We start from the raw sequence: 72,089 nt of genomic DNA, 5'->3' as shown, positions 1-72,089 counted from the left end.
TGGTCTTCGCCGGTTGTGCTTGTGCGGAAGAAAGACGACTCGTGGCGGTTTTGTGTGGATTACCGGCGGTTAAACGAGGTAACGTGCAAAAATTCTTATCCGTTACCGCGAATAGATGATGCGCTTGAACACGTTGCGGGCTCGGCGTGGTTTAGCTCGCTGGATTTGCGTAGCGGGTATTGGCAGGTAGAACTCGCCCCGGAAGCACGTCCTAAAACGGCGTTCTCGATCGGACAGGGGCTGTGGCAATTTCGACGCATGCCATTTGGCCTATGTAACGCTCCAGCTGTGTTCGAATGCTTGATGGAGAAAGTATTGGCAGATATTCCTCGCAACCGGTGTGTCGTGTATTTAGACGATTTACTGGTGCACGGCAAGGAATTTGGGGTCGCGTTAGCTAACCTACGGGAGGTATTTCATCCGCAGAGTGACGGCCTCGTGGAGCGTTTCAACCGGACACTCACTACCCAGCTCGCCGTGCTTACCAGCGCCCGGCAGAAGGATTGGGACGAACATCTGCCCCTCGTGCTGTGGGCCTATCGCACCGCAGTGCAGGAGTCTTCACAGCTGACGCCAGCGGCGTTAATTGCGCACGCCCGTGGACCTGGTGTTTGGCCCCCCTCCACAAGTGGATTTACCTACGAAGCCGGGGTTGGATTATTTTTGTTCGCTAAGAGACAAACTGTTCCGTGTCCACGAGTTAGCGCGTAGACACTTGGCGGACGCTGGTGTTAAACAGCGCCGCGTGTATGACACCCACAGCCGGGGACGAGACTTTGCTACTGGGGAGCAGGTTTGGGTGTATTCCCCTGGAAGGAAAAGGGGGCTTTCCCCTAAGCTTATGTCTCACTGGGTGGGGCCCTGCACGGTACTGGCCCAGCTCTCTGACGTAGTCTACCGGGTGCGGTTGACGGGGCGGTCGCGAGTGGTCGTGCTCCACCGGGACCGTCTCGCTCCTTATCAGCCCAACGCCAGCGAGATATCGAACTCTGTGGAGGCCGGGCCGCCTCAGGAGGACGGTTGCAACCCTCCTTCCTCTGCAAAGAGACTCTGGCGTTCACAACGCCAGCGCCGACCACCAGCACGCCTCCTAGACTGAGTTCGCCATGATGACCGGGGACGGTCACAGCTCGGGTGGGGGCAGTGTGGCGTGGGCGGGGTTTTGATGGGCTACCATCATGCTTTGCGGGAGGGATTGTTTTGTGTTCACCCTGTTGGGAAAAGGTGTTTAAGTTAGTGGCTTCGGCCAGAGGTGTGTGTGTGGTTGAGGTGTGTTTTATGGAGGTTGGATGTGATTGTCTTGGTGTTTACTTTCTGAAGAGAAATAAATTACTCCCAGCCATTTGCATTGGGCAGCAACGTAGCTCACTCGTCTCTCCAAGTTCCTGCGTGGCGGTGAAAATCGCTACAATATTCTATGTTAAATAAACTTGTTCATCTGACCTTTTTCAGCTATCTCAATTTATCTATTTAGCGGCGCGAGCACAGTCCGCCCTGGCGATTAATATATGAGACTGCCATAGTGTTGTCCACCTGCACTAGGACATGGTAGTCTCAACTGCTGGAGGAAGTGCTTTAGGGCCTGAAATAGAGCCATGATTTTGAGGCAATTTATGTGCCGCGCAAAAAGATGGCCTCTTCAGCTCCCTTGGGCTGGACGGTCATTTAAGACCACACCCCGGCCCATGAGGGAAGCGTCTGTCGTTAGCATCTGCGACGACAAGACGAACTTAGAGTGGGACCCAGAGTCAGAAACCGGGGTCTGAACCACATAGGAAGGGTACGAAGCACCTGGCGCCTAGCCCTTATTGGGGATTGGCCCTAGAGTAAAATCCCCTGGTTCTTAGCCACAACTGAAATGCTCTCATGTGCAGAAGGTCCAAAGGTGTCACCGTGGATACAGCTGCCATGAGAGCTAAGATCTCTGAAAGTGATGGTCACTTTCTGGTCTAGCGTGATTTCCTTGACGGTGTTGAGAATGGATTCGACACGAGCGGGAGACAGCTGTGCCCGCTTACGCTCAAGTTCCATGTGACACCCAAAAATGTTGTCCTCTAAACAGGAAAGAGCATGCTTTCATGACATTGGATCTCAATCCTAGGAAACAAAGATTAGCTAGAACGACATGCTGATGTCGAAGTGCTAGCTACTGAGACTGGGCCAGCCAGTCATGTAATTCAAATACGGATGCTCTGGAGTCGTAAGAGCCAGAATTACATCCATGTATTTTGTGTATGTGAATGTATATGTATGTGCGGGTGAAAAAGCTAGACCAAATGAAAGGACCCGATACTGGTAAGCTTCACCCCCGAAAGCGAACCTCAGGAACCTCCTGTGTTGTGGCAATATTTCTATTGATTTATTTTTAGATAGCGGTAAAGCCCGCAAAATCTAAAAAATTGGACGCAGCCCTCCGTTCCTCTTGCACTTTCCGGTTTCATGGAAGTGGAGACCACGCCATTGAAACGCGGAGGGTGATGTGAGAACTGAATCCTGTAGTTTCTCTGTACAGTGCTTAGTACCCAAGGAGATATACTTGGCAGTAGCTTCCACGCTGCCAGTTTCTCAGAAAGGGGCAAAGCGGCTTGGTTAAACGGGGCGGGGGGGGGGGTGTTAGATGTTCGGTATCCTGAAACATGGCAAGAAAAAACCCAAAGAACTAACATTTTATTGGAGACTGGAGTTGCCCGAAACACCAGTGGTGGCGGAGCATGAACACCAACCTCCTGGGGATGCCAGGGAGAACACTTCATTCTTTAAAAAGCATTCTGCGTGCCTCTCCCCATTGGGGGGCCACCCCCCACGGTCCTGGGCACATGGACCTCAGGGCTTCTTTGTGAAGACAATATGCCAGTCTGACCTCCTTTGAGGCGGATTGCGTGACGCACCACAATCTTGCGAGGGGGTGCCCAGCTCAAAAACACTCTCCTTGTGTGTTTCACGCCTCGCAACAGTCAGACCCGGTCAAGACTGGGTGGCCGACAGTCCCGACTCTTGAGCAAGGCGGGGAAGGAATTTCCTGAAGGCTTGTTATATAACCTCACCTCATGAACCTAGTGGCGACCGAGTTAACGACATTGCCAAGTAGGCCGGGAGGCAAGATGGGGCATCGAGGAGGAATACACGATCCTTCTCCTTGATGCCCCTGAGATTCAACCACAAGTGCCTCTCCGCGGAGACCATAGCAGCCATAAAACGGCCAATAGCACGAGCCGTCTGCTTTGTTGCACGAAGAGACAAGTCTGTGGCCCGGTGTAAGTCCAATATGCCTTACCTTGCAGAGCCCCGCCAGTACTCAAGTCTCTCAGCAGGTCAGCCTGGTAGGCGTGCAAAACCGCCATGGTGTGCAATGGAGCACCAACCTGACCTGCTGTCTGAAAAGCTTTTCCCTCCAGGGAAGATAAAAAGTCTACACAGCTTGAAAGGAAGTAATAGCTTTTCAGGAAGGATGATGTCCCAGAAGAGAGATAGCCTGGAAGCGTCTCTTCTATCTGGGTGTCATCATATAACTCCGCGCTTCTACCTCAACTATATTTAAATAAATAAATAAGTTGATGGCAGGAAAACACGGGATGAATACAGCTTACTCCATGAAAGGGTTAACTCATATGGAGATTGCTAAGAAAAGGGGAGAGAGCGTCGTTGAGGCCCAGCCCCCGACCACCCGACAGAACCTGCCGTCTATGTTTTTATTTATTTATTTTAATTTATTTATTTTTAAGTGCTTAGAGGCTATTACCATCTCCGCGGAAGCAAAAGAGGATGTTTATCCTTGCCCATTTACAAGAAGCGCCAGGGCGCGCTTGAGAGCGGACAGAGGAATTTCCCGATCTGATGAGAACGCGAAAGAAAGGAGTTTTTAAATCCGTCTCTCACTGCTCTGCCGGATGCACGAGTTTAAGCCCCAGGGATGCGCGGCGGCTCAAGGCTTCTCAAGAAATGCGAGGCGCGCGCGCAGCACTTAATCGAAGCAGTAAAGTGTAGAGATCGCCCTCCGATATGGATTATACACACGGAGGGACATCTCGTTTAAAACTCTGCCATATCGGTGAGTTAAACACTTATTTTGCTGGTTAGACACAACACGCTCACAACTAGGTGAAGACAAGAATCTGAGGAATGTTTCTGGTCCACTCCTATTTATAACCTGCAGGTGCGTCCTATCAGAAGACGTCACCTGACCGAGGTTATAAAAGCCAAAAATTTTGCGTGTTTGATACACACATGCTTCACAACCGGCAACATGACAAGATGTTCCCATAGCGTTTTCACGCAGCATCGAGTGTAGCCTTTGAAAGGGAACTTGAAAGTCTGCAGAATTATACCTCAGGACTATATTAAAAATACACAAATGCCTTTGGAAGCAATGTATGAAGAAATGAGACTGGATTAAGACATATTCACAGTACTGTATATAAAAATTGAAATTGAAAAAAATCAGACCTCTGTTTCTAAGCCTCCTCTTTCTTCTACTTTAGATGGTCCTAGAGACACATTCGTATTAGCATCTCCATCTGCTTCAGTGGTTTTGGGTAGTTCAGTGTCTCTGAGTTGCAGCAGTGATGCAAACCCAGCAGTGCTGAACTACACCTGGTACAGAGAGAACAGAGAGCAGATAGGAACCGGAAACCATCTCACCTTTAACACCACTGATTCTACACACAGTGGTTTATACCACTGTAGAGCTCAAAACCAGCATGGAGATCACAACTCATCTGTATACCTGGATGTTCAGTGTGAGTACTTGTCTTGATATAAAAAACTTTTGTAAAAATATTTGGGAAAATAAACAATCATTTGTATGTTTTGAAAAGGATAAAGCAATTATTTGTTTTTAAAGGGTGTGTGGGAACATTATAGCATAAGCCTGATTCATCTTTAATGGTGTAGTACATGATGGGGAACTGGTTATTCAGAACATATTGGAAGATCTTTTCATCAATCAATGCTACATTATTTAATTCTATTACATTTTATTTGTATAGCGCTTTTAACAATTGTCATTTTAGAAAAGCAGCTTTACACAATCAAAAGATGTATTTAGGTTTGTATGGAATGTGAGTGTGCATGAATCAAAATGGTCAGATAGTCCCTGCTGAGCAAGCCGAGGGCGACAGTGGCAAGGAAAAACTCCCTGAGATGGTAATAGGAAGAAACCTCAGGAACCAGACTCAACAGGGAATGCATCCTCATTTGGGTGAAACAGAAAGCAGGAATTGATCTGCATTCATACTATGTGTTAGGTGGCAGCCACTTCACCTATAACCGTTGATGTTAATTTATGTTAATATAGAGACCAGGTAGTTATTGGAGACTCCAATACTTCTACAATGACTTGCAGGAAGTTTCAGTCCTGAACTATCGAGCAACTGCAGCCAAGTCAAGTCCTCAGAGAAAACAGCTGTCAACACAGGTCGAGGCCAGAACTGTCTTCATGGTAGAGTGAAACCGTCCCCAGACGCATCCCAAGGAGACACACGGGGCATCCATGTGACGAGATCTCCATCCAGAAGCGCAGCACCAGGAAGGGTCAGACAGGTCTGGAGGGCAGAGGGAGTCTGGATCACTGGCAGCTCAGGAACGACATGTGTAGCTCGATAGAGAGAGGGAAAGAGAGAGAGGGGGAGAGAGAATAGGAAAGGGGAGAGCAGAAAAGGAGAGATAACAGTTAGGTATGGTCGCAGGCACATAATGTATAATGTGAATGTATATTTAGTGTAGAGTGCAAACAGAGACTCCGGCAGGGCTAACTATAACAGCATAACTAAAAGAGAGATCCAGAAGGAAACACAGACATAAGGGGGAATTTGGATGTAAAGCAAACGATCACCTCACCGTCAACAAACCTGAGTGATCAATGAGAGTGGGGAAGACTGCATCTAAACATACCAGTTCACCTAATACTTTATGTCCATGAGTCCCCCAGATCTGCTCCTTTACCCAAAACAAATCCTTTTATAAAAATGCTTGATTAAATAAATGGGTTTTTAGCCTAGGCTTAAACACTGAGACTGTGTATGAGTCCCGAACACTATTTGGAAGGCTACTCCATAACTTTGTGGCTTTGTAAGGAAAAGCTCTGCCCCCAGCTGTAGTTCTCATAATACGCGGTACTGACAAGCAGCCTGCATCCTTTGATCGAAGTACCCGTGGTGGATCGCAAGACACTAGCAGTTCACTCAGATACTCTGGCGCGAGACCATTTAATGCTTTATATGTCAAGAGTAGTATTTTTAAATCAATGCGAAATTACACAGGGAGCCAATGCGGTGACAATAAGATAGGGGTGATGTGCTCATATCTTCTGGTTCTAGTGAGGACTCTAAGTGCTACATTTTAAACTAGCTGAAGCTTGTTTATGGACCTAGTTAAACAACCAGACTGTAAGGCATTACAATAGTCCAACCTAGAGGTAATAAAAGCATGGACTAGTTTTTCTGCATTGTTTAGCGACAATATATTTCTTATCTTGGCAATATTTCGGAGGTGAAAGAATGCTAGCCTGGTAATATTATCTACACGAGCTTCAAATGAAAGGCTGGAATCTATAATCACATTGAGGTCTTTTACTGTTGCACTTGATATAACAGAAAGGCCATCTGAAGTTACAGTGTGATCTAAAGTCTTACTTCTAGCTGTATGCGGTCCTATGTCTAGAACTTCTGTCTTATCAGGATTAAGCAGAAGGAAGTTAATTGGCATCCAATCTCTTATGTCCTGCACACATTGCTCAACTTTGGTAAGCTGTTTTTTTTTTCATCTGGTTTTGCTGAGACATATAACTGTGTGTTGTCAGCATAACAATGAAAACTAATACCATGCTTACAGATTATGTTGCCCAGAGGAAGCATGTAAAGGAAAAAAAAGCTGTGGGCCTAAAAGTGAACCCTGTGTAACACCAAACTCCACTAGAGAACATGCAGAATAATCACTATTTAAGTCTAAATACTGACACCGATCGGTCATGTAGGATCTGAGCCAGGAGAGGGCTGTTCCCTTAATTCCTACTACATTTTCTAATCTGTGAAGAAGAATCCCATGATCAATGGTGTCAAAAGCTGCACTGATGTCAAGTAATACAAGCATAGTTACACAACCCTGATCAGAGGCCAATAGGAGGTCATTTACTACTTTATTAGTAAATGTAAATTCAATTTACTATGAGTGCTGTCTCGCTATTTCTATGTAGATATGGGCATAGCTGCTCCACTTCTATCTTTTCCAGAATCTTAGAGATGAAGGGGACGTTTGATATTGGCCTGTAATTGAACAGCTGACAGGGGTCGAGGTCAGGTTTCTAAATAATCGGTTTAATAACTGCTAACTTAAAAGATTTTGGTCATTATTTGTACCCTTGGGTGCCCATAATGCTGTCTCCAGTTTACTTGTATACAATTGAATATTGTAATTCAGTTCACCTGGTGGTAATTTTATTGTTGTGGCTGTTTGGTGTGAAGTATATGTTGATTAAAATCACAAGTAGGATGAATCTCTGATTCTTTCATTCCTGACTTGACTTTGGCCAAACAATCTTCGGAATGCTAATCTGTATTTAGTTGTATGGGCTTTGATCTAGATAACAAATTGTGATGGTGCTTGTATAGGGAATAACCAGGATGAAGGAAGTTAGTCCAGCTCATTAAAAATACTCTTTAATTGGTGAAAGTCATTTAGTCACCTTGATAGGGTTTATGGGGTAATTTGAGCATTCCCAAAGTCTGATGCTTCCCTTTTGGGCTCAGCCAGAAGAATTTTAAGGTTGTTGTATATTTCATGGCTAGGAGACCCACTAAACCTAAAAGATACCAAAACATAAAATGATACTAACACCAAGCAGCTATGAATACACTCTTTAGCTAAACAATTTGATTTCTCTCTCTCTCTCGCTCTCGCTCTCACAGTCTCTCCTCAGGTCTCTCTCTCTTCCAGCTGTAACAGCACTCAGAATTTGATCAAGTGTTTCTGTGAGGCTCATGGAAATCCATATCCTAAACTGGAGTGGCATCTTACTGGTCACAATTTGTCAAATACCACTGAAGAATCAGTGAACAATACAACCGTAAGAAGCTTCATCTCCATCCATCAAACATTTACAACTATTCTCACTCTGCATTGCATTGGCTCCAATCGCTTGGGCTTTGCCACACAACTCTTCTATTTTGAGAAAGTGCCTCATCACTCTGCTAAAGGTTACGATATATCTATACTTTAACCTCTTTTTGATGACTGAAAACAACAGTGTCATTTTTATTTATATTGTATTTAAAAACTTACTGACATATTATTGACAAAATCTATATGTCATTCAAAAGATTGGGTTGTCTGAAGTAAAATGAACCCAAGAATATGTTTCTTGTGTGTTCACTTCATGAGTTACACATTTTGAAAAAGACTGTTATGCTATTTTTAAATGTCTTCCCGGTTGTTTGATGTAGCAAATGTACTCCAAGACTCAAAATCTCTCTAACACTGATGTCAGTTGTCACACTTTATACTGATTTGAAGAAACTGATAAGTAACAGCTGTTTAAAAAAAAGAAAAAACTGTGAGTAATAATGTAACACACAAGGGGGTGCTGCTGTGTTACATTACTCTAAATTTTAAATGGTTATTCATGTTTATATTTTCTTAGTATTATAATATTTATTACTATTATTATTCATTTAGAATCGAAATATTTGCACTATAATTGGATGTGCTTTTTAATGGAATAATAATAATAGTAATTTATAATAGTAGTAATGATAATTTAATTAATTAAATATATAACCATTTTTATAATGTAAATATAATTATAAATCTTATTATTATTATTATTATTTCTATACACTACTTCTTATTATTATTATTTTTTTGTTTTAAGGCACGGAGTAAGTAAAGACACATTAATTTAATTTCAATTCAATTTTATTTATATAACGCTTTTAACAATGGTCATTGTCTCAAAGCAGCTTCACAAAAAATTAAAGAATTCTCTCTCTTTTTTTTTTTTTAGAAAAGAAAGGAAAATATTTGGAAGTGTGTATGTGTGAGAAAAATGTGTCTAGATAATAATTAGATGAATGAATGATGAATGAAATGTCTCTGATGAGCAAGCCAAGGTTGACGGCGACGGTGGCAAGGAAAAACTCCCTGAGATGGCAATAGGAAGAAACCTTGAGAGGAACCAGACTCAACAGGGAACCCATCCTCATCTGGGTGATAACAGATAGAAATAACATCATGTGTGTTGTGCAGGTGAAAGTTCAATATAACAGAAGTTGTGTAGATTAACATGAAGTCCAGTTCAGCACAGGGGGTCAGTAGGTGCAGAGGGCAGATGGGGTCTGGATCACTGGAAGCACAGGAGCAGGATGTGTAGCTCCAGCCATCATAAAGCAGAATCCAGCTGGAGCTGGTCCTTCTCTGGATGCCTTAGAAACCTCGCAGGGTTGGCCTTTGTTTACTAAAGCTGGCACAATCTCCAGATGCCTCGGGATGGGTAGAAAAATACAGAAAAGATGGAGAGAATTAGTGTAGTTGCCATTCAGGATAGGTGTACTGGAGTATGAGGTTATGGGATGAGTTACGCATATGCCAGATTAAAGAGATGCGTCTTGAGTCTACTTTTGAATTGGTAAACCGTGTCTGCTCCCTGATCACTGTCTGGAAGGCTATTCCAAAGTTTTGGAGCCAAATATGAAAATGCCCTGCCCCCTTTTGTAGATTTTAAAATTCTGGGAATTACCAGAAGTCCGGAGTTTTGTGATCTTAAGGAACGTGGTGGATTATAGCGTATCAGAAGACTGGTTAGGTATGTGGGAGCTAAATCATTTAAAGCCTTGTATGTAAGTAGTACTATTTTGTAATTAATTCTAAACTGAACAGGTAGCCAGTGCAGGGATGATAATATAGGAGTTATATGATCATATTTTCTGGATCTAGTGAGAACCCTGGTGGCTGCATTTTGGACTAACTGTAGCTTGTTTATTGAGGATGCAGGACAACCACCTAGTAATGCATTACAATAGTCCAGTCTGGAGGTCATGAATGCATGAACTAGCTTTTCTGCATCAGATACGGATAGGATACTCCATCCGTTTGGCAATATTTCTAAGATGGAAAAAGGCTGTTTTTGTGATATTGGAAATATGATTTTCAAAAGACAAGTTACTGTCTAATATTACGCCCAGGTCTTTTACTGTTGAGCTGGTAGTAACAGTACATCCTTCTAAACGCAGGCTGAATTGTGAAAGCTGTTGTGTGCTGGTTTTAATGCTGCTGAATGTTCTACCATTAGTGTAGATCTCTCTGAGCTTATTGGGATTAATGTTTCCTGATGCGTTGCACTTTAGATGTGTTGGGCTCTTTAAGAAGGGGCTTGCCCCTCCCTTCCTGCTCTCTTATTCTGGAGTTGTTGGTCATGTTAACTACTCGAGTGTTCTTAATAAATGTTACATTCACATGTGGATATTATAATACTAATTTCTCAAACATGCAACATTGTGTCAGAATAAGGCACAAACCTTTTGCCTATGATTAAACAGTTTTTGTAGTGAACAGACTGCTCGTAAAAGTTTTTTTTTTTTCTCGTCTAAGAGTGTATACTGAGTGGCAATGTCGGATTGTTTTTGAAGACCCGGCCCACTCTCTTTCAAAGGAAATGTCGCTCTCTCATCGTCTCAGGTAAGTTGTTTTTTTCACAAATTCTGACTTGTTTAAGGGTTGGTAGAATCTGTGAAAAAAACAACTTACCTGAGACAAAGAGTATAGCAGGGGGCTCAGAACACAACCCTGTGTTCCCCTTCAGTGCTGAGAGTGAGGGAGGCTGAGACATGTCTACCCATCCTTAATGCCTTTGGTCTGCCAGTTGGGAAATTAGAGATTCACTCGCACAGAGATGAGCTGAGTTCCAGGTGCTCCAGCTTGGTGGTTAGTGTGGAGGGAATTATGGTATTAAATGCAGAGCTGTAGTCGATGTTAAAGAGCACTTGTAAACTCCCCCTTCTTCATAGTGTTCCAAATTATTATGCAAATTGGATGTAAGTGTCATAAACATTAAATGTTTGGTTTTTAAATTAAACTTATGGATGGTATTGCATCTCAGAGCTCTTCGGATCACTGAAATGAATCTCAGACACCTGTGATAATTACTTTGGCCGATAAGCCCAATAAAATGAAAAGTACTAAAAAAAGGTTGTTCTACATTATTAAGCAGGCCACAGATTTTAAGCAATATGGGAAAGAACAGGATGGCGCCGGTGAGGTCGGCTGTCGTCACGACTGCTCCGACCACCTTTTCTTTGTTTTTGTTTAAGTTAGTTTTCAGCGTTTTAAAATCGCCAAAATCACCACCATTGAGTACATTAGGTATAATAGAGACACTCTTGTAGGCTTCTATTGGTATACAATGTACTCACAATTTAACGTTTTTAACTCCGGATCCGAGCTGGCCGAGTGAGATCCTGAGAGAGAACAAAGGACCCGACGCGAAGCGGCGGCCCTGAGGTAAATGAGCCGGCGTCAGGAACAGGCTGAGAGCCCGTGCACACCGCACACATCTGCCCAGCATCCTGCTCGCCAATGTCCAGTCGCTGGAGAACAAACTTGATGACCTCAGGGCCAGGATAAAGTTCCAGAGAGACATTCGGGACTGCAATCTCCTCTGCTTCACTGAGACATGGCTGAACCCGGCGGTGCCGGACCACGCCATCCAGCCGGCCGAGTTCTTCTCGGTTCACCGCATGGACAGGACACGGGACTCGGAGAAGTCAAGGGAAGTCGATGTGTGTTTAATGGTGAACAGCAGCTGGTGCAACAGCGCGAGTGTTGTTCCTCTTACACGCACCTGGAACTACTGTCCATCATGTGTCATCCTTTTTATCTACCTCGGGAGTTCACATCGGTCATAATCAGCACCGTTTATATTCCACCACAAGCGCACACTGCCTTATGCAAGCTGCATGAGGCACTTATACAACAACAAACACAACCAGCGCTGAACTTTCATCAGCATATCACCTGCCCCACCAGGGGCGAAAGTACACTGCTACACTACGGTCAAGGATGGCTACAAGGCACAATCTCGCCCTCCGTTTGGTAAATCCGACCATGCCGCCATCTTCCTCATGCCAAAATACAAACAAAGGGAGGGAGGTCGCGCGCTGGACGGACCAATCGGTGGCCGCGTTACAGGACGCACTTGATGACGCAGACTGAGACATGTTCCGAAACAGCTCCGATGCGTCAATGTGTTTATGGAAGCGATTGTGGGATTCATCGGTAAACTAGCGGATGATACAGTGGAGAAAAAGACTATCAGAACGCTTCCCAACCAGAAGCTGTGGGTGGATAAAATCATCTGTGACGCTTTGAGATCTCGCACTGCTTCTTACAACGGGGGACTTGCGTCGGGGGACATGGACCCGTACAAAGCTGCGTCATATAACGTCCGGAAGGCGGTGAAAGTGGCGAAGCATCGCTACAGGAGAAAAATAGAGTCACAACTCCAACAGAGTGACGCTAGGAGCCTGTGTCAGTGACTAAGAACAATAAAGGACTATAAAGCACCAACATCTGGTATTATGAACGTGGACGTGACTCTGGTAGACAAGTTGAACACCTTCTATGCTCGCTTCAAAGCTGCAGCTAAAGATGCTAGCGATGCTAATGCTAGCGGCCCTAATGGCTGCAGAGAGGAAGACACTGCCAGCACCGGAAACGTGCTTATCATCACCGAGCACGACGTTAGGAGAGCCTTCAAGAGAGTGAACACCAGGATAGCAGCAGGACCGGACGGCATCTCAGGTCATATTCTCAGATCCTGTGCAGACCAGCTAGCACCTGTGTTCACTGAGATTTTCAACATCTCTTTATCTCAGTCGGTTATCCACACATGCTTCAAAGAGTCCATCATTGTTCCTGTCCAGAAGAAACTTCATCCTGCTTCTCTTAACGATTATCGCCCTGTAGCCCTCACCTCAGTAGTGATGAAGTTCTTGAGCGCCTGGTCAGAGACTTCATCATTTCTTCACTACCTGACATACTGGACCCACTACAGTTTGCATACCGCTCGAACCATTCCACAAAGGATGCAATCTCTCATCTCCTCCACACATTGCTCGCTCACCTGGACCCTAGGAAAGGGAATTATGTTAAAATGCTGTTCATTAACTACAGCTCTGCATTTAATAATATAATTCCCTCCACACTCACCACCAAGCTGGAGCACCTGGAACTCAGCTCATCAATGTGTCAGTGGATCTCCAATTTTCTGACTGGCAGACCACAGGCAGTAAGGATGGGCGGACATGTCTCAGCCTCACTCACTCTTAACACTGGAGCCCCCCAGGGTTGTGTTCTGAGCCCCCTGCTGTACTCTTTATACAAACATGACTGCGTGGCCACTACCAACTCCACCACCATCATCAAGTTTGCTGACGACACTGTCTTGGTGGGCCTGATCACCAACATTGATGAGTCGGCCTACCTAGAGGAGATTGGAAATCTGAGAACTGGTCCCAGGATCTTCTCCTAAACGTCAGCAAGACAAAGGAGCTGATTGTGGACTTTAGTACAAAGCAGGAGAGGAACTACCAGACTCCCATCATCAACGAGAGCCCAATGAAAAGAGTGGACAGCTTTCGATAACTCTGTGTTCACATCACGCAGGACATTAACAAAGTTATGGAATAGTCTTCCAAATAGTGTTCGGGACTCAGACACAGTCTCAGTGTTTAAGTCCAGGCTAAAAACCTATTTATTTAGCCAAGCATTTTTATAAATAGATTAGCCTTAGGTAAAGGAGCAGATCTGGGGGACTCATGGACGTAGAGTATTAGGTGAACTGGTATGTTTGGATGCTGTCTTCCCCACTCTCATTGATCACTCAGGTTTGTTGACGGTGAGGTGATTGGTTGCCTTACATCTCTGGAAGCCCTCATGTTTGTGTTTCCTTCTGGCTCTCCCTTTTTAGTTATGCTGTCATAGTTAGTCCTGCCGGAGTCTCTGCTTGCACTCTGCACTAAATATACATTCATTTTTACATTGTTCGACTGTGACCATACTTAACTGTTATTTCTCCATCTCTTTGCTCTCTCCTTTTCTGCGTTCTCCTCTCTCTCTCTCTCTCTCTTCTTTTTCCTCTACCTATCTCTCTGTCGAGCTATACATACAGTGATCCAGACCCCCTCTGCCCGCTGGACCTCTTTAACTCATCCTGGAGTCCTGCTTCTGGTTGGAGATCTCATCACATGGATGCCCCCGTGTGGTCTGCCTGGAATGCGTGTGGTGACTGGGGTTGGTTCCACTTTTCCATGAAGGTGGTCCTCGACTGATGCAGACAGCTGTTCTCTGAGGACCTGTGACTTCAGTCGCTCAATAGTTCAGGACTGGAATTTCTCACAGTCTACCTGAGCCTCCAGGAACAAACTGGACTTTAATCCTACACATCTCCTCTTATACTGAACATCCAGTCTCACATATTATTATGCACATCAATCCCTGCTATCTGTTTTCACCCAGATGAGGATGGGTTCTCTGTTGAGTCTGGTTCCTCTCAAGGTTTTTTCCTGTTACATTTACATTTGGGCATTTAGCGGACACTCCTATCCAGAGCGACTTACATTTTTATCTAATTACACATCTGAGCAGTTGAGGGTTAAGGGCCTTGTTTAAGGGCCCAACAGTGGCAACTTGGTGGTTGTGGGGTTTGAACCTGGGATCTTCCGAACCGTAGTCCAATGCCTTAACCACTGAGCTACCCCTGGCCCATGTAAAGCAACCAATCACTTCACCGTCAACAAACCTGAGTGATTAATGAGAGTGGGGAAGACAGCATCTAAACACACTACTTCACCTAATACTCTACGTCCATGAGTCCCTCAGATCTGCTCCTTTACCTAAGGCTAATCTATTTACCAAAAAGCTTGGCTAAATAAATAGGTTTTAAGCCTGGACTTAAACACTGAGACTGAGTATTACCATCTTAGGGAGTTTTTCCTTGCCACTGTCGCCATCGTCCTAGGCTTGCTCATCAGGGTCAATCATATTGTAGCGTTTAACCGCCGGTAAAGATGTTGGAGAGACGAGTGAGCTTACTTGCTGCCCAATGCAATGGCTGGGAGTATTTTATTTTACAAGATGATTTTTTCCCCCATTAGTTTATATAAAAGCAGACATTTTGCTTCCTGTAAGTATATATTTTTCACGTCTGTGAGGCGAGTATACATGGGGTTTCGGTTTATTTTTTAACGCGCTGAAGTTCACAGAAACCGATACAGAATAGCGCTGTACCCCTGTTTGCTTTCATTATTTTACAACATCACAACGTTTTATCATCATTGTGTGTGCACTTAAATAAAAGTAAAGTCTTATAAAGGCTATGTAGCTTATATAGCTTTATTATATAGTTTTTGCCCATTAATCTGACAACACCTGTGACTCACCCACGTTTTCTGATACACACAGCCAGAGTTTTCTGGCTACGCGAGTGTTACACATGATAAAATATAAAGACTTACTGTGTTAACATTTACTTTGCTTAAATTCAATAGAACTAAGAAACGCCTATATTTAAGTTCTAAATCCTAAATTTGTACAGTAATTTTAGTACTGTGATTGTAAATTCGTTTAACGTTTCACTTATATTTTATAGGGGTTTTGCCGGGGTGCTGGGATGTAAAAATTTAATTTGTTAAAACGTTTTCATTATTTATTAAAGAACATTATGACGATCACAGCAGCCTACTGCATTTAATTCAAATTCAAATTCAAATTCAAATTCAAATTTTATTTGTCACATACACAAACATACACAGTACGAAATGTAGTGAAATGTATTATACGACTGCCATTGACCCTAGAAGAGAGTTAAATTTTACAAATAAGAAATAAATATGAATAAAAGAAATACGATAGAAATTAAATTACAAAATTAAATTAAACTAGGAAAAATAGAACTAAAAAATAAAAATAGAAATGTGCTATGAAAAAATAGAACTAAAAATAAAAATAGAAATAGGATGTACAAAATAGAAATATACTGTGCAAATTGAAATATACTTTACGGTGTGTGCAAATATGCATGGAACAAAGTGTCTTAGTGCAGAGGTTATTAAAGTGACTTTGTGCACTGGTCCAGGATGTAAACGTAAAACTGTAAAATGTAGTGTAGTTGTGAAGGTAGGTGTGCAAAGTTATTAAAGTGTCTTTGTGCAATGGTCCAGGATGTAACGTACGACATGTAGTGTATATATGAAGGAAGGTGAGCGTGTAATTGTCCATAGTGTTCATGGATGTAAGAAGATTGATGGATTTGACCAATTATGAAAATATTGTGTAGTTCTGCATAGTGGTGTGGTTGTGGTTGAGAGACCTTATCGCCTGCGGGAAGAAGCTCCTCCTCAGTCTCTAATTCTTATTATCTTCTCCGCATCTCAAGAATCCTTGAGAGAATGAACTGATGCCCAAGGCGTCAGTCTGTAGTTATATAGCGCCACTCAGCGGTAAAAGCCAGCAAGCGCACAAACCCAAATGCTGCCACCAAGAGGCGTTGCGGTAAAATCAAAATACCGCTTGAGTACCATCTGTATGCATGAAAGTGTTATTTAAAGTGACGTGTGCAATGAGCCAAGAAATGAAATATAAATATGTAAGTGTGCATGAATGTGCAGGTGTCCATAAGTGTCCATAAATGTCCAAAGAGACAATGTTATGATTGTGCATGCTTTTGAATGGTTTAGTCCTGTGTGGTGTTGTGGTTGAGAGATCTTATCGCCTGCGGGAAGAAGCTTCTCTTCAGTCTTGCTGTGTCGGCCTTCAGGGAGCGGAATTGCTTTCCTGACCTCAACAGAAAGAACAGTCCATTGCTGGGGTGACTGAGGTCCTTCACGTTCTTCCTGGCCTTAATCCAGCACCGCTTGCTGTAGATTGAGTGCAGGTCAGGGAGCTTGGAGCAGATGATGCACTCATCTGATCTTACCACCCTCTGTAGAGCACATCTATCATTTATGGTGCTGTTCCCAAATCAGGTCGAGATGTGTTCTATCAGCATGTTCACTATGGTGCAGAAGTAGAAATTCCTGAGCACCCAGGAGGGCAGTCTGAAGTCTCTCAAGCGCCTGTGGTGGTAGAGATGCTGCCGGACCTTTTTCACTATGGTGTTGATGTGACAGGACCATGACACGTCCTGCGTGATGTGTACACCAAGATATCTAAAGCTGACATTCAGGAGGAGTTTGTTCCTCTGGCACCATTACTCCAGATTTCCAATCTCCTCCAGGTAGGCTGTCGTTATTCGTGATCAGGCCCACCATGACGGTGTCGTCAGCAAATTTGATGATGGTGGTGGAGTTGGTGATGGCCATGCAGTCATACGTGTACAATGAGTACGGCAGGGGGCTCAGAACACAACCCTGGGGGGCTTTAATGCTGAGAGTGGCATTCTTAATGCTTGTGGTCTGCCAGTTAGGAAATTGGTGATCCACTGACACAGAGATAAGCTAAGTCCAAGGTGCTCCAGCTTGATGGTGAGTGTGGTCAGCTAAAGGTGAGCTGTAGTCAACAAAGAGCATTTTTAACATAATTTCCTCTTCCAGTGTCCAGGTGAGTGATTGATGTATGGAGAAGATGAGACATGGCATCTTATGTAGAGCAGTTTGGACGATAAGCAAACTGTAATGGTCCAGTGTGTCAGGTAGTGAAGAAATGATGAAGTCTCTGACCAGCCATTCAAAGCACTTCACCACTACTGAGGTGAGGACTACTGGGCGATAGTCATTGAGGAAAGCAGGATGGGACAGGAACAATGATGGACTCCTTAAAACATGTGGGGATCACCAACTTGGATAAGGAGAGGTTGAATATCCCTGTGAACACAGGTGCTAGCTGGTCTGCTTAGGCTCTGAGGACTCGGCCTGAGATGTTGTCTGGTCCTGCTGCTTTCCTGATGTTCACTCTCTTGAAGGCTCTCCTCAGGTTATGCATAGAGATGATGAACGCATTTCGGGTGCTGGTAGTCTTCCTGTCTGCAGCTATTGGCACCGCTATCATTAGCATTGCTAGCATCTTTAGTTGCAGCCTCGAAGCGAGCATAAAAAGTGTTCAGCTCATCTGCCAGAGTCACGTCTTCATTGATCATACCAGATGTTGGTGTATTTTGTTATTGTCCTTAGTCCCTGCCACAGGCTCCTAGAGTCACTCTATTGAAGCTGTGACTCTAGTTTTCTCCCATAGCATTGCTTTGCCTCTTTCCTCGCCTTCAGGACGTTATATGATGCAACCGTGTACGGGTCCATATCCCCCGACGCAAGTCTCACGTTATAGGCAGCAGTGCGTGATCTCAAAGCGCCGTGAATTGTGCGCCCATTGATTTAGTCTGTCCAGCACGCAACCTCCCTCTGAACCGGAACTTCTTGTTCGAGCATTTGTTTGTATTTTGGTATGAGGAAGATGGCGGCATGTTCGGATTTTCCAAGACGGGGGCGAGATTGTGTCTTGTAGCCGTCCTTGACTGATGAACCCCATCATATGTTCCTACTACAGTATTCTATAAAAATGTATCGCAAACTGCTGTTAAAAAAATTTGTAATACTTAACATATTTACATATGTAATGATTCTAATATTCAGACTCTAAGCTCACTCTGGATTTTATGTCATTAAAATGTAGGTGTGTGTATTCCGTCTCTGCTGATTGGTGCTGCTGCTGGAGCTACACTAATAATGATGCTGTGTGGTATTCTTCTGCGTGTAAGGTGTGTTTACTGTACATACCTTTACTTTTACTTGATATACTGTAAGCATTAACAATTTATTACTATTCAATTTATAAAGTTTTAAGCACACTTTAGATCTGTCTCTAATATTATGAATAAATTTATGTATTTATTATTTTTTTAGGAGAGTGAATCCTTCATGGTCTGGACAGGAGAACATAGCAGGATTTAATTTAAATGTTAGTGGCAATAAAAAATTCAGACACAGACACAAGAGTTGACATGTTTTTATAACATTTTGATGTATTGAATTTTATTTCCTATTTCACAGGCTGTTAGACAGGAATATGAAGAAGAAGATGAAGACGAAGAAAAAGAAGAAGTACAGTCTGTGTATGTGAACAGACAGGATTTATCAGATTTGCTCCATTACTCCACTATTAAGTTTTCAAGCCGAGCAGAATGTGACATCAAAGGTGCTTCCTCTCTCACGGCTGAATATGCCTCTGTGTACCATGGTTCTAAACAACAAAATAAGAGAAGAATTACAGACACTGAGGATAAAGACAGAGATCCAGAGAACCTCGAAGACTCTGATGAAGCTAAAGAAATTTATACAGAAGTTAAATGCAATAAACATAAAGGAAAGGTGTGAAAAAAATATATTAGTGTTTACAAACACAGTCAGATTTAGAGTACTAGCTTTGTGAGAGATAAAGAGGTAGTACGGCATATTTACAGATATATGTGTGTGTGTGTGTGTGTGTGGTTTATATATATAAGATTGTTCAATAATATTGTTTTGGAAACAGAAAACATATCTAAAAAAAAGATTAATGCAAAAGCTGTTTTTAGTAAATGTTTATTAAACAATAAGTTTGGTTCTTGCCTTGGGGGGAAGCTTTTCACATACACAACATGAATATAACACATCTACATCTAGTTTTTGTTATCTTCTTTACATATAATTGGTTATGTGGGCGTGTCTTTTTTGACGACATTTGCGAAAAAATAATTTGGGAGGTGGCATAAGATGAGTAATAAAACACATCAAGATGCAATTAAATACCAAAAATTGGAATACTAATAATTTAGTTTGACACCATTTGTAAGCGGTTTGATTTAAAGTGCGTGTGTGATCATTATACCAGAGATTGAGTTTCTTATCTCTAATCATTTTCCTTTATAAGTAATCTCCAAGAGTTACCAACTTTGATTAGATCACCATCTGACTCCACAGAACTCAATCATGCGACTGAATATTTAGAGTAGACATTCCGTTATACCTTACATAATGTAGCTCCAGTTAAAAGAAAAATTATTAGAGATAAGAAACTCGCTCCCTGGTATAACAATCCCACGCGCACGGTAAAACAGACCGCTCGGAAATTAAAATGTAAATGGCGTCAAACTAAATTGTTAGTATTTCAAATAGCATGGAAGGAGAGCATCCTAAACTATAGAAAAGCTCTTAGTGTAGATCATGTATCTCTCCGCTCTTATAGAAAATAACAAAAATGATTTTTATTTAATACCGTAGCCAAATTAACCAGAAATAAGACCACTGCAGAAATCTCCACAACAACTTTGTCCAATAGTAAGGACTTCGTGAACTTTTTTAAATAATAAAATTGCAAATATTAAGCATAAAATTGAGGCTTTAAAACCAGACAATGTAATTTATTCAGATGTTAAACTAGCCATGTCAGATCAAAACCAAGAATACTTTACTTCCATTTAAGAGAATGAACTAATTTCACTCATCTCTTCTTCAAATTCATTATCGATCCTATACCAACACATTTTCTCAAACAGATAGTGCCATACATGAAAACCCCTGTTAAAAATAATTATTCTTGACTGAGCATTGGGTATGTTCCAAAATCTTTTAATTTAGCAGTTATTAAACCAATAATTAAAACCTGATCTCGACCCCTGACAGTTGTACAATTACAGGCCAATATCAAACCTGCCCTTTATCTCTAAGATTCTGGAAAAGATATAAGCGGAGCAGCTATGCTCATATCTACATAGGAATAACATACATAAACTGTAACATACTAAACAGTAAGGATTTAGGCCTCATTACAGCACAGAGACAGTTTAAGTAGTTAATGATCTCCTATTGGCATCTAATCAGGGTTGTGTAACTATGTTTGTATTACTCGACCTCTTGACACCATTGATCATAGTATTCTTTTTCACAGATTAGAAAATGTAGTAATTAAGGAATTAAGGGAACACCCCTCTCCTGGCTCAGATCCTATTTGACCAATCGTTATCAGTATGTAGATTTAAATGGTGATTATTCTGCTTCTGATGTTCTCTAGTGGAGTTTGGTGTTCCACAGGGTTCACTTTTAGGCCCACATAGGACCGCATGCAGCTAGAAGCAAGATTTTGGATCACACTAACTTTAGATGGCCTTTCTGTTCTATCTAGTGCAACATTAAGAGACCTCTGTGTGATTATAGATTCTAGTCTTTCATTTGAAGCTCATGTAGATAATATTACCAGGATAGCATTCCTTCACCTCAGAAATATTGCCAAGTTAACAAATATATTGTTGCTAAACGATGTAGAAAAACTACAGTAGTTGATCAATTGGAATGGTTATTACCGTCGCGCTCACCGCCGCGTAAAAACGTCAGCGGCCAAAATAAATCAGTTGCATTTCAAAGTAATTCGTAAAATAGCCGCCAGGTGGCGCAAAGTGACATTTTCGCTCGTTGCCGTAAATACAACATTGACCGTTATACAGCGTATCTCTGTATCGGTTTATTGTTATTTAAGTTCTGGATTATTTCAGGTACTTTAAACACATTGTTGGGTTGCTCATGTTGGCTCATATGAGATGTAGTTTACAAATGAACACCTGGTTGGGTTATTTTGACCCAACAACTGGTTTATTCATTATTCTTTCCTTTCTCCAAATATTAGCCTGCAGAATGTTTGAAATATTACTGTTTATTGTGTTACAGGTGTAGTTTTTAGAGTTGTTTAGGCAGGAATGCGTGTGTATACAGCTCAAAACCTCCATCAGTTATTAAAGATAGCGGCTATTTAGAAAACATGCCCAGTGATTTCTGAGCTTCAGGAAATCTCCCGGCGCTCTGCGCATAACACCGGACCAACTCATGTCGGAAAGAATTTATAAACGGTTTCTAAACGTTGGCTATTGTTTTTTTTTACTTATAATATTTGTTAATTTAATTTAAATGAGGTTTGGGCTGAGGACTTTGATTCGGCATCGTGATTCTCCTCTTTAATTTACTCCATAGTTTTAATCAGCGCTCAGTCGCATGCATGGAGTTTTCCAGAGCGCACCGGCAGAAGTAGACTAATGATTATGAACGCGTCGGGAAAACAGCAAGCAGACTGACTCTGACCATTTAAAAAAACGTTTGCGTTCATTTTCTGACGGGCTCAAGTTCACCAAAAACAATACAGAGCAGAGCAGCTTACAACACTTACAAAATCACAACACTTACAAAATCACAACGTTTTTTCGTTATTGTGAATGCGCTTAAATAAAAGTTCAGTCTTATAAAGGCATGTAGTCTTATATAGTTTTATTATATAGTTTTTGCACATTAATCTGACACAGTTTTTTCAGCCTGTCACGGCGTGCGCCCAAATCAATATCGCTCCTCGCGCACTAGTTAGGCGGCCTCCCCTTCAGACATGCGAAGCAGCGGGACCGCAGAATTACACATGACTGGTGAGCTATCGTTGCTATCGTTGCCCGGGCTTGCACCCTGCGCTATAAAATACTCGGGGTTTGTTGGGCTACAGTGGATTTTAATACGCGCTGTGTATGCAGCGCGCGTGCAACAACGCGGAAGTGCGGCATGCAAGCAGGGCAAATGGAACGCGCCCCAGGAACTTCAAAGGAGCGAGAGGTGGGAGGGGGCGGTACGGCCATCCGCGGAGAGCAGAGTCAGCGCGAGCAGACGGATGGCCATTGCACTCACACCGCGTAGTAAAATCCACTGTAACCCAACAAACCCCAATCATCACCAGCCGTGCCTTATTCCGTCATGTCATGTGGGCATTATAAGCTTTGTATTGAAAACTTCTAACTAAAAAGTGGCAGCTGGCACGCCTAAAAATAGACGCAGGTTATTTTTTTAATAGTCTAAATAAAACCCCTCCGATTTAATTTCCTATAGTCTAAAAAGCGCTCAACCGCAAGCATAGTTTTCCCGAGCGCGAGGAATTTTTTTGTGCTAAATAATGTTTATGCAGTATAAGAATTCCTATTAATCCTGGGTTGTTCTTTTAGTGTCACTATAGTGCTTTACAATGCCAGACAACATTCAAATACAAATTATTCACCCTCCCCAGGTGTGAATCGGATGTTCTCACCTATACATTCAGAGGAACTGAAATGCACTTCTCCCCACTTTAAAAACCTCTTGAATCTGAGGCTCTTCTGAAGACTTTCATTGATTTCAATTTGTGTAATTTTAATCTCCTGGATTCTAGATTCTAAAGTTGATATTGTTACCTTTTTTAATCATTAGAATGGAAGAACTTGTTATTTTCCTTATGATAGCATAAATTGCATTGTTTTTAATCAGTCTATACACAATAATATTCTTTGGTATTTTTATTTTTATTTTTTTTTTAAACGGGTATGGGGGCTATCTTGGTTCATTAATCTCCGTGCCTGGTTTAGGTTTAGTATTCAGTGCGCATCTGTTATATTACAACTATCATAACACTCAAATACCTTTTATTGGGGGTTAAGTGACTGATGTGCCTAACATTTTTCAGCTGAGCCTTTGTTTCACTGAATAATCAACCACCGCGACACCCCCCTCTCTCTCTCACACACACACACAGAGCCGACCAAATCATTAGCACGTCCCTCCCCCAAACAGCACAGACATTTACTTTCTATCCATTTACTTACACCTGAACTGAGTTGTTTGAGTAACATGGGTCGAACCCGTTACAAATCATAACAGTCTACTGCATTTCATTCTTATAATAACGCAAAAACACAAGCGGGGCTGAAAGACCGACATCTGCTGACGCAGTAGAACGTCCTAACACTGTTTTAATGTTATGGTCATTTATTTCAGTTAATAAATCTACTATAAATTTAAAGAACACAAGAAATAAGATGACACAAATCCATACACGCTTTTATTCTAATTACAAGTGATTAAATCAAAAGGCTCACTGTGTTAACATTTATTGTGCTTAAATTTGATCCTAATAAGATTTGATTTAATTAGAATTTTAGAACAGTGGCAGCTGGAACACCTAAAACAGATGCAGGATTATTTTTTTATAATCTAAATAAAAATGCTTTTTTAAATGTGGGCTATTGTTATTTACATGCAATATTTGTTAATTTAATTTAAATGGGGTTTGGTCTCCGGAATGTTGAGCATCAGGATCCTCTTCTTTACTTTCCTACGTAGAATCAGCGCTTAATCGCACGCATTAAGTTTTGTAAATTCGTTTAATGTTTAATAGTAAATAATGACCCCCGTTGCGCTGTACCACCGCTCGGAAAACCTTATGAAATACAAGTTTAGGACAATTATGATGATCTGCCACGGCGTGCGCGTGTGATGGGTGTACGCCCAAATCTACTATAACTACTCCCTCACTCTGTAGGCTCCCTGAATAGGCAGCAAAGGGACGGTAGCCGCCTATTTGTGCCGGCTGGCGATAATTAACGTTAATATGATCCCGGGCTTGCTCCGCATTATAAAAGCAAGGCGCGGAGGTTTGTCTGAGGTCTGGGAAGTACGTGATGTAATGGAGAATATAAAAAAAGCATGTCAGTGGGGAGATGTGACGCGGCCCAGGGCTTTTAAACAAGGACACTAGAATTCCGTCCTTTGATCTCCGCGCTGAGGACAGCGCGAGAAAGAGCTGCGCGAGCTCCCGCGGCACCTTCACTCCCACACTGTGCCCGCCCTCGCAGCCCCGCTGCCGAAGAGGAAAAGTGTGGTTAGGTTTTTGCGTCAGCGAGAACTCGCGCCGGCCATCGACAGCGGGAGAAGCGCCGTCACGAGGGAGCGTGCAGGAGCGCTGCCTCCGCGTGCTCAGTTCTGCCACTCCGTGCACCAACACTTAGCATCAGCTGTGTGCCCGCATGCCAGTGTGGCACAGCCCCCGGAACTGCACATGCACAACCTTTATCCCATTCTTTCCATTCTCCCTCCTTCAACACTTTCCTTCCCCATTTTACCTAAATAAATTACCCTTTTCCTGTAAGACCTCGCTCGTGTCCGTGCTTTATGGTGTTGCCCGTGCAACATGGGTCGAACCCGTTTACAGATCATAACAGTCTACTGCATTTCATTCTTATAATAACGCACAAACACAAGCGGGGCTGAATGACCAACATCAGCTGACGCAGTAGAACGTCCTGACAATGTTATAATTTTTATGGTCATTTATTTTAGTTAATAAATCTACTATAAATTTAAAGAACACAAGATATAAGACGACACAAAACCCTACACGCGTCTTTTCCAATTACACGTGATAAAATTTAAAGGCTCACTGTGTTAACATTTATTTTGTTTAAATTTGATCCTAATAAGATTTAATTTAATTTAAATTCTACATCTGTATCGTCATTTTAGTTCTGTGATTATAAATTTGTTTAACTACAATGTTTTACTTGATTTTATCCGCTACTACGTGCAGTTCTAAAACTCTGTGTCTCATTAATCCAGCAGAGAATGAACTAAGGCATGAGGCGTCAGCCTGTAGTTATATAGCGCCACTCAACGGTAAAAGCCAGCAAACGCACAAAGCCAAACGGTACCGCAGAGCGCGGCGACGGTAGGACCTACATTCCGATTGATTAACTACTGTAGTTCATGCTTTCATCACCTCTACGTTGGACTATTGTAACGCCTTACTGTCTGGTTGTTCAACTTGTTGCATAAACTAGCTTCAGCTAGTCCAGATTGCAGAGATTCTTCACTAGAACCAGAAGATACAAGCACATCACACCTATCTTATGTTCACTTTATTAACTCCCTGTGAAATTTTAAAATACTACTTTTGACATATAAAGCATTAAATGGTCTCGCGCCGCAGTATCTGAGTGAACTGCTAGTTCAGTAGCTCAGTGGATAAGGCATTGAACTATGGTTCAGAAGATCCCAGGTTCAAACCCCACAACCACCAAGTTGCCACTGTTGGGCCCTTGAGCAAGGCCCTTAACCCTCAACTGCTCAGATATGTAATGAGATAAAAATGGATAAGAGCGTCTGCCAAATGTAAATGCTTACTTCAATTAAAGGATGCAGGCTGCTTGTCAGTACCGCGTATTATGAAAACGTCTCGGGTTACTTTGCTGTAACCCTGTTCACTGAAAAAGCAGGAACGAGATGCTGCGTGCAAACGCTATGGGAACATCTTTTTTGTGTTGCCAGTTGTGAAGCATGTGTGTATCAAACACGCCAAATTTTGGTTTATATAACCTCGGTCAGGTGACGTCATCTGATGCACCTGCGGGTTATAAGATAAGATAAGATAAACCTTTAATAGTCCCACAGGTGGGAAATTTGTTTTGCCACAGCAGCAAGTGGACAGTACAAAGTTAAAAATTAAGAAACAGAATAAAGTAAAATAAAATAAAAATAGGGGAATTAAAATAAAATAACAGATACTAACAGTATAAATGTGAATCTGGCTATAAAATATGGACATCTGTGTAGAAAAAATATTTACATAAATATATATTTAGACAATAAATAAACACAGTTGACTAAGTAATATGTTTGTACTCAATGAATATATGTATACATACAGAGAGTGAATGACAGGCATTTACAGTAATATTCTAAATGTTTTAAATTGCACTTTGCCCAGTTATGGTGTTTCCCCGAGACAGAAAGAAAAATTGCATGTTCCACTATAGTATTGCACATGACTGGAGATATTGCACATCACTATAAAGTTAAAAATGTTCCGTCATAATATTGCACATAACTCAGTGATTCTTGAGATTCAATTCAATTCAATTCAATTTTATTTGTATAGCGCTTTTAGCAATTTTCATTGCCGCAAAGCAGCTTTACACAGTCAAAAGAATTATTTAGGTTTGTATGAAATGTGAATTTGTATGAATCAAAATGGTCAGTTTGTCCCTGGTGAGCAAGCCGAGGGCGACAGTGGCAAGGAAAAACTCCCTGAGATGGTAATAGGAAGAAACCTTGAGAGGAACCAGACTCAACAGGGAACCCATCCTCATTTGGGTGAAACAGAAAGCAGTAAATGATCTGCATTTATACAGTGTGTAGGGTGGGAGGCAGTTCAGCTATAATAGCTGATGTTAATTGATGTTAATATGGAGTCCAGGTAGTTATTGAAGACCCAGGTAGACTTGTAAGAAGTTCCAGTCATGAACTATCGAACTGTCAAGTTCCCAGAGAAACAGTTGCCAACACCAGTCAAGGCCAGAACCATTTTCTAGGTAGAGAGAATCATTCCCAGACACCAGACGCATCCCAGAGAGACACACGGGGCATCCATGTGACGAGATCTGCAGCCAGAAGCGGGGCACCAGGATGGGTCAGACAGGTCCGGAGGGCAGAGGGAGTCTGGATCACTGGCAGCTCAGGAACGACATGTGTAGCTCGACAGAGAGAGAGAGAAAGAGTGAAAGGGGGGGACAGGAGGAGAGAGGAAAAAGAAAGAGGGGGGAAAGAGAAGAAGAGGAGAGATGGCAGTTAGGTATGGTCACAGTCACACAATGTATAATGTGAATGTATATTAACTGTAGAGTGCAAGCAGAGACTCCGGCAGGACTAACTATGACAGCATAACTAAAAGGGAGAGCCAGAAGGAAACACAAACATGAGGGCTTCCTGAGATGTAAAGCAAACAATCACCTCACCGTCAGCAAACCTGAGTGATCAATGAGAGTGAGGAAGACAGCATCCAAACATACCAGTTCACCATAATACTCTACGTCCATGAGTCCCCCAGATCTGCTCCTTTACCTATGGCAAATCTATTTATAAAAATGCTTGGCTAAATAAATAGGTTTTTAGCCTGGACTTAAACACTGAGACTGTGTCTGAGTCCCGAACACTATTTGGAAGACTATTCCATAACTTTGGGGCTTTGTAAGAAAAAGCTCTGCCCCCAGCTGTATTTTTCATAATACGCGGTACTGACAAGCAGCCTGCATCCTTTGATCGAAGTAGGCGTGGCGGATCGTAAGACACTAGCAGTTCGCTCAGGTACTGCGGCGCGAGACCATTTAATGCTTTATATGTCAAGAGTAGTATTTTAAAATCAATGCGAAATTTCACAGGGAGCCAATGGAGTGAAGATAAGATAGGGGTGATGTGCTCATATCTTCTGGTTCTGGTGAGGACTCTCGCTGCTGCATTCTGGACTAGCTGAAGCTTATTTATGCATCTAGCTGAACAACCAGACAGTAAGGCATTACAATAGTCCAACCTAGAGGTGATAAAAGCATGAACTAGTTTTTCTGCGTCGTTTAGCGACAATAAATTTCTTATTCTGGCAATATTTCTGAGGTGAAAGAATGCTATCCTGGTAATATTATCTACATGTGGTTCAAATGAAAGGCTGGAATCAATAATCACACCAAGGTCTTTCACTGTTGCATTTGATGGAACAAAAAGGCCATCTAAAGTTACGGTGTGATCTAAAATTTTACTCCTAGCTGTGTGCGGTCCTATGACTAGAACTTCTGTCTTATCTGGATTTAGCAGAAGGAAGTTAATTAGCATCCAATTTCTTATGTCCTGCACACATTGCTCAATTTTAGTAAGCTGTTTTTTCTCATCAGGTTTTGCTGAGACATATAACTGTGTATCGTCAGCATAACAATGAAAACTAATACCATGCTTACGGATTATGTTGCCCAGAGGAAGCATGTAAAGGGAAAAAAGCAGTGGACCTAAAACTGAACCCTGCGGAACGCCAAACTCCACTAGAGAACATGCAGAATAATCACCATTTAAGTCTACATACTGATAACGATGGGTCAGATAGGATCTGAGCCAGGAGAGTGCTGTACCCTTAATTCCCACTACATTTTCTAATCTGTGAAGAAGAATAGCGTGATCAACAGTGTCAAAAGCTGCACTGAGGTCAAGTAATACAAGCATAGTTACACAACCCTGATCAGAGGCCAATAGAATGTCATTTACTACTTTAACGAGCGCTGTCTCTGTACTGTGATGAGGCCTAAGTCCTGACTGATACAGTTCATGTATGCCATTTCTATGTATATATGAGCATAGCTGCTCCGCTACTATCTTTTCCAGGATCTTAGAGATAAAGGGGAGGTTTGATATTGGTCTGTAACTGGACAGCTGACAGGGGTCGAGGTCAGGTTTCTTAATTATTGGTTTGATAACTGCTAATTTAAAAGATTTTGGAACATATCCAATGCTGAGTGAATAATTAATTATTCTCAACAGGGGTTCTATTATTGCTGGTACTATCTGTTTAAGAAAATGTGTCGGTACAGGATCTAATATACAGGTTGATGAATTTGCAGAAGAGATGAGTGAAATTAGTTCATTCTCTTCAAGGGGAGTAAAGTATTCTAGGTTCTGGTCTGACATGGCTAGATTAACATCTGCATCAATTACATTGTTCGGTTTCAAAACCTCAATTTTATGCCTAATATTTACAATTGTATTATTTAAAAAGTTCATGAAGTCCTCACTATTGCATGATGTTGTTGTGGAGATTTCTGCAGTGGTCTTATTTCTGGTTAATTTGGCTACAGCATTAAATAAGAATCTAGGATTATTTTTATTTTCTTCTATAAGAGTGGAGAGATATGTTGATCTAGCTACACTAAGAGCTTTTCTATAGTTCAGGATGCTCTCCTTCCATGCTATTTGAAATACTAGTAATTTAGTTTGACGCCATTTACGTTCTAATTTCCGAGCGGTCTGTTTTAAAGTGCGCGTGTGATCGTTATACCAGGGAGCAAGTTTTTTATCTCTAATAATTTTTCTTTTGACTGGAGCTACATTATCTAGGGTATAGCGAAATGTCGACTCTAAATATTCAGTCGCCTGATCGAGTTCTGTGGGGTCAGACGGTGATCTAATCGAAGTTGGGAACTCTGGGAGATTACTGATAAAACTCTGTTTGGTAGTTGATGTGAATGTACGTTTCATACGGTAGCGCGGCGCTGTGTGTACATTATTATTGTGACACACTTGAATTGAGACAAGATAGTGATCTGAGATAACTTCAGATAGTGGTATTGTGAATAAATTTCTTATACTTAATCCAAATAATATTATTAAATCCAAAGTGTGACCTGCTTTATGAGTGGGTCCTACTACACACTGATTTACTCCTACCAAGTCCAGTATAGACATAAATGCAGTTCTCAGAGGGTCTTCTGGGTTTTCAAAATGAATATTAAAATCTCCAGCAATTAACACTTTGAGATCAGGGACAAAACATGTCCACCAGATAAAACACAGTTTGTGGGTAAAAAAAATATACTTACATATACACTTAACCAGAAGACTAAAAAGGATAATAAAAGCACAAATAAATATTATTTCATGTTGTTTTATAAATGTTTTTCATTCTAAATGATATATGTAAACAGTGTCTGTAAAAACCCTAGTCCGGAAGCAGGTGTCATTACATTACAATAGCTTAAAAACAATTAAAAGTAATTTTAAATTAAATGTTATATTTACTATGTGTAAGTATTTCAGTAATTAATTTAATGAGCATCAAAAGTTAAAGCTGAAAAACTGATTCAATGTAGTTTTAAGATGATTTAACTTGTGTCCTGGGGTTTTGTCAACACCGTCAGACCTTTTTTAAAATAAAAAAAAGAAAATCAGTAATTAATGAGGGCAGCTAAAAGTCTAAGGACCCCTTTATCACTTCCTTGTTCTTTGAAATGCCATGAGACCACTCTAGCTCTGGTAAGTTTTTTATATTCTTTTAATTTTATACCTACTTGTTAATACTTTGCATGTCACAACCATAGTGTGTCAACACCATAAACAATGTAATGTAAGATTTGTATGGAATTTTCTGTTATAAATGCTTAATTTAAGTCAAGTTTAAAGGTTACAAGCAATGAATGATAACCAAGATGGCTCATGTGAGAAGCACATGTGTTATGAGAGGAAACATGGTATTTTGTCAACTCCGTCAGATGTCAACACCATCAGGATTTGTGTCTGACGGTGTTGACTCTAAGACGGTGTTCACAAATGCCATTATGTGCATTATTCCTCATTTTAGTGTAGTTTTACTTCAATTATATTACTAACTAAACATTTGATATTACTGTTGCTCAGTTTTATGTGTTGAATTTCAACCAATTGCCATAAAACTTTGTTTTAAATTGAATCTCATTTTCATAGCCTCTCGAGTACTTTATGTAATAAGGTGTTGCTTATGATTACCCATCATTTACAGCTTATGCTTATCCATCAGAAAAGTTTACTGACATAATGGTATGCATTTCAGGCTAGAATGGCTAGGGAGAAGCTATCAGTTGAGGAACGAAAGAGAAGTAATAGGGAGTATCAAAAAAGAAGGCAACAAAAAATTTATAGCCAGCCTGACCTGAAAGAAGAGTTGCTGAGAAAGGAGAGGGAAAGGTGGAGAAAAAGGGTGAAGGCAAAATAAAACACATCAGTAATTTGGAAGAAAGAGAAGAGGTATAAAAGAAGGTTTTGGAAACAAGCACAGAGAGTCAAGAGAACACAAGAACAAAGCACAGGAAGGCCAGCATCTAGACACCCCACCACAGAGTCCTTTGGACATCGGTTTTGAGGAGCCAAAGAGTTACAGCTAGTTGAAAATACAAAATAAAATTTAATTGAATAACCACTAAAAACATTGCACATCACACCATCAATTTCCAGCTATATATATATATATATATATATATATATATATATATATAAAGCTGGAAATTAATGGTGTGATGGTTACTTAGCTGTAACCCTGTTCCCTGAAAAAGCGGGAACAAGACGCTGTGTGAAAATGCTATGGGAACGTCTGTTTGTTCTACTGGTTCAATTCAATTTTATTTGTATAGTCACATGGTACTCAGAGACTAGCTGTCTGCATCAGTCGAGAAGTCGAAAAGTGAAACCATCCCCAATAACCACTCGCATCCCAGGCAGACCACACGGGGCATCCATGCGACGAGATCTCCAACCAGAAGCAGGACTCCAGGGCAAGTTAGACAGGGCCAGAGGGCAGAGAAGGTCTGGATCACTTGCAGCTCAGGAGCGACATGTATAGCTCAACAGAGATAGGTAGATAAAAAAGGAGAGAGGGAGAGAGAGCAGAAAAGGAGAGAGCAAAAGAGATGGAGAGATTGCAGCTAGGTATGACCACAGTCGAACAATGTACAGCATAAGGTGAATGTATATTTAGTGCAGAGTGGAAGCAGGGACACTGGCAGGACTAACTATAAAAGTATAACTAAAAAGGGAGAGCCAGAAGAAAACACAGACATGAGGGCTTCCAGAGATGTAAAGCAACGAATCACCTCACCGTCAACAAACCTGAGTGATCAATGAGAGTGGGGCAGACAGCATCTAAACATACTAGTTCATACTCGGCTTTGTAAGAAAAAGCTCTGCCCCCTGCTGTAGTTTTAATAATATGTGGTACTGACAAGCAGCTTGCATCCTTTGATCGAAGTAGGCGTGGTGGATTGTAAGACACTAGCAGTTCACTCAGATACTGCGGCGCAAGACCATTTAATGCTTTATGCGTCAATAGTAGTATTTTTAAATCAATGTGAAATTTTACAGGAAGCCAATGCAAAGTCTTTTACTGTTGAACTCGTTGGAACAGAAAGGCCATTTAAAATCACAGTGTGATCAGAAAGCTTACTTCTAGCTGCTTGTGGTCCTATGACGAGAACTTCTGTCTTATCAAGATTAAGCAGAAGGAAATTTATTAACATCCAATCTCTTATGTCCTGCACACATTGCTCAAATTTGATAAACTGGTTTGATAAACTGGCTGATCGCACCACCCTCTGTAGTGCTCGTCTGTCCTGCATGGTGCTGTTCCCAAACCAGGTTGTGATGTTTCCTGTCAGGATGCTCTCTATGGTGCAGAAGTAAAAGTTCCTGAGCACCTTAGAGGCCAGTCTGAAGTCTCTCAAGCATCTGAGGTGGTAGAGACGCTGCCGGGCCTTTTTTACCATGGTGTTGATGTGATCGGACCATGACAGGTCCTGCGTGATGTGAACACCAAGGTATTTGAAGTTGTCCACTCTCTCCACTGGGCTGTCATTGATGACGGGGGTCTGGTAGTTCCTCACCTGCTTAGTGTTGAAGTCCACTATCAACTCCTTTGTCTTACTGACGTTTAGAAGGAGGTTGTTCCTCTGGCACCAGTTCTCCAGATTCCTAATCTCCTTCAGGTAGGCCATCTCGTTGTTATCAGAGATCAGACCCACCACGACGGTGTTGTCAGAAAACTTAATGATGGTGGTGGAGCTGGTAGTGGCCACAGTCATATGTGTACAAGGAGTACAGCAGGGGGCTCAGATCACACACCTGGGGGGCTCCAGTGCTGAGAGTAATGGAGGCTGAGACATGTCCGCATCTTTACTGCCTGTGGTCTGCCAGTTAGAAAATTAGAAAGCCACTGACACAGAGATGTCCCAGGTGCTCCAGCTTGGTGGTGAGTGTGAAGGGAATTATGGTATTAAATGCAGAGCTTTAGTCGATGAAGAGCATTTTAACATAATTTCCTTTCGTAGTGTCCAGGTGAGTGAGTGATATGTGGAGGAGATGAGAGATGTAAAACGATTTGGACGGTAAGCAAACTGTAGTCGTTCCAGTGTGTCAGGTAGTGAAGAAATGATGAAGTCCTTGACTAGCCGCTCAAAGCACTTCATCACTACTGAAGTGAGGGCTACAGGGCGATAGTCATTAAGAAAAGCAGGTTGTGGTTTCTTTGGAACCGGAACAATGATGGACTCTTTGAAGTATGTAGGGGTCACCAACTGAGATAAAAAGAGGTTGAAAATCTCAGTGAACACAGGTGCTAGCTGGTCTGTGCAGGCTCTGAGAATACAACCTGAGATGCTGTCTGGTCCTGCTGCTTTCCTGGTGTTTACTCTCCTGAAGGCTCTCCTCACGTCATGCTCGGAGATGATGAACGCATTTCCGGTGTTGGCAGTGTCTTCCTGTCTGCAGCCGTTAGCGCCACTAGCATTAGTATTGCTAGCGTCTTTAGCTGCAGCCTAGAAGTGAGCATAGAAAGTGTTCAGCTCGTCTGCCAGAGTCACATCCGCGTTCGTCATACCGAATGTTGGTGCTTTATAGTCCGTTATTGTCCTTAGTCCCTGCCACAGGCTCCTAAAGTCACTCTGTTGGAGCTGTGACTCCAGTTTCCTCCCATAGCGCTGCTACGCCTCTTTCACCACATTCCAGATGTTATATGACGCCTCCTTGTATGGTTCCATGTCCCCCGACGCAAGTCCCGTGTTGTAGGCAGCGGTACTAGATCTCAGAGCATCGCGGATGGTTTTATCCACCCACGGCTTCTGGTTGGGAAACGTTCTGATAGTCTTTTATCTCCATGGTATCATCCGCTAGTTTCCAATGAATCCCACAACCGCTTCTGTAAAGATGCTGACGTCATCATCTGAGCTGTTTCGGAACATGTCCCAGTCTGCGTCATCAAGTGCGTCCTGTAATGCGGCCACTGATTGGTCTGTCCAGTGCGCGACCTCCCTCTGAACCGGAACTTCCTGTTTCAGCCTTTGTTTGTATTTTGGCATGAGGAAGATGGCAGCATGGTCGGATTTCCCAAACGGTGGACGAGATTGTGCCTTGTAGCCATCCTTGACTGTCGTGTAACAGTGGTCCAGTGTCCTTTCGCCCCTGGTGGGGCAGGTGATGTGTTGATAAAAGTTCGGCGCTGCGCGTTTGAGGTTGGCACTATTAAAGTCCCACGACCCCAATAAGCGCAGCGTCCCGGTGTTGTGTCTGGTGCTGTGGGAGTGCAGGACATGTATGAGAGCTGTGTCGCAGGTGTGACAGAAGAGTTCAAGGTGGAGGTGGCTCTGCAATCCTTGATTGGCTCTAAGCCCCTTTTTTTTTTGCTTTGGTGATGGACAGGTTGACAGATGAGGTTAGACAGGAGTTTCCATGGACTATGATGTTTGCAAATGACTTTGTGCTTTGTAGCGAGAACAGGGAACAGGTGGAGAAAAATTTGGAGAGGTGGAGGTACGCTCTGGAAAGCAGAGGAATGAAGGTTAGCCGCAGCAAGACAGAATGCATGTGTGTGAATGAGAGGAACCCAAGAGGAACGGTGAGGCTTCAGAGAGCAGAGGTAAAGAAGGTGCAGGACTTTAAGTACTTGGGGTCAATGGTCCGGAGCAATGGAGAGTGTGGAAAGGAGGTGAAGAGGCGGGTACAGGCAGGTTGGAATGAGTGGAGAAAAGTGTCAGGTGTGTTGTGCGATAAAAGAGTATCAGCAAGAATAAAAGGAAAGGTGTACAGGACAGTGGTGAGACCAGCGATGCTCTACGGTTTAGAGACAGTGGCACTGAAGAAAAGACAGGAGGCAGAGTTGGAGGTAGCAGAGCTGAAGATGTTGAGGTTCTCCTTGGGAGTGACAAGGATGGATAGGATCAAGAATGAGTTTATCAGAGGGACAACCCATGTTAGATGTTTTGGAGATAAAGTCAGAGAGACCAGATTGAGGTGGTTTGGACATGTTCAGAGGAGAGATGGTGAATATATCGGTAGAAGGATGCTGAGGTTGGAAGTGCCAGGCAGGAGGTCTAGAGGAAGACCGAAAAGGCGATTTATGGATGCAGTGAGAGAGGACATGAAGTTAGTTGGTAATATTTATCACTGTACATTGTCCTCATGCTGTTCTCTCCTTGTTGTCCTCATCTCGGGTGATCACAGTAAGGGCTTAATACCCTCACAGCTCCTAACATCACCCTGAAAATGGCAAAGATCACCAACCCCTCATCGTTAATAATGGCTGCAATATCTGATTCCTTAGATGAGGGCGCGTGGAGTGATCATGACTGTGTGATGCTTTCACACTCACCACCTTCAAAAGTCTCTGAAATTCCTCTGGAAAATCCAGACATGGTCTTGTTTACTGACGGTTCAGCCCAGGTGCTGAATGGATGCAGACGGGCTGGATGCTCATTACATGCTGTTATAGCTCAGGGTGGTCTTCCTGATCATCTCTTTGCACAAGTTGCGGAGCTTGTTGCCCTGACTAATGCATGCGTTTTGGCTACAGGATGTTCAGCCACAATGTACACTGACAGCCGTTATTGCCACGGCACAATACATGACTATGCGAGCATTTGGCGATGACATGCCTTCCTAACAGCTTCAGGAACGCCAATCAAAAATGCTTATGTGTCTGACCTATTGTCCGCCTGTGAGCTTCCATAAAGTTTAGCAGTAGTCAAGGTCAAAGCACACTGTCCAAAAAACACTGATGAACGCAGAGAAAATGCCCTGGCTGATACTGCGGCCAAAGCTGCATGCAGGCTGCCTGCTATCACAATCTCAGCCGTCAAAATCTCGAACTCTGATGATGTGAAGGTTGAGTCACAACAACTTCGATCTTTCCTGATGGACAAGTATGCTAATGCTCCTGCACTAGAAGTGTGGTCTTGGGTTAATAAAGGGGCAAGCCTAGACTCTGCTGGTGTTCGGACCAAGGAAGGTAAATATGTTGCCCCTGAGTCCTTGCTGCCATACTTGGCCCAACAAATTCACAGTTTAGGACACATGTTTACACGTGACACGTGTTTAGACAATGGTTCACAGATTTTCTTTTACGTGGTGGAACCCCAAGAGTGCCAACTTCTGCAGCTTACACACCAGCGCCAGCAGGTCCGTTCAAACACCTGCAGGTCGACTACATCACCCTTCCTCCATGTCAAGGTAAACGAGATGTGTTGGTGGTGGTTGACCAATTTTCTCACTGTGTTGAAGCCTACCCAACTAAAACAGGCACAGCTCTGCACACTGCAAAATCCTTGGTCAAGGACTTCTTCCCTCGCTGAGGAATTGCCGAATGCATTCATTCAGATCGTAGAACTTATTACACTGGACAGGTTGTGCAGAAAGTCATGAAGTTGTTGAACGTTCAGTGGAAGCTTTACTGCCCTTACAGGCCCCAGGCTTCTGGGCAGGTTGAACGACATTAGACACCAGACACTAAAACTACGACTGTTCAAGCTTCATCAGAGTGGAGTGTCATGGGTAGATGCACTACCAGCTGTTTTGTGCAGCATTCGGTCATCTTCTTCAAGGGGGATTGGTCTCAGCCAATATGAGATCATAACTGGTCGACCCATGGCCTTGCCAGGCACACTTGATTTGAGACAGGCAGATATTCATTAAGTGTGGACTCCCGCCACTCAGGTCTTAGAAGCGGCAACACCTTGCGTAATTCAGCACGTAAGGGAATTCGGCTGGCCATTACCTCGTCTGTAGAGCTCAAGCCATTCCCACCATACAACATAAACACCTGGGCATAGCGCTGAGTGTATTTAAGGACAGATTCGTTTTTTGCCTGCTGACAATCCACAACTTTACGCCAGCATTCATTACAGTGCTAATGGTTTTGATTTCAATGCAGGGAGTGTAGCCGTTGGTAGTGTTAATAAGTGGTGGGAATTTCTCAAATTGTACAATGGGGAAACTAACATTTGGGACACTTTCACTCAGATTCGCTCTTCTGATAATAATAAACTGTCGGGTAAATGTGTCAGGTGCTGATTTTGATGAGAAACACTTTCCATGCTTTGTTTACATTAACTCAGAACACACTGTACCCAGGCTGTGAAGTCTGCATTCCTCATCCAGTGAGTGTCTTTGCTGGCATTGCATGGTCAGGACATGCTATTTCAGTCTGTGACACGCTTTATTGCCCATTAATGTATCAGAATTCAACGTAACTACTTGTCATAATGTAACTCAAGCAGTCGCCACTCAGTGTTGCTCTCCAGGGGTGGAAGTCTTTAATCAGACTTATCTTCCCTCTCATAGTATAACTGACGTCATTACCTTGACTAAATTTCCATGGTGTGTTGAAAATCATGTAAAGCACTCTCCCTTTATGGGTGAAATCTCTGGGGCATTGTGCAGTTTTATCGTCGAACTCAGTAAATTTCGTCTAAAGGATATTTCACACATTTCACAAGTTCAACCTAAAATTACAGCTTATTCTATACTTGTGTTTCTGAACCTGGTCCATGGGTTAATTGGCGCTCAATTAATAAATTTTGTCCCGTTCCAGCTCCTTCTGGTACTTACTGGTTGTGTTGAAGTACCGCATATAGCGAATTACCCGCGAGATGTTCTTTAATCTATCTTCTTCCAGCCATAAGACCTCGACACCCGAATCCTAAAGACCAAATTACAAGTAAACCTAATTCTACTCCACAGCATGTCATTTTAATACACCGGCTTTCTACAGATCGCTCAGAAATTAATCTAGATGTTCCTAGTTCTTGTGGACCAGTAAATTGCAAGGAAGCCGAATGCATTTGGTATAAGAACGGGAAAGTGCACACTGCCATAGAGAGGGGAGTTCAAAAGGTACCCCCATGACAATAGTACCTTAACACTCTTACTAATGAAGCAGGGATATTAATCCTTTGCCGACTCAATCAACCAATCTGAAATTCCTACAGTATCTCTGTGACAGATAAGCTGCTGTCGAACATTGCTTTCCATTCTGAAGTAAATGCTATTTTTACATTTAGTAGTAATGAACAGAGTTATCAACTTCATACACTCTCCTATAAGAAGAATAGTCCTTTCAAGGTTATATCATTCTCAGCTAATGACCCTCGTTCATGTGTTGAATATTTCACATGTAGTCAGACTTTCTAGAGTAGATCACTCGGTGCTCTTATTCCTAATTACGGTATTATGGTTAATTTGGGTCAGATCCGTATCCTATCTAATAATGTTGAAAAATTGGCTAATGACACTGCCCAAGCCCTAGGTGTGATATCTACAGTACCACACTACAATCACATTGCATGAAATCGAGTTGCTTTAGATTACATCTTAGCACAACAGGGGGGGTACCTGTGCAGTTGTAGGCCCTGAATGTTGTATGGACATTTTTGACCCTACCTTAAACCTAACTCAGTACATTAAAAACGTACAGGAGTTACGTGATCGTGTTATACATATTGATCAAGTTAACAGTGATGGCCTAGGGGCCTGGCTAAATTCTTGGTGGATATATGGCCGTGAAATCCTATTAGCTTTCATGGTTTTTCTTTTCATTCTTCTGGTAGCTTTATGGCTATTTGTGTTTGTGTGTCTCTAAAAGCATAAAACACACTCAAATAGCAGAAAATACAATAATGTTGACTTCTAGGCCTAATGCCTACATTTGATGTGACCTTATTTTACGCCGGTACGCGGGTTAGAAGTGTAAGTCCTATTCCGTTGTGAAATATGTAAAAAAGTAATTGCCTGGCCAGTGGTTACAGATTGTAAGACATGTTTCAAAAGATTAAGCTTGCTGTTATGAATGCTTTTAGGGCATTCACAGGGGGGGAATTGAGGGATTTATTTCAAATTTTCCTTAATATTTGATATGAATATGGCACAATCATTAATTATAGATTTATGTCAGCATGATCATTATGTGTCCTTGTTTACTTAGTTCTTACATAATGTTTTTAACCTTGGTTGTATTGTTCTTCCATTGTTTTTTCTTTCTTGGCCTTAGGTCGATGTTTACATTGTAGTATAAAATGGGTGTTTTGCCATTTATGTTTGGAATCCATTGCCCAGGCTGACTGACGCATGCATGCAAATTAAAACTATCTTCTCCAACTGAACCCTGGCTCAAGTCTCCTGATTCCTTAAACATCTAATGCTCTGGTCAGAAGATTTTATTTACAACACTGTACTTGCAACAGTTTTGTTGCAAAGCATAATTTTGTGGTTAAATTTAATTAGATCTCATGTTGTATACACTGCTGAAAAAACAATAGAACCCTGCCCAAAAATAATGTAAAATGTAATGGATTTAATGGGTGTAATTCTGGAAATCCCTTCACACCTATCGTGAATGAAAGGTAAGAAAAGGGATTACAGTAACTGGGGTTAATGGGGTTCTGTGGGGGTTCACCTCGGAGCACGCTGTCGCGTTGTATTCAGCGAATAGACAAACAAAATCATGTTTGCTTCAGCAATGAAAACAATATTGTATTAGGCTAACTTTATTAAAGATTATTCACTTTTGTATCTTTAAATTTGAACAGAAAATAATAGTGGGCTGGTAGGCACGTTTTTTTCCATATATCTTAAACGGCTGAATGAAGTTAAATATACACAATAAATTATTAATTGTGTTTGTTTTATATTTTAGCACTCATGTGTGAATAGCTTTTTTTATTTTATATTCTACACTCATATAGTATATACTATACTCCTGAGCAATAGAGCACCGGCCGACATTTTATCGATAAATCGCACGCGTCTATCATCCTTTTGGTCAAAATGCTGCCTTTTTTAAGTGAAAGTGCGAGACGCGGGTTTATACACGCCGTTGAATGAATTTTAAAGCATCTTTTTAGGCCTAAATATTAATTTTGTTATTCACTACAGACAGTAAAGAGTTAGGATACAAGTACAACAAAATCAGAATGTCAAATACCTGTAAAGTCAGTGGAAAAAATGGTAACGGAATAACTAATATATTATTAAAAGGCTTTCTTACCCTTTGTTTTTTGCCTGCACAAATGGAAACAATCTTTGTGGAATAAAATGTTTTTGCCTCTATTCTGTTGCTACTAATATCTGTAGGAACTGCAAATGCCTACAGTTGTTTCGTTAAATTTTTTTTATAGCTTAGGACCCTCCTTTTCACCAAAATAGTGTGAATATCTGCACCAATCACTAGCCATTAAAATGTTAAGAATTTAATTATATATATATATATATATATATATATATATATATATATTGTGGCGTGGGCGGGGCGGCGGCTGACGACCAGCATGCCTTGCGGGGATGTCGGTGTGTTCACCATGATGGGGAAAGGTGTTTGGGTTAGTGACTTCGGCCCTGTTGTGTGTGTGTTGAGGTGTGACGTGTGAAATGTGCTCTAGTTCAGGCTGATGCTGAATTAGATGTAGGCTCCTGAGTGAAGGTGCTGCTCATGCCATACCTGCTGTATGCTGAATAAAGTACTCCCAGCCATTGCATTGGGCAGCAAATAAGCTCACTCGTCTCTCCAGCATTCTTCCAGGCGTAAAAACGCTACATTGTTGTCAGAAGTGGGATGGAGAGTAACGGGTTCGAGCGCACAACGGAAGACCAACTGAAAATCCAAGCGGGCCGCCGAGTAGCGGAGCGACTACTCGCGAAGAAGCGCTTTCCCGACGGCGCTAAAGCGAGCACACCACGGCAACCAACGCGGAGCGGCGAGGTGAAAATCCCGGCGCTGGATCTCGGGGCGGAGGCTGGCGCAGCGCAAGCGCCGGAGCAAGAGACAGCTTTGCGCGCCGTTAGCCGGCAAAGCGTCCTGCCGCTGCGCGAGGCCGAACGCGCTGAGCCCATATCGGCGGTACATCACGGCGGAAGAGCCGAGCGACCGCCTGCAGCTCAGTGGCGCTCCGTTCGTGAACCTAGCCGGGGACAGGGCTACCCGTCGCGGCTAGGCAACGAGCAACTCTCCGACGGTTCGCGGCGAGGCCGAGGCACGGGACAGCGTACACCAGCAGCCGCTAGACTAGCGCCGGGAGGACGCGTGGTAAGCCGCGCTGGGCTTTACATTGACTGTGTGCTGGATGGTGTCTTACTGCGGGCGCTCGTGGACACCGGCTCCACTGTTTCACTGCTGCGCTCTGGATTACTGGGGCAAAGCGAGCGTGTTTGCGGACGGCCTGATCCTGCCTTCAGCATCTGCACTGTTGCTGGGGGCTACGTGAAGGTAAGGGCGTGTCGCACAGCGCGAGTCCAGGTGGGTGGCCGAAATTATTCCCACGGGTTCGTTGTGGGGAATGTTGAGGAGGACTGCATTTTGGGGTTGGACATTCTGGAGAGATGGGGTGTGGTGCTGAACTTGTCCAGCGGAACTCTTCGTGGTAACTTTGGGGTAGCCAGGTTGCTTGGACCCAAACCACAGCCGGACAGGTTAGCAGCACACACCCGGGGGGCGGAACTTCCAAAAGCAGACCGAGCGGGAAATCTGCGCGCTAACACCGGCGCTTTCCCTCGCCGGCCGGGCAGCAAAGCGCGTGGCCGGTACTGCGAGCAAGTGGAGCGCCGTCACGACGTAGAACCCTCGATGCAGGACGTTCCCCCCGTGCAGTCCTCCAGGCCCTCCCGTGGTAATCAGCCGTCCAAACCAGCATGCAGCCGTCTTACAGCGTCACCCGCAGTCGCTCCGCCGGTCTCACAGCTGAAAGGTGAACCGCTCCTCGCCAGGCAGAAGGGCCCCACCCAGCGCTCGCGGGCACCGCTGCAAGACTTTTGGGTGGGGGCACCTATGGAGCGAATGGGCGTGGACACTCACAGCCAGGGGCGAGATTTTGCTGCTGGCGAGCAGGTGTGGGTGTGTTCCTCCGGAAGGAGAAGGAGGGGGCTCTCGACCGGGCGTGTGTCTCACTGGGTGGGCCCCGGCACGGTAATTGCTCGGCTCTCCGATGTCATCCACCGGGTGCGGTTGGCGGGGCGGGTACGAGTTTTGCTCCACCGGGACCGTCTTGCGCCTTACCAGCCGCACGCCGATGAAACATTGAACTCTGTGGAGGCCGGACCGCCTCAGGACTATGTTCACGTTTATCCCTCACCTGCCAAAGGACGCCGGCGTTTCCACCGCCAGCGCCGACCGCCTCCACGCCTTCAAAACCAAGTTCGTCATGGTGACCAGGGTCACAGCTCGGGTGGGGGCAGTGTGGCGTGGGCGGGGCGGCGGCTGACGACCAGCATGCCTTGCGGGGATGTCGGTGTGTTCACCATGATGGGGAAAGGTGTTTGGGTTAGTGACTTTGGCCCTGTTGTGTGTGTGTTGAGGTGTGACGTGTGAAATGTGCTCTAGTTCAGGCTGATGCTGAATTAGATGTAGGCTCCTGAGTGAAGGTGCTGCTCATGCCATACCTGCTGTATGCTGAATAAAGTACTCCCAGCCATTGCATTGGGCAGCAAATAAGCTCACTCGTCTCTCCAGCATTCTTCCAGGCGTAAAAACGCTACAATATATATACACACACACTCAACAAAAATATAAACAACACCTTTGTTTCTGCTCTGATTTTTCATGAGATGGACTTAAAGATCTAAAATTTATTTCAGATACACAATATTACCATTTCTCTCAAACATTGTTCACAAATCAGTCTAAATGTGTGATAGTGAGCACTTCTGCTTTGCTGAGATAATCCATCCCACCTCACGGGTGTGCCACATCAAGATGCTGATCTGACATCATGAGTAGTGCACAGGTGTACCTTATACTGCCCACAATAAAAGGCCAGGTCTTACCGGGGTTAATGAAGTCCGGGAGGCCGATGACGGAGGGTGAGAAGTCCGGGGAATTTGCCCAGTCAAAGATAATCCGGTTGAAAAATCTTTAAAATAAAATGATTCACAGCAATCTCTCCTTCTTTCATCCAAACACCACACACAAACGAAATGCGCATGCCCCATGTCCCGAGGGGAAAATGCATGAGTAGTAGTGGTGGACCAGCATTATTTGTTTGGATGAGAGAAGGAAAGATTGCTGTGGATCAGTTTATTTCAAAGATTTTTTAACCGAGTTATCTTTGACTATGACTCCGTGCCCTTACACTTCGCGTGTGTGTGATGCACGAAGTGCGCATGCTCCGTGCCTTTACACTTCGCGCGTGTGTGTGTGTGATGCATGAAGTGCGCATACTCTGTGACCTTACACTTTGGAATTTTTTCCCTCTGGGCTTGCCGTAGATTTGACCAGGCAGTTGAGAGTTGTGTATTTATTGGGACTGATGATGGGATTTAGTATTTTGATGGCGTTCAAATCTTTCAAGAGCATTTTATCAGTTAGTCAACCGCTTTGCAGGGTCTGCCTTTTTTAACATAGTACTTTTCTGTATGGTATATATTTTCACACAGTGAAAACAGAGAATTCCCTTAACTGTGGGGATATAATGAAGCCATGCATATTCTTTGTACCACCTTTCCTGAAAATGGAGGACCCTATTGGACAATGTTTGAACAGGAATGGATTTGGCGTTAGGCTAGTTTGGCTTGTTTGTAATATGCACAATATCTCCGCTTTTACACTGTTCTTCATTGTTCACTTTTACTGCTGCTCTCCCTGCTGCTCACTACAGGTGGACCAGTTTCCTTAGAAATACACCATATTATACAATAAGTCATACTGTAAGACTATGAGGAAAAATAACTAAGATGATACATATAAGTGACTTTATGAGAACACACCACTCATTTTATTTGGATAACATACTTTTTATCCCTACATTAAAACCATGATAATGTGCATAGTTCAGGGACAGTTCCCACAAATGAAAATTCTGTCATAATTTATTCATTCTCCACTTGTCACAAGTCATTTTAAGTTTTTTTTCTTCTGATCAACACCAAAGAAGATTTTTTTTTTTAAAGAATGCTAAAAACCTGTAACCATTGATTTACATAGTATTTGTTTTTCCTGCTACGGAAGTCAATGTTTAACAGTTTTCAGCTTTTTTTCACAATATCTTTTTTTATATTCAACAAAAAAAAGAAAATCATAAAAGTTTGGAACCACTTAAGGAGTAAATAGTGAGTAAAGTTTTTTTTGGGGTAAACAATGCCTTTAATAGGCCTCACCTTTGACCCTAACTCTTCCCCTCTGACTGCACTAGTACCTGACAGGATTGCCACCTGATGAAATAGCGTGGCAAAAAAGTGAGACATGTCAGTTCAACACTAATGAATCACTTACATCCTCAGCCTATTACATGATATGTTATATATAATCAACATTCAGATTCACCTCCTGTGACCTTGCCTTTTCACCTTAACTACAACATGGCTGATCCGTTTCTGTTTCCTAAAAAAAAAAAATTGAGAGATTCCTTATGAGCATTGACGGAGAACGCCTTAGCCTATTATTGGTAATGTTAAATCTCAGGACAACTAGGTATAATATCAAGTCATTGTTCAACATCACCTGTGACCCCTTCTCTCCATCGCTGTCTGATATACAGCACAGTTGTTTATCCTGTTTTGTCAGGTGACAGAACCTAAACACATGGCATTTAAACAGCAATCATTTTATTTCACTTTTTCTGAGTCTTAGTGTGCAAATCTCGAATCAAATCATTAATGTTTGCCAACTCAGTGAATGCATTTTAAAAACTATTTGTGGGAAGTGGATTGTCTATTGGTGAACTGTCAACTAAATTTTAGCCATGGCAATATTAGTATGTAGCATATCAATTTCGTCATTAGATTAGGAGAACTGGATCATATTTATACTTTTACATTTAGCTGTTTAATCTGCTGTTAGTTTTAAGTCCGTATTCACAAACTATAGCCTGCCCTGCTATAATGAATGTGCGTCAAAGTGGTAAAAAAAAAACCCCAAAAAACTAGCATAACGGTAACTTTTGTCGTTACTTTGATGGATTCATTAGCGAACTTGAAAAGCTCCTTATGTCCAGCTTTTTTTTTTTGCTGCCACCATCCTGGTCTAATGCACACAAAAGACATTAAAAAAAATACAAAATCATTAAAAAAGTGCATCATGCTCAAACTGTTCACATGCCTCATAACTGTCTGAAAATTTAAATAGGATGTTTCATCTCTGTGTGATAATCTAAGTCATTATTATAATAATCGTTACCTGGTGTTTTAGGCCAGTCAGGAGTCAGGTCTTCCCAGTTATTCCCATTGTGTGGAACCCATTAGTCTCAGTCAAGTCAGCGTTCTGTTGCCCTATGTTGTTGTCAGTCTGCTGCAGCATTTGATATTTTACCGTGTTCATAACTAGTTCTTGTATACATACAGCATGCTAAATAGAGGCCTATCGAAACTATAATCACAATCGATAGAACACTATAAACCTTTGAATAACCCTAGCTTCCCCACAACTGCGTTAATCACAAAATCCAAGACTCTACTTGCGGAGGTGTTTGCAAAGTCTTCATGTGGTTTACTATATGTAATTTTACTACATGTGGTTCTTTACTACATTAAGTTGACCTACCTTTTAAACAATTGGTTATGTGAACATAAGTGGTTCCCCATTTTACTTTTGGTACACAACACAAATGTCCACTTTTTGGCAAGGGACTATATGTGTATTGTCTCCATATTTCTTAACAGGCAGTGGCATGCAATAACTTCCTAGGGCATCAAAACATAGGTTATTGTTATAATTAAACCCAGGGACTGCTGAGTTTGGCCTCTCTGTTTGTAGTATGTCAGTATCTACAGGACGGCCATGGTGCTTATCTGAATGATACAAGACATGTCTGCATTTGCTACTGGTTATGTAATGCCATTAAGGGGCAGTGCTACCCACCTCGAGGACATGACATGGCATATCCAACACAAGAGGTTGTGTACGTGTTGCATCCCTCTCCCTTATGTCCAGGGGTGGAAGTGAGAGTAACAAAAGAAATAAAACTTATAATGAAGAAATTAACAAAAATGTGGAAGGATCACTTCAGTCCACTGCCCAAGAAATGCAACAACACTTTCTTTGATTTACAGGTACCAAAACATGGGAGCAATAGATGATTTCAGGAGAGGGCCAAGGCCAACATAAGCAAAACACACTAACTGTTTGAGGGAGTACTAAATAACCTAACCGGGTAAAATAAAATAAAAAATAAAAAAAATCAACAAAGGGTTTTCTCCACTCCCTTACTAACTGAAAAACAGGGATAAACATGGGTTAAACTAAATAAAAGGGCACCCTCTCCCTACGGCTTCCCATTTAACTATAACCAAAAGAAAAATAAACAAGTTACAATACTTCTTAGTACCACTAACAAATAAAATATATATTTTAAAGTAGGTTGCACCAACTAGAGAAAATAAACATACAACTTACTCACTGAACAATTATCTGTAATCATTGTTGAACTTGCACCACAACAACAATTGTCTGATAGCAAAGCCTCAACACATGTCTGGAGCAGGGGAGAAGTGAGCTTCTCCTCGGGAACGCGTGCACTGTTCTTTTGTGGCAGCACCGTCTGTAGCCACCCTCTGATTGGCATCACCTGGGAGCATTTAACTGCCAAGCAAGCAAAGAGAGAGAGAGAGAGAGAGAACACACAGCACAGGAACCAGACAGCCACACCCAAAGGATGGGAAAAACAACACTCTAAATAAATATTAATACACATACATCCCTAGGGATGTAACAGTATGTCTCTTATATTATCAGCAATGTCTTATGATAGAGCACATCCCCAGTTCCCCTCACACATCCTGAGATTGGCATTATGCTTTTTTTTATCATGCGGTCTCTTTACATTGTTTTATTTTAAATGTAAGTGTTTTGCTAAAAAGACTTTAAAATGGCCATTTCTTCCCAAGTCCTCAATAAGTAGGAACGTCAGGGTAACAATTACTAGTATAATTTCAAAAATTACCCAGATTGCTTTGGGGTGTTGTTGGTGTTCATTTCTCATTTTTAACCAAGGGTCCAATCCAGCTAATTCAATGTCTGTAGTGTGAATAAACTCAGTCACTGATATTCTCTGTCCTCTAAAACAGTCTTCTGTTCTGTCAGTAGTTACAACACCTACTTTTAACTCTAGTTATTCGTAGAGTAACCATCTTTAAATTGCTTGTTGTTCAAATATCCTCTGACTTGTCATGGGATGCACAAATAAAGTACATGATTTCGAAGGTGCGCCCCAGAATCTACTATCTTTGTGCTGCTAAGAAAATATGTCTTCCTTGTGATGTTTTGGTGCAAATATACTTAACTTGTATACAGCCAGTTCTTGAGTATGCTAGTCCAGTATGGGGTGGATTACCTAAAGGTCTCTCTGAGGAGTTAGAGAGGATCCAAAAACAATGCTGTCGGATAATAGGTATTCCAACTTCTACTCTCCCAACATTGAGTGAAAGGCGAATATTCTCTATACCAAGAAGTAAAACCAAATGTCATGAACTCTCCTTTATTCCCTGTTATTATAAACATTACAATTGTTTTAAAGTGTGTGTATATTTGACACATTTTAGGGTTTTGTACCTCAACCCACTAACTTCTAACTAACTTCTGTTTGTGGTGTCAGGAGCACTTTCAGCAGGCCTGTAGAGTAAAACCTCAGAGAGTAACACAACATTTTATCTTCACAATGTCCCTTTCCTTTTTTTTTGCTCTTGCTTTATCTTAATTCCTTTATCAGTTACAGTATGTTATTAGCAAAACAAATGCACATACAGTACTATCGCTTATTTCCCCTTTTGACACAGGGAATGTTGACATGACATGACGTCTACTTGGCATAGAAAGGAAATAGCTATTTAGGTAAACATGGCTTGTGACATGGCATGGTTTTACCCCTTCTGTGAAAACACATCCCGCTTTTCTCCAGAGTATTTTCTCTTCAGAAGTGGCTGTGCTACTTTGTTAAGGGGAGGATTGCATTTATATTTTTAAAATTTCATGTGCTGTCACCACGGCAACTTCTGTTAGCACCTATTTCTGTATCACAAAATGTTGGTCCATCCATGTTCATTTTATATCCGGATTCTGTAGTGGCGCTTACTATGGATCAATCCTAGGGGAACAAGGGGTAGCTCAGTGGTTAAGGCCCAAAAAAAAAGTAAGTTGCTTTGGATAAGAGCGTTTGCCAAATGCCTAAATGTAAACAAAGTTGTTTAACAGTAGGCAAGGTAGCAGTGGTGTTCTCCCTCCGTGGAAAGGAGTGTTACAGGGTTAGAACTATACATCTTTTCAGCATTGTACTTTACCCACTCTGCTGTAAAAAAGTGTGATCCTTCTCTGTATAAAAGATACTGAAACTGCATGAACTAGAAATGTAATATTACTGTACCCCACTATACTGTATATCTTTATTCTACACCATTCTCTCAGTTTCTGGTCCTGCATGTAAACTCATGGGTGATCCTGCTGCTACAGGAAGTAAGCTACAAATCTCATTCTTTTTTTTTATGCTTCTGTTGCCAGACTGAACATTCTTTTCATCATCTAATTCTGTTCTCAATATACATGCTTCCCCTGGGTAACATCATTAGAAGACATGGGATTAGTTTCCATTGTTATGCTGATGATACCCAATTATATATCTCAACAAAACCAGACGAAATACCTAAATTGTCTAGATTAACAGAGTGTGTCCAGGACATAAAAGATTGGATGACCAATAACTTCCTTTTACTAAACTCAGACAAGACAGAGATATTACTCATCGGCCCAAAAACCAGCACACAACAGCTTTCACAATTCAGCCTGCGTTTAGAAGGATGTACTGTTACTACCAGCTCAACAGTAAAAGACCTGAGCGTAATATTAGACAGTAACTTGTCCTTTGAAAATCATATTTCCAATATTACAAAAACAGCCTTTTTCCATCTTAGAAATATTGCCAAACTTAGGAGTATCCTATCCGTATCTGATGCAGAAAAGCTAGTTCATGCATTCATGACCTCCAGACTGGACTATTGTAATGCATTACTAGGTGGTTGTCCTGCATCCTCAATAAACAAGCTTCAGTTAGTCCAAAATGCAGCCGCCAGGGTTCTCACCAGATCCAGAAAATATGATCATATAACCCCAATATTATCATCCCTGCACTGGCTACCTGTTCAGTTTAGAATTAATTACAAAATAGTATTACTTACATACAAGGCTTTAAATGGTTTAGCTCCCACATACCTAACCAGTCTTCTAAAACGCTATAATCCGCCACGCTCCTTAAGATCACAAAACTCCGGACTTCTTGTAATTCCCAGAATTTCAAAATCTACAAAAGGGGGTAGGGCTTTTTCATATTTAGCTCCAAAACTTTGGAATAGCCTTCCAGACAGTGTTCGGGGCTCAGACACAGTTTCCCAGTTTAAAAGTAGACTCAAGACGCATCTCTTTAATCTGGCATACATGTAACTCATCCCATAACCTCATACTCCAGTACATCTATTCTGAATGGCAACTACGCTAATTCTCTCCATCTGTTCTGTACTTTTCTACCCATCCTGAGGCATCTGGAGATTGTACCAGCTTCAGTAGATAAAGGCCAACCCTGTGAGGATCCTGAGGCATCCAGAGAAGGACCAGCTCCAGCTGAATTCTGCCTTATTATGGTTGGAGCTACACATCCTGCTCCTGTGCTCCCAGTGATCCAGATCCCATCTGCCCTCTGCACCTACTGACTCCCTGTGCTGAACTGGACTTCATGTTAATTTAAAGCATTTCTGTTATATTGTACTTTCAGCTGCATAACACACATGGTGTTATATCATCTCTATCTGTTATCACCCAGATGAGGATGGGTTCCCTGTTGAGTCTGGTTCCTCTCAAGGTTTCTTCCTATTACCATCTCAGGGAGTTTTTCCTTGCCACTGTCGCTGTCACCCTTGGCTTGCTCATCAGAGAAATTTCATTCATTCATCTCATTATTATCTAGACACATCTTTCTCACACACACACAATTGATTATTATTATTAACATTTAATTATTTTATTATTATTTTATTTATTTATTTTTATTTTATTTTATTATTATTTTTTTTTATTGAATTTCTTTCATCTTTGTGAAGCTGCTTTGAGACAATGACCATTGTTAAAAGCGCTATATAAATAAAATTGAATTGAATTGAATTGAAATGAATAAAAGTATTCCTGCTGCAAATTTAATCTGGTAATCTAATTACTTACATTTGAGTTTAATCTTGTGTTCAAACAAAATTATTTTTATTTATATATTTTTGTATATTATAAGGGACAATTGTAAATGTTTGATATTTCTTAAAGATTTCTTCATCACCCTTCTATAAAATGATCATTGATTATTTTTTTTTTATGTTTTTCATGTCAATATGACATATTTCTAATTTGTTTTAATACTCTTGGGACTTGACACACTTGTCTTGTAAGAGTGGTAAGACTAATGAAATACCATCAACACCCCCACAAGAAACACGCAGAGAAATAGTGAGTACTGTGAATTCCCCCTGTTACCGCATTACAGTCACAACTGCCAACACACCACAACTGTAGAGCGTGCTCTCACTGACTCAGTGTCCAACACACAGAAAAGTGTCTTGAGTGACATAGACTCACTGATGGAAGGTGATAACAGGAATGTGTAAGTGTAAACTGAACAGGCTTTGTTTAATACACCAACAAAAAGGAAAACAGGCACTTAGCAGAAAAAAGATCAAATCGGTAGAAAAATCAGAAAGTGAACTTAAAATAGAAACTTAAAATTGTCTCTTTAAACAATGAGAAAATGGCTAAAAAACAGTTTGCTGGCTGGAAAGGAAAAGAGTACAATGCAGAGCAACTGATTTTCTTTCTGAAAACTGTCATGTCAGTAGCATGCAGCGGCCGCTCCGGAGCCAAAATGGTGCTACGTTGTTTACGATTCGTGTGTAGCGCGTTTATTTTACTCTGTGTATGGATATCGTCGCACCTGGGGTCCGTTCTTCGTACGTCGCTAACTCAGTTAGCTGGATTTGATTGTTGTAAATTTGTCCTGATCTTGGATTGTTTCGTTCTTCGATGCGCTTCTAGCATTTGTTGTCATAGCAACGAATCCGTAAGCTTGAACCTGCTCGGGAGCAGGTTTATTTCATGTAAACAGGATTTAGCCTGAGCTCCTGCCAGGTTATGATTGGTTGAAATGGCGAGGTCACATCTGATTGGTTAAAGAGCATGACTGACTCACGTGGAAAAAGAAAAGTATATGCCCCCTGCCATGGACTCCCCTCCACACACACACACACACACACACACATAATCGCTATCAAATATTATATATGAACATAAATTCATAGGTTTAGTATTATCAAATATGATATTACTTTTATAATAAACCCTAGGCATGAGACAGCCGTCGAGACCATTATTACAAATTCTTGTATAATGTTTATTTTGTAACATTTATTTTTCAGGGGTTTGTCATAAAAATATGCTAATAAATATTTATATATATTAAAAATTAATATTTTATAATGATAAATTGGACGAAACTAATTTTATAATAAAATAAACAATATAAAAGTATACATAATATTTCTATTTTTCATATACGACATATTTATTTTCATATTGCTTATTTTATTTTATTGTCTCATGTAATTTGTAATTTGTAAACCATTAACCTATGAATTTATGTTCTAATATAATATTTGATAGCGATTATGTAGGGGGGGCAATCCATGGCAGGGGGGCATTTCAGCGCATAACACGTGTTACAAAAAAAAGTTGAGCCGCTCTTTTTTATATTTCGTCAACCAATCAGAGGGCTTGTGATCAGTGTTTCTACTGTCAATCATATCGCCTTTTAAACCAACGCACGAGCGCGCAATAATCCTAGACAACTCAATCCAGCTCTACTAATCATCAACAACAGGTGAGCTCAAAGAACCAACTTAGCCGGATCGTAATTAGCACGATGATCTCATCTTAGATGTGTCAATTCATCTCGGATGTGTCAAGCGACGTACGAAGAACGGACCCCTGGTGTCCATACATACAACAGCCAGACACTTTTGTATCTAAATAACCTGGGTAACGACATCCACGATGAGCTGCGGGAAAAGCTACGCGACCTCGGCTTGCTGCGCCTCGAAGCCTCGGCGTTGCCTGATGCTGGCGGCCGGAGAAAGGGACATAGGAAGCGGTTCCTAGATTTTTTCCAAGCCATTACATGGCGGGCCACAACCAAAACAATGGCTAATTTATTGAATTAATAGGGGAGGATGAAAATGGTAGGCGCTCGTGAAATGACAGAACAGACGTACTGAGACATTTAAGCTGGCTGATGTAGGTTAAATTTGCTGACTGGGCATTGGGGGCGCTATTAATCATCTGCATGTCTGTTAAAAACAACAACAACCACCCACACACACATTTCCACGTGTTGCTGTCAGCTGCAAAAAAAAAAAAAATGGCACCATCAAAAAATCTAGAGAGAAAAGTTAGCAGTGAAAACAGGATCTTTCATGATGAATGGACAGAGAACTATGCATTCATCCTGCTCAGTTTTATTAATGCAAAGCCCACCTGCCTGATCTGTACTGAAGAAGTATGCAAGAAATACAAATACAATATTAGACGGCACCACGAAACAAAGCATGTTAACTTCAAGGTTGCGTTCCCTCAGAAGACAGAGGCACGAAAGCGTAAGATCGAAGCCCTGAAAGGTGCTTATGCACACAGCAACAGGATCTTGGTGCGAGGTCTCACATCCCAACAGAAGGTAACTAGGGCATCCCTAAAAGCGTCCTGGGTGTTCGCAAAGCACAACAAGACTTCATTTGTTTTTGCATGTTGAGCTTTTGCTCTGTTCTATTATACAAAAAGATCTGTCAAAATATAGTTATCAGAATAAAGCTAGAGGAAGTTACTCAGCATCCAGTATCTAATGTTATTGTGACAGTGGATTTGTACCTTCACCAATCATTACATAAATCATTATTAAATTCTGAAAGTGTGTGAGCCAGTGGAGCTCACATTTGCTAATTCACATGAACATAATATTTATTGTGTAACAAATGTATAAACACTAATAATGTGTGCATACTGTATGAGTATTTCTGCTACAAATTTATTCTGCCAAACTAATTACAGACATTTATGCTTAATCTGGTTTATTCTGTTCTATCAGAATTTGTTAAATATGACACACATATACAAACGTAAATAACTTCCTGCTGGGTAGTGTTTGACACTCAGACTGTTGAGAAAGAGAAGAAGTTTAAGTGTTAGTGTAACTGGGATGTTCATCACTTCAGCTCAGGGACTGGAGACGTTAACACCCTCTGGTAAGAAACACTCTATCTATAATAATAACAGTTTATCACACTTTTTTGTAACGTGAGATTGAGGTTGACACTAAAGTAGCTAAAGTTTTTCATCTGATTTAAAACTGATATTTCACTTCTATTGTCCGAGTTAGAATTCAAAGAGAAACATATTACATTACGGATGAGCATGTGTCAATAACATGTTACAGCACCGACCCATGAAGATTCATAGGTGCAGAACACAACTGGTTGAGGTGAACATTGTAATGTTGTAGTGTGACATACAGGAAATTTATAATTTTTAATGTTTAGAACCTGGCTTCTGTGGTGAAGTGACATGTGGTACACCTTTAGCCAAAGTTCTGTAGCTCAGCTTCAAGGTTGAAACTGTCCAGGTGAATGTTGTTGCTGTGAAAACACAGTGTAAATAATAGACAGAATTGTGTTACACCCATAATTCAGTGTGTTTATAAGCATCTGCTTATGGAAATCAGGTTATTAATTAATGTATGGAAACAAGACACATGACAGGAGGAGGGTCATATTATAATAAATATTTGTCTGGTGACCGTACAGTACATATAAGTGTCTGAATCTCTTAAGGGTCTACATTTTAGCTATGGTGTAAATGTTCCAATGTATTTCACCCTGTTTTCTGTAGCTTTAGCTTACGCTAGCTATTTGGTTCAGTTTGTGGTTAGCTTATGACACGGCTATCTATAATGTTATTTAGCACAAACACTTTAGCTCCAGGTGGAGAAAATACTGAGTTATGTATCTTACAGATTGTCCTGATATTCAGATGTTAAAAAGTTGAAGTCATAGTATGACATTACAGAAGATTGTGTTGTCTTTATGCATGAACATTAGTGATGATGATGATGATGATGATGATGATATACAGTAGTTTATTTCATTGTGTTATCATGCTCATGCTGGGTTTTTTTGTGACAGTGAAAATGATCAGCACCTGTTTGATAGAAAGTAAATGCAGACAAGCAGGTGAGATACAGACGGTCGATCACTGTTTCATGAAAAACACAGACTGATGATGTCACTCTGAGATTCCTGTCCTCATGGGAACCTGGACCACAACTGGGGTCTGGATTCGGGTCGGATCTCTTGTGTTTTTAAAGTGGATGGACACACGATAAGTCTCTGTCTGCACCTGTGACTGGGGACAACCAGCACATGGACTGACCTCGGGGCCAAGAATGTAGTCACTGCTGGTCACAGGTTGTTCAGAGGGTTAAGGCACTGAGTTACTGATCAGAAGGTCGCGGTTTGAATCAGAGCTCCACCAGGTTGCCATTGTTGGGCCCTTGAGCAAGGCCCTTAAACCTATCTGGTACTGTAACTTGGCTGATCCCAGTTAAGCTGGGATACACAAAGAAAGAATTTCACTATACAGTTAACTTAAGTCTTCAGTTGAACTGGAACTGCTTGGTTGTGAGTGGCACAAAGATGTATGACTGTATAGGGTGTAAGAGTGGGGTTAGCACACTTTTTTCATCGTGCACTGTTCCTGTTTGCACTGTTTTGTCCTGAATCCCTGTTTGCACAGCTGTATTTATGTCATGAATGTGCCTTCTGTGTATAAGATCATCTGTGTCCCTCTTCACTCAATCCTGAACATTTGGAGTGGGTATAGGGTGTAAGAGTGAGGTTTTTTATTTATCTGAGTTATTTATTCTGTCAGTTAATTATATTTTGAACTTCAAAAAAATATGTGTTTTTTTTTTTGTCCTCAAATTATTTTCTTGTAGCCCTCCTTCTGTCACATATCCAAGTGAAAGACTCATTATGCAGGTCATTATGCAGGTCTTTGTCTTCTGTGGTGTGAATTACAGCATCATTCATGATCATTCACACTCCTCACATACGGCCTTTCTAAATAAAAAGTGTCTTGATAAATGTAAATGAATATATATTTTCTGTGAATGAGTGAGGTCACAAAAGGTACACAAATGTTAGGAATGTGTTTTGTGGCCTTATTTTAGTGACTTTATTTTTTTTGTTTTGTTTTCAATAATCACACATAACTGTTATTTTCTCCAAAATACAAACTTCTACATAAATGCTGCTCACATGTTACTGTAGGCCAGTTTGTGCTCAATACAGTGTAATCAGACTTTTTTTAAATGTATGATCTAATTATGTTTTATAAATTATGATTAATAACAGTTTATAAATTATAATAATTATGTTTATAAGTTATGTTTATACATAACTGAAAAATACATAAATGTCAGAACTTCTTTAGGGTGTCAAGACACTTGCAGACTTTTAAGGGATTTATTAACCATGTACTGTAGATTATAACACTATTAACTTATACACCAGTGGAGGTTGTGTGAATCACACACAGTTTAGCTGCAAAAATACATCTGTGTGAGGGGCCTGGGTGTGGTGAGTGTGTGTGTGTGTGTGTGTGTGTGTGCGTGTGTGTGTGTGTGTGTGAGTGTGTGTGTGTGTGTTTGGGTGTGTGTGTGTGTGTGTGTGTGTGTGTGTGTGTGTGTGTTTGGGTGTGTGGGTGTGATATTTGTAAATGATTGATGAGACTTCAACTTGTGAAAAAAATTCACATGGGAAAAAACTATTTCCGAGTGTTTTGTGTTCATCTACAGTATATTCCTTTTAGCAAATCAAAATACTCTGTGCTGCTCACAGCCAATCAGAACACATCATACTGCCCTCTGTCAATCAGAGCACATTCTACTGTTCTTGGCCAATCAGAACACACCATGTTTCTTTCAGCCAATCAGAATTATACTGAGATTGGCCAATCAGAGAATCCATGCTGTTCTCAGTCTAGACCTTCTGGTCATTCCTGAGTGGGGTAAGATCGTAGAGATGCTCTTGGAGGATGCAGGAGGTCGAAGAGACAGAAAGAGGCGCTTTTGAGCTTTTAAAAATGGTCTCTCAGTTTGGTTCACTATGCTACACAATCAACAATAGAGTCTGGAGGAGGGGTGTAGTAGCTCATAGCCCAAGTTGCTTGAAGTTTCCACAGTCTGTGATGATCTGGGTTGATTGGGTATTTGTTTGAAAACCAGGGCCCTGCACCCCTTTACCAAGAAATTTTGGAGCACTTCATGCTTCCTTTTGCTGACCAGCATTTTAAAGATGTTGATTTAATTTTCTAGCATAATTCGCCACCTGCCTACACTGCCCAAGTGACACTGCCCAAACGCACCAAAAAAGTTGGTTAAATGACCATGGCGTTGGTGTGCTCGACTGGCCAACAAACTCACCAGACCTGAACCCATAGAGAATCTTTGGGGTATTGTCAAGAGGGAAATAGAGACCGAAAAATGCAGATGAGCTGAAGGCTACTGTCACAGAAAGCTGGGCTTCCATAACACCTCAGCAGTGCCACAAACTCATCACCTCCATGCCATGCCACATTGAGGCAGTAATTAAAGCAAAAAGACCCCCTACCAAGTATTGAGTACGCATACAGTAAATGAACATATTTTACAGAAAGCCAACAATTTACTAAAACTGTTTCTTTTATTGGTCGTATGAAGTTTTCTAATTTGTTGAGATAGTGAATTGGTGGGTTTTTGTTAAATGTGAGCCTGAATCATCAGAACTAAAAGAACCAAACATTTCTAGAGTCTGTCTGCATTGAATTTATTTAATGCACAAGTTTTACAATTTGATTCGAATTACTGAAATAAATGAACTTTTCCATGACATTCTAATTTATTAAGAAGCACGCACACAGATACACATGGTTGTTGACAAATATTTAGGGCCCAAGCTGACATCAGCCCTATTACGTCATAGTGTGCAAGTGTGGCGATGGCTTTTTGTAGGTCTTAACACGCTCAATAGACAAACAGGTAGTGTGGTGCGCCCGGGTGGCGATGGCGCAGGATGTTAGGGCCCACTCATGATTGCTTGAAACTATAATAATAATAATAATAATATTAATATTAATTTTATTCATTATAAATATTATTATTATTGATATTATTATCATTATTATTACCTTTGCTTTTTGTGTTTGTTTTTCAGTAGTTTTTATCCCTAGTGTCACTTTATGTTTGACTGTTAAATGTATGTATATATTTTTAATCTATTTATTTCTATTTTTATTTTGTGACTTGATTCTAAGCTTTGGCAGTACAAGTGTATACTGGAGCCATCATACAGTATATTGTGCATATGATTAAACTCCATGCAGATATTGTAATTTTCTCTGTGCTAATAGAGTATACAGAGCGTGAGCCGTGCAGGGTGAGGGGTGTGGTGTGTGTGCGCTGAAGGCGTCAAGTGCGTGTGTGCGCAAAACCAATGCCCTTATTTTCATAATCTCAAAAGTTGGCAGCTATGCCACACATATTTTAGGAATAAAAATTATATGGTAAATTAAAATCAGACTTTATAACACGAAACATTTATATTGTGAATCGGACTTTATATAATATCTACATTTAATATGGGGATTTTTGGCTGCTGAATGCTGCAGAATAGGTATGGAGGTGATACCAACGATAACTCGATAATGAAACTCAAGAATTGATATCGAGGCGTTATTGTCAGGATGGACAGCTGTAATTTTTGATCATGATCCAAATGTCCTCCTGACAATAACGACACTAACAGGCATGACAGAATTCACACTGAGCAAAAAAGAGTCTGTAAGCAGTTACTGACCTCTACCGAACACTCCAAATTAATGTAAATCTGTAGTGTACTTTAATGTGTGGATTCATAATGTATTTATTTATTCATTTATCATATTTTATTAGCTATAATAGACACCTAAACTAAAACAACTTCCTGTTTTAATAGTATTTTACACCCCACTGACATGTGAGAGGAAGTGTGTGTATGTGTGTGTGTGTGTGTGTGTGTGAGGGGGAGGTGTGATTACCATTTTTAACCTAACTGGTGAATTGAACATTCTAGGTAGAACCATTCTCTCTCTCTGTCTGTCTGTCTGTAATATTAATGACTAGATGGATTAACCATCATTCATGGGAAAAAGTTTTGTTGAAATAGTTAAAAGGTTAAAGTTTAAAATAAACTGATGGGCTTTAATGCAATCAGTGATATCAGGTGTGTGTTTACATTGAGACAGTAGCGCATTAGTAGATTATTTTACAGTAGATTATTAAATCCCACACATAACTGTTCATAACATCACTTTTACTCCACATTTAGATTCACTGATGGTGCAGATTAAACTTCAGCCAGAGATCTAAGGACTGCAGGAGATTCAGTAAAGTCTAGACAGAGATTTTTTTGTGATGCTGAGACAGCATCTAGTCAGAATTTTTTCTGAGACGGGTTTCAGATCCTCCCATGTATGAAATGTAAAGAGATCATTGAAAGAGCGAGTTCTGACCAACGTACAGACAAAACCTCTCTTTTTATTATAGAGTATTAAGTTTTTAAGACTTAGATGTAAAATATGTCGACCACACTCTCATTAGTCGTTACTTTTCTATTCTTTATTCTATACATGCTGTAGGTAAATCTACTGTATGACTGTTTCACCAATCAGACGCAGCAGGAATTATCACAGGACTCCATTTGACCAATCAGCCGTGGTAACAATAACCACATGTGGTCACATGACCACACCCAAACCGGATCTTCAGCTGGCATCCCTGGCATAATACAGTAAAAACATGTTCCGCTTGTAAAAGAATAGCTTTATACTGCAGTGTCTTCTCTGTCTGCCAAAACAGACAGACACTTTAGCCTATAAACACTCCACTTCTATCCTGAAGAAACATAACTTTATCTGTTTTATTGAATGTTGCAATGTTGGCATAAATAATTATACTATAATATACTATACTATACTATACTATACTATACTATACTATAATATAATATAATATAATATAATATACACTGTTACGTCCTGATCTAGCTGCAGGTCAGGTCACAACAGACAATAAAGAAAATAAAAATTGGGAATGCCAAAATATTAAATAAAAATAAAAAAAACCACTAACCAAAGCCATGCCACTCCACCTAACTACCTAACAACAAAGCAAACCAAAATACATTGAGACTTACCTAACTCCCTCCCTAGCATAACCAGGACAAGGGGGGCAAAAAGGGCGTTGACATTGTTATTGAAACTGTTACTCAGTACTTGAGTTTTCACCGAATCCTTTTTTACTTTTGAGTAATATTTTAGATGACTACTTTTTACTTCTACTTAAATAATATTATTCTGAGGTACAGCTACTCTTCTTGGGGTAGATCTTTTGGCGACCCCACCCACCTCCGCTTGCATGTGGGACTCACCCTGCAGTCATCAGTTCTGTCTGACAATCAGCAGGGGGTCATTTTAAGTTATTTTGTTTCCAGGGAAAAAATGTTGTACATTAGCTTTGACTGTGTTGAGAAAAGCCACAAACTACACTTTACTGCATCACAGAGCTAAACAGAGCTGCATTAACATCCTGCACTCCGTGATCGTACAGACACACACTGAGTTACACTGAACACACTGTGATACTGTAGTCTGTTACACAGGAAGTTCATCAAGTTTATTATTAACAGCAGTTAAACAATGTCTTACTGAATTTATGTTCTTCAACAGATCAAATGTTTTACATGAATTTATAATATTATTATAAATAAAAAGCACAAACAGGAAGTGAGGTCTTATGCAGCACACATTATTAGAATATTAAAAGTATTTTTATAATATTAGGTTATTATTGTTATACAGGTGATTACAGTCATACATATAAGTTATACAATATGTTACAATGTGTGTGTTAATGTAGTGTATAGTTGTTTGTTTTTCCAATAAAATAAAATAAAACATTTTAAATTACATAACATGCATTACCAAAGTAGCTTTTAAATATTTGATTTACTCTGTGTGTGTGTGTGTGTGTGTGTGTGTGTGTGTGTTTGTGTGTTAGTCTCCTCTCCAGGTGATCTTTCCTGAAACAGAGAGATGAAATCAGCAGAGAAACTCATCATCATTTGTTTTCTGTTTAAAGGTTTGTGTAGAATTTATATTTAATGTATATTGTGGCGTGGGTGGGGTTTGACAGACGACCATCATGCTTTGCGGGAGGGGTTATGATGTGTTCACCGTGTTGGGGAAAGGTGTTTGGGGTAGTGGCTTCGGCCAGGTTGTGTGTGTGTGTGGGTAGATGTCTGTTTAGTGACTGTGGAATGTGCTGTTGCTCAATAAAGTACTCCCAGCCATTTGCATTGGGCAGCCAGGAAGCTCACTTGTCTCTCCAGCATTCTTCTTAGCGGTAAAAACGCTACAATATTTAAAGTGTGTGTTATAACCTAACAGTTTCTTTACAAGTAGATTTGACACTTTTCCTCACCACAAGGGGTCACTAAGCTATAATGTAGATAATTTATTCAGATGGAGGGGATGTAGAGGAGGGCTTGTGTTTGCGGACGCGGTGGTTTTTCCGGAGATTTGAAGCCAATGTTGAGAATTAGTTTCCCCTTTTCAGTCCATGAACACATGAGTCACAAGTTCCTCTGACGTCACAGTTTTGTGGAGTATCACACTGCTGCTCCTCTGACTGACTGATCATCTCACCTGGACCATCACTGGTGATTATCATCATCTTCAGCTCCATCATATTCAGCCAGGGCTGAACAGTTTACAGCGTGTTACCTCAATCTGTTACCTGGAGACATCAAACCTATAAAACTCATTTAATATTTAGTTATTTATTCATCATCACTGCTGTTATTCTTCTCGTTTTCTATTTGTTTCTTTGGTTTATTGTGAGTCTGTCGGGTTTGTTTATTGATATCTATATGAAATAACTTTATAAAGTGACTCCACCCCTTTATGCATGTTCTGGTTTGAGTAGATCATGAGTAAAACCTACAGTACTTATATCAAAGTGTATACTGTATTATAAGTGTGTAATTTAATCCTCATAAGTGTGTTAAACTCAGGCAGTAACTCAATCAGTTCGGTGTGATTCTGTAACACAACTGCAGTCTGGAGGAAATATTTATACATACTTTACATTAATGCTGTGTGTGTGTGTGTGTGTGTGTGTGTGTGTGTGTGTGTGTGTGTGTGTGTTTGCAGCTGTTTTGTGCAGTAAATTCTCCATCAGTCTACCAGGGAGTGTAGAAGCTCTGAGAGGACTCTGTGTTCTCATACCCTGCAGTTTTCAGATTGACGGACAATATGACACACAGCTCCAGGGAGATACTACAGGAATCTGGACAAAAGACAGCACTGACCATCAAACAAACACAGTCTTTAACTCTAAAATCCCTGAACAGAACAAGATTAAAGGTGAAATTATAGGAGACCTCCGCATGAAGAACTGCACCACTGTCTTCTACAACATCAGTGAGAGTGACAGAGGAGATTATTACTTTAGAATAGAAACTCCAGGAACACTGAAATACACTTATAATTCTCCATCAGTATCTGTAAGAGTGAGAGGTGAGAGCTGCAGCAGTGTGTGTGTGTGTGTGTGTGTGTGTGTGTACAGTGTAACTGTAATTACACTAATGATGCACTGGAACACATATAAATTTAATTCATTTAAATAAATTGATAAATAAAATGTGCTACTCTGTGTTTATCTCAGACTCAATAAGACTGTATAAGGAGGATCAGGGGGAGGTGGAGGACCTAAATGAGGTGATGGAGGGAACTTCAGTGAGGATCATTTGCTCTGCTCCATCTCCTCCATGTCTCTTAAAGTCTTCCACTGTTAAAAGGAACTTCCTGCCTGAGGAGAGAAGACAGGAGCAGAACCACAACACCAGCTTCAGCTCCCCTCAGCTGAACTTCAACGCTACTCACCTGCATCATGGACAGGATTTCACCTGCACTGCCACCTACTGGCTCCAGAACAAAACTATATCAGTACAGAGCTCTCTTACACTCCATGTTCTGTGTAAGTGCTGATTAATCAGTTCACATTCACTACACTTTTAATGATTCATGGAGTCTCCTAAATCCTGTTCTTCCTTCTTCAGATGGTCCTAGAAACACATCAGTATCAGCATCTCCATCTGCTTCAGTAGTTTTGGGCAGTTCAGTGTCTCTGAGTTGCAGCAGTGATGCAAACCCAGCAGTGCTGAACTACACCTGGTACAGAGAGAACGGAGAGCAGATAGGAACCGGAGACCATCTCACCATCAACACCACTGATTCTACACACAGTGGTTTATACTACTGTAGAGCTCAAAACCAGCATGGAGATCACAACTCATCTGTCTACCTGGATGTGCAGTGTGAGTTCAGTGCTGTGCTGTGTGTGGTGGGACGTTGGTGTGTCAAATAGTTTATATTAATATGGGCTCAGTCATAAAAAGAAAGTCAACAATGTTTTGCTGTCATTCTAAACCCCCCCCCCCCCCCCCCCCCCCCAAAAAAAAAAAAGAAAAACACTAAATGTTTAATTAATTCCAAAACAGTCATTAGGAAACATTTAGTGAATGGGTTAAAAAATATCTAAATGTCAAATTATGGTGAAACGTTTTTACCTTTAAATTTCTATTTCAAAGCCTCTTGTTCTTCCTTCTTCAGATGGTCCTACAAACACATTAGTATCAGCATCTCCATCTGCTTCTGTGGTTTTGGGCAGTTCAGTGTCTCTGAGTTGCAGCAGTGATGCAAACCCAGCAGTGCTGAACTACACCTGGTACAGAGAGAACGGGGAGCAGAAAGGAACTGGAGACCATCTCACCATCAACACCACTGATTCTACACACAGTGGTTTATACTACTGTAGAGCTCAAAACCAGTACGGAGATCACAACTCATCTGTCTACCTGGATGTGCAGTGTGAGTACAGGCTTGTATTTACCAGTCATCCCATTTTTCTGTTAACCACCAGGATACTGAAGTGGAAACATAAACAATAAATAGTGGGTTACAGAATGAACAAAGTCATTTTTATGAGAATGTACCAGCTTCTTTCAGGGCAACACATGTTGCTACATGATGTCCTGCAAAATTCTTCACTGAAGACAAAGCAAGGGATTGCACCAGTCCTATTGATGGTCCCTGCTACAGCTACACAGGTTCTGTATCTCCTGGTTCAGTCACTTCACTTCTGCTACTGGAGGTATTGCTAATAACAGGGGCGTCTTCAGATTTTATTGCCAGATACTCCACACTCATCCTCAGAACAGACTGGTTTTTTTGTTTGTTTTTTGTTTTGTAGTACTTGGAGGTCAATAGACCTTACCAAGTTGTGTCCTCCGACTGTCATGCTATATGGCATATTATGATATTCTTAGTTTCCTTAGTTATGGTAACAGCAGGGTTTTACTGGTCTCCTTTGAGGAAGGAGTCACCATGTCCTTTCTAAATCAACTGGGCTTTGTGCCCCATATAAATACATAATGTAGCTTCACATTATGCAATTCTTTATTACACCAATAGAAGTGCCATTTCCTGCTTGCACAGATGACTTTTATCCACAGGAAGCCTTAAGAGCTAAGGCTTGAAAAGTATACAACATAATAAATTAGCCTGTTACTCCAATCTGTTGTTTGTGAAGTTACTTCAGTGTAATAGTATACTGTATGACCTTAAAAGTATTAGGGTGAAGATCTTGTTACTAATGACTTAACTTTGCCAAAGAAATCATAGAAATTTGGAAAATGTTCCAAACAGTGTTTTTTGCCAAGGTCAGGGCATCAGGGAACCATTTGGGGGTTTAGGGATGACAGTTGGTGATGGTGGTGCTTAAATGGACAAAGAATGACCAAGGAGCAAACATGAGTAAGATGGCATTCCTATGTCATCCACCTCATTCTGATAGGGTTTTTTGTGGTAATTTTACAATAGGACCCCCTGGATTATTTCCAAAAACACCTCAAAGTCTGATTCATTTTAATTAGTGAGAACACGATTGAAAAGGTGGTATTGGGCACAGTACAGCATACTTGTGCATGTATCAAATCAGATAGAGAAAAATCTACCTGAACATGAAAGTAGATTGCTGTTTAGATGTTCTGTCGTTACTGCCAACTGTCTCCCCCGAAATCTCTGTATACACACAGCCCAAAACTCAACCTACACAGCCATAACTAGGACACGCAAGAGCATTGTTCTTTACGTTATTTCAGAAATATCTATAATATTAGGCACAGCACAAAGAATGATGTCATTGCTCTCTTCTTCTCTTGTGTTTAATTTTGGTTTACAAATCAAGTAGGTACGCACTGCAATCTGCTGTATTGGCTGTATTAGTAGATTAAATTTAAATTTTATTTGTCACATACACAGTTATACACAGTACGATATGCAGTGAAATGCTTAAAGTTTTGAAAATAATAAAAATGGACAAGTGTACCCAGAGCTCTCAGTACTTGGGTACACTTGTGTATTTTCACCCAACAATAGGTGGGGAGGGTGAGCAATCATTCCTGGCCATGGTACAAACTTATAATGCCTTATGTGAAATTACTCTAAGAATGAGTATACTGAAACCTTTAGGACATGTTCACCTACTAAATATTCCTGGCACTGAAGGTTGCAAAGTTCTTGCTTTTTAAAATATGTTCTATCTATGTTAAAAGTAAAGAATCTAGGCTTTCTCCAACTAGACGACACTTTTCTCTCTCTCTCCCAGATGCTCCTCAGGTCTCTCCTTCCTCCAGCTGTAGCATCACTCAGGATTTGATAATGTGTTCTTGTGAGGTTCATGGAAATCCATCTCCCAAACTGAAATGGCGTCTCTCTAATCAACATTCTCCCACCAGCAGGGACGAGTCTGTTAACAACACAACCTTAAGAAGCTTCATTTCCATCAGTCAGTCATTTACACACATGCTCACTGTGCAGTGTGTTGGCTCCAGTAGGCTGGGCACTGACACACAGATCTTCTACATAATTAAAATGGTTCATCACTCTGCAAAAGGTAAGAAACATAAAAAAATCACTAATTTAAACCTTCACATGTTGTTTATTAATTAGAAGTGTTCTTTTCCACTTAACTCCTTAGATCTTTATATACACTGAGAAATAAGAGGAGACAAGACAAAATAAGATAAGATCATTAATCTTAACAATCTTAATAAATGAATCAATAAATGGGAATTCCAGTGCAAGATAACTTGACAATAAGTGTTTAAATAATATCATATTCGCGGAAATATATTAAACACAGAAAAAATTTATTAATATTGTAGCGTTTTTCACCGCTAAGCAGGAACTTGGAGAGACGAGTGAGCTTCCTAGCTGCCCAATGCAAACGGCTGGGAGTACTTTATTTAACACCAGCACAAAACAGCACATCCAACCTCCATAAATACACATCCACACTAATTAAAACAGACATCTACCCACACACACACACCCTGGCCGAAACCACTACCCCAAACACCTTTCCCCAACACGGTGAACACATAACAATCCCTCCCGCAAAGCATGATGGTTGTTACTCAAACCCCACCCACACCACACTGCCCCCACCCGAGCTGTGACCGTACCCGGACACTATGGCGAACTCAGTCTTGGAGGCGTGACGGTGGTCGGCGCTGGCGTTGTGAACGCCGGAGTCTTTTTGCGGGGGAAGAAGGGTTGCAGCCCTCTTCCTGAGGCGGACCGGCCTCCACAGAGTTCGGTGTTTCATTGGCGTTGGGCCGATAGGGAGTGAGACGGTCCCGGTGGAGCACGACCACTCGCGACCGGCCCGTTTACCGCACCCGGTAGACTACATTGGAGAGCTGGGCAATGACCGTGCAGGGGCCCACCCAGTGAGACATGAGCTTAGGGGAGAGCTCCCTTTTCCTTCCGCGGGAATACACCCACACCTGCTCCCCAGTAGCAAAGTCTCGCCCCTGGCTGTGAGTGTCATACACGTGGCGCTGCTTAACACCGGTGTCCGCCAAGTGTCTACATGCCAACTCGTGGACACGGAACAGTTTGACTTTCAATGAAAAAAAATAATCCAAACCCGGCTTCCTGGGTAAATCCACTTGTGGAGGGGACCCGAACACAAGGTCCACGGGCGTGCGCAACTCGCGACCGAACATTAACGCAGCTGGCGTCAGCTGTGAGGACTCCTGCACTGCTGTGCGATAAGCCCAAAGCACGAGAGGCAAATGTTCGTCCCAATCCTTCTGCCGGTCGCTGGTAAGCACGGCGAGTTGGGTGGTGAGCGTTCGATTGAAGCGTTCCACGAGGCCGTCACTCTGCGGATGAAGGGGCGTGGTGCGGGTCTTTTTCACCCCGAGGCGCTCGCCGACCGCCGCAAACACCTCCGCCTCAAAGTTACACCCCTAATCGCTGTGCAACTGCTCCGGGGCGCCGAATCGGTTGAACACCTCATCCACCAGCACTCGAGCCATGGTGGAAGCGCTCTGGTCAGGGACAGCAAACGCCTCCGGCCACTTTGTGAAATAATCCATGGCCACCAGCACATACCGGTTCCCGCGATCGGAGATGGGAAATGGCCCAAGAATGTCCACGCCCATACGCTCCATAGGTGCCCCCACCCGAAAGTTTTGCAGGGGTGCTCGCGAGCGCTGGGTCCCTACCCTTCTTTGCCGTGCAGACGTCGCATCTGTGCACAAAGAGTTCACTATCCGTGTGGCAGCCCGGCCAGTAGAAGCGACCGCGCAACTGCCGCAGCGTTTTAGTGACTCCGAAGTGTCCTGCACCCGCATGCCCGTGCACCATTCCCAACACTCGTGCCCGGAGATTCCATATATATATTTGTTTACAGTTTCTAGTCTTACAATCTAACAGCTTTTTAATCAGCTAAATATTCCTGTTTTCTTCTAAGTGACACCTAACAATTATAGCCTGGGGAATTATTCCACATAGTCCTGGAAATAATAGATGAGGATCGTGGGGTTAAGTGGTGTTGAGCCAAGTCCACAATCATAAGACTGAGTTACAAAGTCAGAATGGAGTGGGCAGTTCAGTCTCTGGATCAGCAATGGAAACAATCACAGCAAAGCAGTGTAGAGCGAGTAGCACCTCTTAGTGGTGAGTCGTGGAATTACAGACCCCACTGTTCTCTTTAGTGCCACATTTCCAGGCGTGTTGTCCATGGATCAGTGCTATCTGTAGGGGATGGAGAGATTGTAATCCCCTGATTTACAGCTCAGCTTTACTAGAACCTGAGCTAATGGTGTTCATGCTTACAAGCTGCTTGGGCTGGCTGTATAGCAGGCGTTGAGTTTAATCCCATCATTACAGGCAGTGGATTTATCAACCACGTGTTCAGTTTCAATGAGATTAATTAACTTGTGTTTTATTCCCCAGAACACAGACACACTGCAGGACTTTACCTGGGTCTCTCTGTGGTTCTCCTTGTGTCTCTTGGTGTTATTGGATTTCTCATCTACAGATTAAAACAGTAAGTCAGCAGTAAGTTGAGTAATGTTTCAACAATTTTAACTTATTTTAAACACTAGAATGTACCTGCATAAATAAAATGTTTTCTTGAAATTTGTTCTTAGATTGTCCAGGAAAATAAAAGTAAGTCAAACTATTATTGTTATTAATATTCTTATTATTCTTATTATTATTATTATGTGTGCATTGATGACCGTTAAAGACTTGAAATAAACATTTAAAAAGTTATATCTAATAATAATCTGCTGATCTTAAATGTAATGAGTGATATTATTATTATTATTATTATTATTATTATTATGATTATTATTTGAGTTTGAAGCCCACGTCCATGTCTGTGTGTCTCTCTGTACAGCAGAACTCTCTGTCTAACTTATTAATACAAAGAAATCCCATTCTGTAAGGTTGAGTATCTTACGCCTTGTTTACACTAAGTTGTCCTTCTTTGGTGCTCAGACAAATACACTCCCTGTTCGGTAATCGGAGAGTGAATCACAGATGAGAAATGGAAAAAGTAGATCAAAGGATAAGGATGAAGTTTTGTCTTAAAACCACTCCAGCGTGTTAAAATTCACTTCTACCACTTCAGCGCTGTTATTTCAGCCAAAGTGAAAATATGAACTAATCCCAGTAAAAATATTCACTTTATCTTTTCTAATTAATATCTATTGGTGCAGGTGTTTGTTTACATTGAGACAGTAGCGCATTAGTAGATTATTTTACAGTAGATTATTAAATCCAACACATAACTGTTCATAACATCACTTTTACTCTATATTTAGATACATACTCAACAGTACATATCTACTGTAAGTACTGCAAATGTTTCATTACATTCTGTCCAGACAGTTTTGTGTGACACTGTGACATACAGTACAGTACTCTAGACAGACAGACAGACAGACACATTTTTCTGAGACAGAAAGGTTTCTGATCCTCCAGTGTATGAAACATATTGTTAATATTATTATGTGAAGGTTCTAGAGGGAGGAGACACGTACGCTTCTCTCCAGCTTTCTGCTGTACAGAACTCTGAATATGAAACTCTGCAGACTAACAGAGGTGACGTCACATCACTCATTAACACTCATTATTAACTTTATTCACTTCACCTTATTTATTACTCCAGGTTTTAATAAAAAACCTTTATTAAGTGCTGATGGATGTGTGCTTTTGTGTTTCAGAGGGAAGAGAAACAAAGAACAAAGACTGAAAAGTTTGATTTATTATAATTTTTTGTCATGGAGTAAAATAGTCATTACTGAAGAATATTAAATTATATTAAATATTTAGATGTTTTATTTTTTTATAATTTTATAGTTATATGTGATGCTGTGCAAAATTGATGGAACAAAAAAGTTTCTGTTCTTTAGATTAGTTCTACAGGGAATTAATAAAGCTTGTATGTTTGATAGTAAAGTAGGTAATATACCATTTTAATAACTGCTATTGATACAGTGCAGCTCACATAAATATCCGGTATGATTTAGCTGTAATTGCTATTTTACTCCCAATGAGTCTTGTTTCTGTTTCCATAAAGTTGTGTTGAACTTTTTGTACTGAAACTGAATAAACAATTCTCACTAGATTCACAAAAGTTTTGTTTATTTTATTTATACTTAAATGTCGATGTTGATAAAGGCAAATCCGCCTTAAATTAGCAAGATCATTCACAGTGCAGTTATTTTATATTTAATCATGACCACAAAACTCAATGACTAAACACTTAGAGACATTGAAAGAGAGACATACTTTGCTGTATGTGAGCAAATTGCAGCTATGTTACAGTGACTTAAAGGCCACTGGCCATTTTTATTGCAATGAAGGCTTAGCGTAGGAAATGTGCTCTGCTTTAAGTTTAGAGCAGAGTTTGTGCTTATGAGCTTGTCCATGAGGCCTATCGGCAAAAACTTCATGTAAAATCCACCAGCCAAACCTATGTTGAGTTTGCATGTGAGAAATTTGTATTGTTTGATAAACTAGTGTTATTCCGTTGAGTTGAGAATGTTTATATTGCCATAACATGGGTCATCTAATTGCTGTTTGTCCTATTTTAGCTCATAAAAAACGTAAGAAAACACAGACCAGCCCAAAGGTGTCGCATAAAAACACATACCAACAATACACCAGTAAGATATTACACACTCGCAATCCTCTGTAGATCCTGCTTTCAATCCTTTTATTATAGAAAGTGTAATATATTGTTGGTTTATTAATGGTAGGAGAATTAAAGACCTAAATAACTACACTTAGTACAATGATGTATAAAATTGAGTAAATGTCATAAAAAATCACAAGTTAATGCAATGGTTACTCCGAGTGAAAATGAGTCAAATAATTGAGTAGATATAATTGAAGATTGAAAAAACTAAAATCTAGACTATTATTTAACAAACAAATTTGCTACAGTTACTAAATATTTTAACTGAATTAAATCATTCTGGTCTATCACAAAATTAATGTTAAACATTTATTTTTTTCAAATTTGACAAGGCATGAAGTCTAAACCTTTCTGCAAATGACATGTAGCACTGTCGCCTTGCACCTCCAGGGTCCAGGTTCAGTTCCCTTCCAGACTCGAGTCCCGTCTCTGTGTGCATGGAGTTTGCATAAGGCTAAAGCCAAAGAACGTGTGAATGGAAGTATATTCTCTTAAAGTTGACTAGAAGGAAAAAATGTGGTAAGAAAAGGTGCACAAACAACAGAGAGGACCCGCGTGTACAAACTTTGTCAAGCAACACTGATTTATTAATTTGGGAAAGTTTAAGAAGCAGTGGGGTCAACCAGGACTGTTGCACTGTGACGATCTTCCAGTGAAAAGAATCAGTCCAAAAGGAAAATTTTAAAGTGAAAATTACTTGTTGTATGTAAGGGCTACAGGAACAGGGCTGGAATTTGTTTTTTTCACCAGCTACATCAGTCTTCTCTTGTGGTGGATGTCCAAAGTCTGACTCCTCAAGCTGCTTAATATCTAATGGAACAAAAAAATGTATTAAAACATTGGAGATTTACCTAAACACCATTCAGCTACTCCATTCACAACTGTCTGAAGGTTGAGCTTGGTTTGAGTTTGCTGGTGAGCTACTGCTTACCTGACTGATGATGTGGTGCTGATGGAGACTCCGGAACATTCTCCTGCAGTTTCTTTGGTGAGATTCTTGTTCTCCTCAAAGGTTTCTGAGGTGGCATGCTTCTGAAAAGAACCCCGTTAAAGTGAAGTGTATATACTTACCAAGATAACCTTTCCACAAACAAACATATTGGTCTTTATTTATAGAATATAACTAACGGGTGTTAAGTCACATGCTCTGGCAACTACTGTTAAACACTGAACACTCCATAGTAAAACTACTGGTTTCCAAAACTGATCATGCAGTAACATTAATTAAATTTATTTATTTTTATTTATTTATTAACCTTAGCATTAAAAGGCATGGTAAAATTAACCACTTGATGGTTAACTAAGGACATGCCTAATAATACTGTTAACAGCTTAGTGTTTTTTACCATTAATAAAAGAATTCAACCTCATTAGTTAGTTATCTCTTATAAAGTTCAGCTAGCTAATGCACATGCAAAACCACAGGTAGCATTTCATTTTTTTAAATCTATTTTATTTGTATAGCTCTTTTAACAATTTATATTGTTACAAAAAGCATTTGCATTCCTCTTGCAATTTAAAAAACAAGCGTCAAGTTGCTTGAAGTCCAGTGTGAAGTTTCCATAGTCAGTGATGTTTTTGGGTGCCATGACATCTGCTACTGTAAGTCCAGTGGTTTATCAAGTTCGACGTCAATGCAGCAGTCTACGAGGAGATTGTAGAGCGCTTCATGCTTCCGTCTGCTGACAAGCTTTAAGGAGACAGTGATTTCCTTTTAAAGTAGGATTTAGCACCTGCCCACTTTACCAAAACTACCACTAACAGGTTTGCTGACCATGATGTTACTGTGCTTGACTGGCCAGCCAAATCACCTTACCTGAACCCTATAGTGAATATATGGATAATATGGATATTGTTAAGAGGAAGAAACACCTGATCCACACGCTGATGGCAGCCATCAATGCAACCTGGTCTTTAGTAACACCTAAGTACCACTTATCGCCTGCATGCCATGCCGCAA

At 41.2% G+C, this 72,089-nt stretch overlaps 2 protein-coding genes across 7 annotated transcripts in view; both read left to right on the top strand.

The window, feature by feature from the left end:
* The window catches only part of LOC128534659 (myelin-associated glycoprotein-like), a 62,574-nt gene extending 43,174 nt beyond the window's left edge, over window positions 1-19,400 (top strand). The window contains exons 8-12 of the mRNA XM_053509108.1: window positions 4,479-4,736; window positions 7,902-8,189; window positions 18,649-18,733; window positions 18,879-18,933; window positions 19,026-19,400. Of these exons, the coding sequence (XP_053365083.1) occupies window positions 4,479-4,736; window positions 7,902-8,189; window positions 18,649-18,733; window positions 18,879-18,933; window positions 19,026-19,349 (1,010 nt within the window). The 3' untranslated portion in view covers window positions 19,350-19,400. The remainder of the gene's footprint in view (window positions 1-4,478; window positions 4,737-7,901; window positions 8,190-18,648; window positions 18,734-18,878; window positions 18,934-19,025) is intronic.
* A 33,690-nt stretch (window positions 19,401-53,090) lies between these two features.
* On the top strand, window positions 53,091-69,557 carry LOC128533940 (myelin-associated glycoprotein-like). 6 transcript variants are annotated; one of them, XM_053508182.1, is made up of 12 exons: window positions 53,656-53,675; window positions 59,143-59,294; window positions 60,563-60,643; window positions 61,717-62,082; window positions 62,231-62,542; window positions 62,625-62,882; window positions 63,178-63,435; window positions 65,234-65,521; window positions 67,876-67,969; window positions 68,073-68,091; window positions 68,946-69,030; window positions 69,153-69,557. In XM_053508182.1, exons 3-12 carry the CDS (start codon window positions 60,598-60,600, stop codon window positions 69,179-69,181), a joined length of 1,755 nt encoding a protein of 584 aa, XP_053364157.1. In that variant the 5' UTR covers window positions 53,656-53,675; window positions 59,143-59,294; window positions 60,563-60,597; the 3' UTR covers window positions 69,182-69,557. The 6 variants fall into 6 exon arrangements, with proteins under 6 accessions (XP_053364154.1, XP_053364152.1, XP_053364156.1 ...); XM_053508178.1 differs by lacking the exon at window positions 63,178-63,435; XM_053508179.1 differs by lacking the exons at window positions 53,656-53,675; window positions 59,143-59,294; window positions 63,178-63,435 and adding an exon at window positions 53,091-53,110.
* Window positions 69,558-72,089: the final 2,532 nt, after the last annotated feature.

This window comes from Clarias gariepinus, chromosome 12, assembly GCF_024256425.1.
Source record: "Clarias gariepinus isolate MV-2021 ecotype Netherlands chromosome 12, CGAR_prim_01v2, whole genome shotgun sequence".
Lineage (NCBI taxonomy): Eukaryota > Metazoa > Chordata > Actinopteri > Siluriformes > Clariidae > Clarias > Clarias gariepinus.
Note: the sequence above shows the minus strand (reverse complement) of the source record. Positions and strands in the feature narration are given on the sequence as shown.

Excerpts from the sequence above, each read along its gene's own strand:
- LOC128533940 (XM_053508182.1), top strand. The coding sequence starts at position 60,598 with ATGAAATCAGCAGAGAAACTCATCATCATTTGTTTTCTGTTTAAAG. Across the intron at positions 60,644-61,716 it reads CATTTGTTTTCTGTTTAAAG|CTGTTTTGTGCAGTAAATTC; the intron begins GTTTGTGTAGAA and ends GTGTGTTTGCAG. Across the intron at positions 63,436-65,233 it reads TGTCTACCTGGATGTGCAGT|ATGCTCCTCAGGTCTCTCCT; the intron begins GTGAGTACAGGC and ends TCTCTCTCCCAG.